The sequence below is a fragment of the Argiope bruennichi genome, chromosome 1 (genome assembly GCF_947563725.1).
Source record: "Argiope bruennichi chromosome 1, qqArgBrue1.1, whole genome shotgun sequence".
NCBI lineage: Eukaryota > Metazoa > Arthropoda > Arachnida > Araneae > Araneidae > Argiope > Argiope bruennichi.
Window position 1 is genome coordinate 56,944,433 of NC_079151.1, and position 72,089 is coordinate 57,016,521.

The 72,089-nt window shown below is 27.2% G+C and overlaps 2 protein-coding genes across 4 annotated transcripts; one reads left to right on the top strand and one right to left on the bottom strand.

The window, feature by feature from the left end:
- Positions 1-3,558: 3,558 nt before the first annotated feature.
- Positions 3,559-31,164, bottom strand: LOC129963937 (uncharacterized). Of its 3 annotated transcripts, XM_056078557.1 has the most exons (9): positions 31,029-31,164; positions 29,486-29,679; positions 28,370-28,506; positions 27,410-27,537; positions 19,034-19,152; positions 15,260-16,573; positions 9,082-9,178; positions 8,166-8,214; positions 3,559-3,726 (listed from the first exon to the last, which is right to left on the bottom strand). In XM_056078557.1, the coding sequence occupies exons 2-8, from the start codon at positions 29,610-29,612 to the stop codon at positions 8,196-8,198; spliced, it is 1,941 nt and encodes a 646-aa protein (XP_055934532.1). In that variant the 5' UTR covers positions 29,613-29,679; positions 31,029-31,164; the 3' UTR covers positions 3,559-3,726; positions 8,166-8,195. The 3 variants fall into 3 exon arrangements, with proteins under 3 accessions (XP_055934532.1, XP_055934541.1, XP_055934522.1); XM_056078566.1 differs by lacking the exon at positions 9,082-9,178; XM_056078547.1 differs by lacking the exons at positions 3,559-3,726; positions 8,166-8,214; positions 9,082-9,178 and adding an exon at positions 12,289-13,244.
- Positions 31,165-31,401: 237 nt separating this feature from the next.
- Positions 31,402-46,267, top strand: LOC129971214 (charged multivesicular body protein 5-like). The gene is made up of 8 exons (XM_056084798.1): positions 31,402-31,615; positions 32,834-32,938; positions 35,468-35,514; positions 39,321-39,414; positions 42,472-42,543; positions 43,433-43,541; positions 44,475-44,593; positions 45,941-46,267. The coding sequence occupies exons 1-8, from the start codon at positions 31,547-31,549 to the stop codon at positions 45,992-45,994; spliced, it is 669 nt and encodes a 222-aa protein (XP_055940773.1). The 5' UTR covers positions 31,402-31,546; the 3' UTR covers positions 45,995-46,267.
- Positions 46,268-72,089: the final 25,822 nt, after the last annotated feature.

The following is a 72,089-nucleotide window of genomic DNA, read 5'->3' on the forward strand; positions in this document are numbered from 1 at the left end:
TATATATTTTTGGTGTAACATTCTTCTATACTTTAAATTAAATTATGGTCACAAAATTAAATTATTTGTTCCTGTTTTTTGGTTATCAAGACAAATTTATAAATACATTAGAAGATGCAAATAAGAATAAAATAATTACAAAAATAAAATCTTACTTTTAAACTATTCATATACTCATGTATACAAAATATTCATTCTTGTTGCCTTCTAGATATAAGACTATTGAAATATTTTGTTCTATATATCGAAATACTTTGTTCTTTATTTGATTTTGTTATAGAAATCTCATAAACTGATATCCTAACTTAATGATAATACCAAATTTATTGAATTAAATCTGATTCATTCTACTATTCACCTGATATTAATATACAAGTCTTATTATTCCGTGAAAGCGAAACACTGTTTGTTTCTTTACAGACAAAGGCTATCATATTTAAGATCTGACTCAAATCTTCTCCTAACTGCCCAAGATGTGGTGTAATAGATTCAAATGACCACCTTCTTTTATCATGCACCTTATCTGATGGAAAACAACATGTGTTTTAATTTGCGCACCCTGCAGTATAACTGAATTTGTATCATTTATTTCCATTTTGCAGCAGAAAGCCTGTTTGGCTATTTTGTCATTTTTGCATTCTAAAAGGTCTGTTTTCCCCCTAAGTTTTGAGTTTCTATTGTTTTTTCAAGTAGCACAAGCCAGTTAATTTCAACTTAAATCAAAATTTTGTTCTAAAAAGATGCATTTCATCTGTATTGAAAGTTTTGAAAAAATAATTTATTTTAATAGTGGTGTTTGCAATAACATTTTAAGAAATTATTTTCTTAACTATTAAGAATGTGTATTTAGAGGAAAGATATTCTTGAAGTCCTTTCGATGTTCAAGTTACTAACTTAAGATGCAGAAACAAGCCCCTTATTCTAAGCATTTATTTATGATGCATGAAAATTCATAATAAGTGAATACAGTTAAATCTATAAATGATTGTAATTTTCTTAGTAAATGGAATAATTTTTATTGAACTACTGTAAGACTGTATACATCTTAGTATGTTCTTAGACTATATATTAAAAAGAGGTCAGAATATTATACTTTTATGGAATATATTAAATCAGACTTATTTTAAACTCTGATCTAATTTAATAGTTCTGATTGAATTTCACAAACCTTTGTTTTGAAAATTACATACTGAAATTTGCAAATTATAAAGTAATCTGCATTTTTCATTAATAGATGGCAGCATGAACTAAGAAGTAATATAGTGCTTGATTTTTTAAAGGTTTTGTCATTCTATTACTGTTTCAACTAATTAATTGATGTATTTTTATTTTAAATTGAGATGGTGTTTGATTAAATAATAATAGGGTTGATTTCGGCTATATTTATGAATAGCATCAATATTATATTTATTAATTTCCTTTTTTATTTATTATTATGTAGCATTTTTTAAAAAGTTAAACAGATATTTGATTAGGTGGTGGAGCCAATGAGTTTCAAAGGTTGTGGAAGAATTTGCTCAAAGGAATAGAAATATTTATTTTTAGATATGCCAAAATTAGTGATGTTCATTTGAAATAGTATTAAGCTTGTTTCAAGTTTTACATATATGTGCAATATATATATAATTGTTAGAATATTTAATTCAAATTTTAACATTGCAGACCGAGGATTTTGCAGACAGATCTATCCTTCTATTATATAATTGTCCCCCCCCTTCCTTTTGAAAGACAGTAAGATTTATTATTTGTTAATGTTTAATTTTTTCTACAAATTGTGCTAGGGAGAAAACAAAGCAAAATAATAACAACAAAAATCCCCATTCCATTTGAAAAGATTTTTAAAATCTATTAAGTGCTATGTTTCATTGTATAACATTGAATTTAACACTGAGAATTTGAAATGTACAATTGTTATAATCAATAGCATTTATTGTGTCAAAATTGTTATTAATGCAGAAGGCATATCAATATCATTTTTTTTGTTTTTTAGAATAAGCCTCATGCAATTAATTCATGCCTTTATTATTTATTCATACTCTTGCTAGAATATAAAAAAATATATATTGTAAGGATTTCTGAGGTTATTTATTATGCAATCACTTTATAACTGAGAAAGGAAATTAATGGGTAAATTTCTTAAATTTATTCTTATGATTTATACTATTAACCAATTAAATTTCTCTCCCCCTCCTTCACTTATGTATAACTTATAAATATTCAATGGATAAATCATTGTAAATTCACCCTCTTTTCTTATGCATAATTGATTTGTATCAATTCATAAGTGATGACTATATTTTTAAAAATAAAACCTACAATGATTTCCAGGTTTATTTTAACTAGAGAAGAAGCGAGTAAATACCACATGGACAACAGATATTCTTATCTCATCCAAAGATCTGAAGGGGTGGAATTTTCCGTTACCCCTCTCATATGTTTATGTTTTCAATGAACATTTTAAGATTATTCTTTTGTATCTAAAAGTTAAAGAATTATTTAGCTTTTCACCAAAAGATCACCAAAGATATTTAAGGGAAATATTACCTCATGTGCAATTAGCCATAATGGAAACTCATTGTTAAAATTTACATTAATGCTAACACTATATAATAGTAATCATCATAGTTATATAATGTTAATTTATGGATTTATATAAATAATTTTTCTAATTGTTAACAAAAACTTTTTAAATAATCAATTCCAGGTGGTTATTTTCTTTTTCTTCCTTTTTTAAATTCCAGGCTTCTAAAAATACCTCTAATTTTAGTTTTATATTTCACATATTTTGTAAAAATAAATTGAATCATATTTAAACAGTGTTGATTGAATATTTATCTATTCTTGGATCAATGCAACATCCATTTTTACTGATATTTTTTGTTAATGATACTGAATATATCAGAAATCAGTTTTGTATCATAATGTACATTTTTTGTATAAAAAAATAAATTTTTATATCATTTGCTATTATTTTTTTTATCAAAAATAACTTTGTAAAAAGTACAATATAGTCTTGAATGTGAATATACAAGTGCACCAAAAAATTAACATATTGTACTTCGATGTAAATACTTAATAGCTGAAAACACAAAATTACACATAAAATAATGATATCAATCTTGTCAAATTGCTAACAAGTATTCATTTTAAATAATTACTAAATAATCTTAATTTCTTGCATTTGTCTTTGTACTAAGAATTATTAAATGTAATATTATAAACTCCAAACTTTTTATTTCCTACTACATTTGCACATATATATTTTTTATTGATTAATTTCTTATTATTATTACATTTACAATTGTGGAGTTTGCACATGGAACTAGATTTTAAACCTGAATTATTTAATTATAAAAATAGTATTTTCTTTCTAGTAAAATAATTTTCTTTCAATTACAATTAGATTTCATTAGTGTTGTCTTTTTTTTTTTTTTTTTTTTTTTCCCTTCATGAAATTAGTGGATGCATTATTGTTTTAGGCCATAAAAAATACTATTTTTGATACCTCTCTTTGTTCTATAACTATTCAGATATAAACACAATTTAGTAAGTTCAAGATTTTTCTGGTAAAAACATTTATTTCAGCAGAAACAGCATACACAATTTGACATCATGTTAAATTTACAAGATGAAAATATTTATACATATGCCAATAAAATAAAAATTAAAACCCAAGATATGAATACATAAAAACTGCTTGTTAAGATTATAATGTCCCATAAACACCTAAAAATAGAGAGAGAAAACTGAGTGAAATATGTAATTGTAACAAATATAAAAGAAGATAAAAAAAAAAAAAATTGTCATTTGCATTTTACTAGCAATTAGTTGTAAAAGATGAATTTGTTATTAATTAAAGAAATTCTAGAAACATATTCACTATAACCCCTTAGATTTTCTAGTTCACTAACATTAACTTCATCAGATGCTCTAATTAAATATTAAAAAAAATTGCATAATTAAAATTTATAAAAGGATATATAATTGCCTAACCAAGAGTGTTTCTACGTATGTGTAGGACAACAACTATTAAATACACAATGAACAACTGGAATGTAAATATTATAGGCTCTTAAAAAACTGTTATTCTGATATCTAACATGAAGAACTAATGGCATTTATCAATTACATATCTTTCCTTTTTGAATTACATTTGTTTAATGATGGGTTTTTCAGGTTTATTTTAGAATATATTTTAATTTATATTCAATATTATATTTATCTTTGTTTAGAGAATTATATTTATTTCATAAGACGTTTCTGACTATTTATCTCTAATTCATTTTAAATTTAATCTGCCAATTTGTTTTCTGGATATCTGATGGCATATATATAGTGAAGAAATTTTTTCAAATTAAATTTATTCACAAGACAGAAAATCTTAATATTACTTTTAATAGGGCTCATAATATATGAACTTTAGTTAGAACTTTAAAATAACTTGAATAAACTCAAGAAAAATGCCATGCCTTAAAATAATCTAAAGTTTTTCAAAAGTAATTCAAAATTTACTATTGAGCTATTTAATTCCTAATTTTTTTCATTTATTTATATCTTACCCAAAAGGGACCCTATCTTATCAGATTACTTAGTTTTATTATAACTTTTTAACAGAAAGCAATATATTTGTATATGCCTAATGTGGAAGTAAATGGAATCATTGCTTAATCCTTTGATAATTTGCTTCTTTTAATTTAATAACAAATAGGTACTTTATTTGGGATTTTTAAAAAAATCTATTGAGGAATCATAAAATATTAATTTATATGCTATTTCTTAATCTAAAGGAATGGAAAAGTAAACTGAACTTTCTCTCTCTTCCACTGAACATATACTATTTTAAATGATAAGACTATTTCCTCACTATATGATTAAGTATTACTTGTTAAACATTTAATATGAATATGAAGAAACCAAGTTCCAACCAAATATATGCTTAAATCAAAAGATTTAGCTTATGGGCAAATGCAAGATGAATATGTGGAATAGGATTTTAATGACTTTTCATATGCAATTACCTTCCATTTATGATTAAGATGTATTTATTACAAAAAATTAAAAGTAATCTTCACCCTTCAAAAAGAAACATTTTTTAGCCCAACAGCAGTACTTCACAATATCTGTCAATTGCTATAAATTGAAAAATTGTGGCAAGCAGCAAAATTTAATGACATCTGAGCAAAAATGGGCTACCTTATTTTTTTATGTAAAATAATTATTTAGTTATCTTATTATTTAATATTCCAATCAATTTTTAAGAGAAAATTTCATATATGGTTTATTCTTTTGATAATATTACCATAGTTTTCAATTTTAAGCTGTGTTACATTTCCAATCATATTTACATTACAAAATCATATTTTTTCATTCTTCCCTGCAGTATTCAAAGGCATTTTTAAAAGACTAAATGGACCAAGTGTTAATTTTAAGAAACAATAAATGTAAATACACAATTTACTTTAAATGTGAGGCAAACTTAAAAAAAAAAATAATCAGCCAGCTTAAATAGTTTACCAAAAAAATGTGTTTTCCACAATAAATTCCCAGGATATTATTGCACAAAAATAAATTTTACACAGTTTTAAAATTTAAAAAATTATCTTTTTAATAATACAAATTTAATAACTGTGCAAAGGTTTTTTGAATTTTGGACTTTTAATACAATATCTATTGCCTAATAATCCTAATATAAAGATCTCTAATTTCTACAATGAATTGGGTATAAAAGACAATATAGATCACAACAATCTAGCACAATTGTGTTAGAAAATATCAAGGCTGTCGAAATGTTCAATATATTTTGATTGTTTTTAAAAATCATGTTGATTGAGGATTTTAAATTGTATTATCTTAAGCATGCACCTGGAAGAAAACCAATTTTCAAGTTATAAGAAACAAAAGAACACTTGAATCAGTATTAAAATAATATATCCAAAGACAAAAGAAATAGTTTGATGATGTATTTTCTGTATAAGTTATTTATCACATACAAATATACAAAACTTTTATAATTATTACAAAGTTTCGTTGAAAAAATGCAATTAAATCCAGATTAGTTCTAGGCATATATATTTTTTATTCTTTATGATATAAAAATTAATCTAACAATCTAAAAGGGTTTTAAGGAATTGTTACCAATAATATTATACTTTTGTACAAGAACCTATGTAGAAGCATCCTTTAGCATATATTAATTGGTTTTCAAACAAAATACATATATTCAAAGGCAAGTTAACTTGACTGTACAGTCAAAGTTACAAATGTATCATTCTATCAAGTCAAATAGTGCTATAAACTTAATATATTTAATTATTAATCATGCATTTGAAAACAATATTGTCTTAAATACCCATATTCTCTGTAATAAAATAAAAAAAATCTATTTTTTATTCAAACATTATTTAATTTTAAGGGGATTTTATTTCTTCCATTTTTTTATTTGAGTACCATGAATAAAAATTTGTTCATGCATTTCAGGAAAAATTACTTTATTCTGTGTCTGAGAACTTTACATTTGGGACATTATCACTTTCAGTGCTATAGTAAATTAACTTTTTAAAAATAAGTTTATAAGATATATTTTACACAGATTTTTTTCTGTAGGTTATGATTCCTCTGATGAGTGTTTTTATTAAAGTGAAGCAAAGAAAAGCTATACACAAACCAGGTGGAAGTATTTTCAGTAAAAATAAATAAATTGAAAAAAATTTCAGCAATCAAATGGCACAATTTTTATATGCACTTTTATTATGATTATCGAAGAAATTTCTTATTTTATGCGTAAAATATAAACTTTTTAATTTTTAGTATAAATTTAAGAAAGTCTTTCTTCCCATTAATGTTTTTATTGTTTATTGATATTAATGAATAAAGATAATTTTTAGGCATAAATCTTTTAGCTCATACTCTTTTTCCGATGGTAATTAAATTAAATAAAATAACTGATTTGTTGTTTTTACTTGAATAGAAAACAGAAATTTTTAACCTTAGATTATTTACTTACCATAAAATTATTATTTTTTCTCAATACTTTACAATTATTGTGGAAAAAAACAACAACTTTTAACTATAATCAAAATACATTTTAAAAAGCAAAAGACAGTTTTTGGTTAGATGGCAATATCTAAGGTTTAATTTTTATAATTATCTTATGTAAATATTTTAATTTTGTATTGTATTTTTCTTTCAATTTTGATCGATTTTATATATTAGACTTAATGTGTCCATTAATGTAAAAAAATTGTAAACTTTAGATTTAAAAGACTAATTGGAGGGAAAATCAAGAATGGCATTAATGAAAATATCAAAAATATGATACGGAGCTTGCAATTGTCCAATATGAAATATATGTAAAATATTCAATAACCTATCATACTGAGTTAAAAAAGAAAACTGTTTGCAACTGCCGATTAAAAAAATTTAAGAAAAATATTTACTGCATGCATAATTTAAAATTATTTCCATTATAGCTCAAGATTTATTAAAATTTAATTCAGTAATTCAATATACATAATCCAATTTTCATAATGAAACAAAGTAAATATTTTTATTTTGAATTATATATTAATTTCAATTATTGAAATATTTCAAGCATTTTTCATGTCAAAATAACTGTATAAAAGTGCTGAAGTAATTTAAATATGTATTTATAATAAATTTACACACCTTTTGCATTTTTAAATGTACTCTATTTCTGTTTAAATTGGTTTTCTTTATAAAGAATAATGCACAGATTATTCTATAATGTGAAGGAAAAAAAAAAGCTTGTAAATCAGTTAGCAATTGTTTGTTTTGAGAGCAAGGCATCAAAAAGATTCCATAAGTCAAAAAAATCTGTCTTTTGTGATTCATAAAGTTTAACAGAATGTAAATAACCTCAAAATGTTTAAAAACACAAATATATTATAATTCAATGAAGTAGCCCTTATACTGTCAAATTTACTTGTCTTATAAGAAAAACTGTAGAAGTAAAACAATTTAAAGTTAATAGTTTTTTTTCTAACAAATAAATTTTTTTTGATGTTTAGAAATTTTATGAACAATGCAATTCAGATTTTTTTTTTAAATATATATATATATATATATATATATATATATATATATATATATATATATATATATATATACAGACATAAATAAATAAATAAATAATTTTAAAATTTTACCTTTCCTTTAATCACATTTGTTTTGGAAATTCAGATTCGCCTCAATTTTCTGAAAAATAACAATAAAATATCTTAAAATTAATAATGGAAACAAGCCTTTTCCCACAAATATGCTGATAAATCCTTAATAAAAATTAAAAAATAAAACACTAGAACCAATGAAGAAACAAAAATAATTTCTAGATTAATAAATAAAAATAATTTTTCTCACTTTACAACATGCAAAGTTTTTCAAAATTATACTATAAATTAAAAAAAAAAAAAAGAAAAAATTAAATCAATTAAAAAGCCATTTTAATTAATTGAACATAAAAAATGCATTAATTAATGATAATGCGTATCTTACTGAAAAATTATGTTGATGTATTAGACTAATTCACAGTATCATATGCAAATTTGAATTCTGAACTTTAAATAATTTACAAAATTATACCAATATATCGCTTGCAATGTTAAAAAAATAAAGTGAATATTTCTCAGTATTTTTATCAAAGACAATGAGATAAAATATAACAGTACATTCTTCTGATAGATCTACTAACAAAAGTGGTGGATTTCAATTTTTACTAAGAGGATATAGAAATCAATTTTGTAAGTGCATTAGCAAAAAAGATGAATCCTTTTTTATATTGTAAATGATATTCTTTCATAATAAATTTAGTGAGAGATATATTAACGAAAAATCGACAAGAATTAAAAAAAATATTTTAAAATTAAAGTAAAAGACAACAGCAGTAAACTTTAAAAGTTAAAAAATTAAATTATCATTTCTTCTAAATACTTTTAAATATTTCACAACAATATATTATTCTGACCTTTCTTTTTAAAACAATATGTAATCAGTTGTATATTTACAAAGTAAAGTCAACACACGTAATGGTGAAATTGAATTTCTGGAAAAAAGAATTAAACCTACACATGCAAAGATGGTTCCTTGTAGGATACAATTTTAGATCGCCGTCTTTGCTCTCTTTTCTCTATAATTTCTTTATCCTCAGGTAAACACCTATTTTCTGTAATGTAGACTAAATTAGCAATTACAGCTTTATTTATAATAAAATATTTGAGTTGCGAAATTAATGAGCAAAACAAGGAATTACATATCAATAAAAATGATTTTAATTTGTACAATTTATAGAAAAATCGAATAAAAACATTTTTAAAGATGCTTTCCCTTCCATATTTGGGAGACAAAAAAGTTTCAATACAGGGACATTTTGCATTGGATGTAAAATATAAATAAAAATATTCAAATAGCATAACACTTATCAATATTTTATTTTTATTTTGTAAGTAAGCAAAACCTTTTATATATTATTATTAAATTTACTATTTCTGAATAAGTTGCAACTGAAATATCAAATATACAGAATAATTACAAAATAATGATTGGGTTTCAATTCAGAAATTTTATATCCATGAAAATTTCAAAAATTTTATATCCATGGTAATAAATCACACCTTATAATAAATAGAGACATTTCAATAATTATTTTTAATACTTGGGAAATATCTATCTATTTTCTTTCCATTACGCAACTTCAAAAAACCTTCTATGGTAGTTCAATTCTTTACAGAGATGTTGAAGCATATCATTCATTATCTTGATTTAAGAATTGGCAATATGGTTTGGAAGCTCATTCATTGTAGCTAGCAATAGGTACACAGTATTTTCAATATAATTTAACAGAATAAATCACAAACCTTACGATTTGGAAACTCAGTGCTGGTAATTAGCCTAAAGGGGCTAAATTACAAGCACTATTGTTCAATCCAATAGACATATATTTTCAATTGGAAAATTATGCAATTTTTTTTAAATATTGTTTTGCTTTAAATTTACTGCTGGAAAAATTATAAAATCTAAATTATTATACAGTTTTGTAGCCCTACTATATCATTTAGTGAAGTATTCTAGATAAACTATCATTTTAATTTTTTTTAAAGCTTATCTCTTCTGTAAAACTGATCAAGTTATAAAGCTTGAATTTCTTTGTTTTATGCCTATTAATAGTTGCATGGAGAACATATTGCCTGAATGAATGCCCAATGACAGGGCGATCTTTCTCAAGATGATTGCTGAAACTATATGAAATAATGATATTTAGAGATTCATAACACATTCAATTTAAGATGCGGAGAATTTTTCAATCAAAATGTTAGCATATTAAGAATATTTTACCAATAGTAAGACCACAGAATAATAATTTGGAATTTACAATTTTCCAGTACTACATTTATTGACTTAGAAAAAAATTTCTTTACATCATTTTAAGCATTTTTTTTTTTTTTTTTTCCAATTATAAATACGTGACAATCTTTAACAGCTTAGAAATTAATTATTGGGCTATGAATATTGTGGATGCATTGAATATTCACCTGCAGAGATACTCAAAATAAAAAAGTCAATGAAGTGGAACAAATAATAATTCAAAAAATTTTACTCAGATTATTATTTATCAATTAGCTTTTATTAAATACAATATATACTCAGCCATCTGAAACAAACAAAAACAAGGGTTGCAGGTATTGGATATAAGAAAACATTACATAACTGAAAAAGAAAAGAGGGAACAGCTCTTTTTATGTAAAATAGCCTGTTCCATATTTTTAAAAAAACCAATTCTTGTAACATTCTACCAAAGTAAATATTCTTCATAATAAACACCAAGATAAAAAGGAAACCTACAACCAAAATACTAATAATTTAAGCCTGTCAATTTTAAAAGATAAAGCAACATTAAAATGAATGTACAAAAGCAAATAGCCATGTTTTTAAAAAAAAAAAGAAAACTGCATTAGTAGGAACTTTTGGTTGCTTTTCTTGAGATCTAAGGCTCCCAGCTGCAATATCATAATAAGCATTATATTTGTACTTCAGGTTTTCTCCAGATTCTTACTTTATTTCTATGAGTTATTTCGATGTTGCTGACCTCATATGACTGTTCAACAATTGTTCTGACTGAGAAGTTTTGGAAGAATGAAGATGAGTATAAAATTGAGTGATATAGAAGCAAATGTTCAATCACAGACAAGATGGATAGGGTATTGTAACACAGGGTACATCATTATTGAATATATTACATATGTCTGATATAAAAATGCCACCTTTGATTGCTCATGAACATCTAGAAGAAAAATATTTCAACTGTAAAAAACTTACAGGTGAAAAGAAATGGTTATCAGATATGATGGATGAAAAGCAATAGATCCTATCCAAGATAAAGAGCAGAAATAGGATTATTATCATTACAGAAAACTCAGAAAAGTTTCGTATGAAGAAGGAAACACATCAATATACATAACCAAAAGAATTAGTTGGAAATTATATTTTATAAAATTACATATGTAATATCATAAGTTCATGATTGACAGCAGCTATTGTGATCTGAGACGTTGCTCAACTTCAGAAAGTTCTTCATAATTCTCCATGGTATTATATAAAACACAGATTGTTTTGATAAAATTTTATTATCAACTGTTCTCTTATGTATTTTACAATCTCTGCATTAATTTTTAAGCGAGCAAACATTTGGCAATATATAGAATATGAGTTATTTTATGATTATCATGATCATGATATATTTCTTTAGTCAAAACTATTTCAAATCAAACTATTATCTACAAAATTTAGAAATATTGCCTTTTCTTATTTAATACAATGTAATATTTCATCAATGCATTATTAGTAAGCCAATATTTTTGTTTAATAAATTATTGAACTAATCTGAATTTTTTATATCTTTCTTTGGTATATATTATATTCAATTAAGCCCACTATACAATACATTATATTTCTAACATCTATAAAATATAACCATTTTTTAAAATATGCTCAATCAGGATAAAACCCTCTGCAGAATCACTTTATTTGCTCTTTATATGTGAAATATATACTTTTCAGCAAAATCTAATAAAATTATTTAAAGTTCATAGATTTTGACTTTTATTAACTATAGATTTAAATTGAACTTTAGCATTCACTTGTAAAATAATTATTGCTATTATTTCTTAGATTCTATTTATACATTAAAAATAATTACACATTAGTAATGCAACTATAAAACATTTACATAAAAAAATTAATAATATAAAGTCAGAGCTACAGTAGCATTTTTAGCTTATATTTAAAAATATCTTTTATGTTTCATTAAGTGCTTAATTCGTTATCAACAACTTAAATATATATAGCGAATTCTAAAAGAAACCAAACTTTGAGCATTAATACATTAAGCACTTAAATTAGAACACTAACATGTCATCCACACTAATCTGCTGTAATGATGCTGTGTATTGTTATCTTGTACTTCTTTAAAGAATAATACATCATTTTGTCACTATTTTGTGTTTAACTGAAGCAGTACTTTGTCTATTTGATGATTATTTATTTTTCAAAAATGAAGAAGCAATGAGTTTAAGTAAATTTTGGTTTTTAAAGATCTAGTAATCAAAAACAATCATTTTGGATAATTTTGAGTGACAATCTGCAGTAAAATCTGTGCCCTAATTCTTGACTAAGGAATAAAACATCAATCCTGTCACAGCTAGTAAGAACTGCTAATCATGCTATAAATAACATGTCCTAACTCTCCAGGTTTGATCCTTGTGAACTTGATTTGGTTCTAAAACTCAAACTTTACTCTCAAAAGTCAATGAAATGGAATAGCAGAAAAAAGAGAACAAAATTCATTGTGAACCATGGATAGTGCTTTTCTCTTGAGAGAGAAGAGAGAAAGAGAGCAATATATAAATAGATAGAACAGTATTTTGAAGGAGATAATATGCATTTATTTTACAAGTTTGGTTCCTTTTTGGATAGACTACATATTTAAACATACTTTTGCCTTAAAAATAATTAAAAATTTTCACCTTTGTCCAGCAAAATATATGATTTAAAATTTATTCTGTTCTTCTCATTAGAATATACTTTACAGGATTTGTTAAATGCTTTTTTGCAATTTATAACATCTTTCAAACCAATTGGCTGATTTTTGCAAATATTTTTGCTTTCTTCAGCTCTCTCTTGGCAAAATACTTTTTTTCTAACTGAGTTGTCTTGAAATAATTCATCTTGAACCACTGTAAAAAGTTTTTAATTCCATTATTCTCTAAATATAGTTTTCAAAGAAAATAATCATTGAAAAATCTGAAAATTGATTGCTTAATTTACTTAATGCTAATATATAGATATTACTTTATGAGATGCCATAGTTTTATAAATTAAGATCTATATTTTAATATTTCCTTATGTTATCGTTTTTTGTTATAAAAATTAAAATGATAAGATTCATCATTTATAGCATCCAAATGAAAGCAATGATTTCGAATTGAAACTAGTACTGATGCCAGTTATTTAGTTATAGGCAGAGCTTCAAATATTCAGCATTCACAAGATCAAACGAACTGCTACAACTGATGAACAGACTAGTCAGGAGATTCAAAAAGTTATGATGTGAATGAGGGTCTAGAATACTGAATAATTGCAAGAATCAATAAGCTACAGCAGAAGTCTTAATATTGCAACAAATATTTATGTGGGTTAAATTGAAGAGTAGTTTTCTTGTGACTGTACATATACATTCTAGAGAAAGAAAAGAAAAAAAATCTACAAAAATAAATTCAATATGAATAGTGGTCAATGATAGCAGGCTTCTTGAGATTAAAAAAAACAAAACAAGCTTTTTCCCTTGCTGAATCTGTGCTTAAAAAAAATGCAGATTTGGAGGCGCAGGAACACTCTGGGAGTAAAGAATTTATTATTTTACTGATACAATTTGATAACTGAATAATTTTTAATATTGATCAAGGATATTACACTGGGATATTACAAGGATTAATTTTAAAAGTATGCTCTTTGTAGTAGCTTTATTGAATGTGCTAAAAAACAAACATAATAATACATGAAATAATGATATCTAGTTGAAAGTAAAGTCATTTTTAGATGGAAGGTTAAAATATTAGGTATCTTAAAAATAAAAATAATTTGGTATTACTCCATTCTAGTTCAAGAAACAAAAGAAATATGCAAGATTTGAAGCAAAAATAAATTACACAATTAAATTTGGTTCAATAATTTAACATGCTGATTTCAAATAAAACAAGTGCTACGAGGAAAGACCTTGTAATTTAAAATTAGATAGAAGGGTAAGGGCAACAACTGATCTTTAAATTCATCCTCGAAGCAATGCTTCATAAAATATAAAATTTCAATGGAATACAATATTACAATAAATTTAATTTGTAATGATAAACTTAGTTCCCAGGTCATTGTAGAGCAATATACCAATATGTAATTAGAAGATGACTCATTTCCATTTCAGCTTATGCATACTTCATCAAGGAATATTAATTACATCACTTATATGAAGGTTTTTAAAAAAACTAAAATATATAAAAGAAATCTATAAAATTGTGCTATCTCATTCAACTTTAATCTGATAATATTCAGCAATTTAAGCAAACTTTTCAGTGAATTCCTTTTATATTATGTAAAAAAAATTAATTAATTAAAAAAAGATCACAATAATTGGGAAGTAAAATTTAAAAAAAAAGATATTTTAAAAACTTTTTTAATAGTTATATATATTAAAAGATTTTCATAATAATAACAAAATATCAAGAAATAAAGATTACTTTTGAATTCTTCACATATTCTCAAAAATATACCAAAGAAGAAAATTTTTTATATTTTTTTAAGAGAAACCTAATGATAGTTGAATTTTTCAGAAGTTAGGGATATATAGTGACTTAGACCAAACAAAATAGAACCAATGGAAAGTATAAGATTTAGCTTTAGAAGTGAAATGTGACTACTCCATAAATAAAGTATAAGCAGGTTACAATAAATATGTACATTTTTTTTCATGCACATAAAAAAATGCAATTGTACAAAAAGTTTAACTTTAAGATGTTTTTAATTGCAATTTTATACCTTCCAGAGTCTGAAAAGACAATTTTTGGAGTTATGATTGTATGTATTCAAAAGGCATAATTCACTAAATTCATTGACCTAGATGGATGAAGTATACTTCATAATAATCAAATATGAACAAGAAAGAAAAAAAAATTCAAAATATGAAAATAAGTTCAAATACCTGCTCTGTTTTCAAAGTCCATATAAGTAGTATTCAAATCATTTGTACTAAGATTACCTAATGGAGCTTCAGCCGAATTTTTAATAGTCATTTGGAAGCATCCATTTTCATGCAAACCATCAGCAACCATTTCAGAAAGCAGACCTTGATTGGATTTGAAAATGTCAGTCAAAATAACACAAGGATCCATTTTTTTAGCAGCACGCACTTTACTTTTTATTTCTTTTGCATGAATATTTTTTGGGGGAGAATGAACTTCAGCAGTCACCAGAAAAGAATTTTTACCTAATTTGCTAATATTATCAGGCAATATAAGACTTGAGTTCAGAGGTATACTTTTGGAAGCAATATTTTTCTTTGCATTTGAAACAGTTTTTCTAACTTTAGATTTATTTATAGACTTCCGTATTCTGTCTTTTGAAGCAACTTTTCGTCCATCCACTTTTTCTATAGCATCTTCATCAAAATAAAATTGTACTTTATTTATTGCTTTCGTATTCTGAGGTTTATATGATTTTTTGCCTTTCTGAGAGTATATACTTTTAATACATCTTCCATTGCCGCTTTTTTCAACTGGTTGCATTTTCACTATGGCACCAGTTCGGCCACATACGAAATCTTCGTTTCTTTCTGATGATGGTGCAGGATGATTCACATTATTCTCTGAAATATCACTAGGAGATGATAAATTTTTATTGGAAAAGTCTGATGAATTTGATGCCTTCTGTGAATGATTTGTTACTTCAGCATTATTACCTAACTGTGGACTACAAACATTTAAACTTTTTTGCTTGCTATTAATTTCAGTAGAAAAACATTTTTCGATTAAAATATTATCTACAGGAGAATTTTGAGGGAAATGTTTAAAATCTGTGCTAGTCTCAGAGGAAGCAAGTTCATTTGTTTCAGGAGAACGATAATTTTCTGTTTCTCGATTAATAAATGCTTCTGCGATATCAGCAAGAATAACTTTCACAACTTTACGCTTTTGGTCTAGCGATTCTTGCTTATTTTTATATTGAGAGAAAAGATCTGAATTCACAGTTGGCACTTTAGAAGAGCTTGGAGTTTCGCTGTTAGAGCTTTTTGGTAAGGATTTTTTTTGGTTTGATGGTTTAATATTAAGTGCAGAGCTACGCTTCTTAGAATTTTTCAAATCTGAATCCTTAGAATCAATATAAGGTACTGCTGATGAAGATTCTTTTGAAAATTTTGGCACATCTCTACTATTTCTTTTAACATTCCTTGCCTTTCTTGATAATTTACATCTTTTATTAGGAGAAGAAGAGCAGGCATCTACACGAGATATTTTCCCTGTAAAGACATTTTTCAATAAATATATCAGTTGTTTATTTTATACTGAACATTAAAAAAATAATTATTATTACGAGTAGTAAGTTGTATCAACTATTTATTTTTATGCAAAGAATAATATTTCAACAGCAAGACTAACATTACATCAAAATATTTAATTTACTACATTACAAAAAATATTTCATGAAATAAATTATGGCAATTTTATATTATTTTATTTGAAATGATCAAAAAGAATAAAACTTTCAGTAACATAATTTACTTTCAAATGTTATTTCAGTCTAAAACTCTTGATTTATGTCTACTTAACTATGTACAATTTTATTATCACAGTAACTGCTTGACACACTTTTTTTTTTTTTTTTTTTTTTTTTTACAATAATCTTGGACTAAATGGTTGAAAAGACTAGAATCTTATTATCTTATTTTGAAGCTACAATGGGTTATTTATTAATAGAACACTTAATTTTGGACACTGGTCAGATAATGTGAATTACCTTGAGCTGGCATTCACTGCCCAAACATCAATATAACATCAGCCGAAGGACATTTAATGCTAATAGACTTCATGTAACCAGACGAGTATAATGAGCGAATAAGGCTTTAAAGTATTAGTAACGAAAAGTTTATTACAGTTTCATTCAATACAAAGTTCCTACTCCTACATCTGATTTTAAGAAGTCCTTTTAAATAAATTAATTCCACAAATTTGATTTAAGAATGTAATTTGAATTTAAAGAGAGAAGAATTAGGTCTTAAATTCTATTATCTCAAAGTGGGGGTTTGTCATCAGGCAACTGTGATATTCAAAGAAAACAATCTGACTAAAGTCTTATAAACGGACTAAAAATTCTGTGCTTATTTTTTTTATCCATCTAAAAATTTTAGGTTAAAAAAAATTATACGATCAAGCCATATTTTGAGCCACAAGCAATCTTGTTCTTTTTCAGTATTTTGAAAATCTCTCAAAGTAGGCTGGTAACTGATAAACTACTGGATATTCAGTTAATCCAATATAAATTTGGTGAGCTGTGATATAGAATTTGTGAATTCTAATGATAATTTTTAAACACTGAATTCAAGACCTTTAAAAGCCATTTCTACTTATCTGTCTGCTCTTTAATCATATTTGTAAACAGCATGCCTATAAGAATTCTTATATTTTGTTTGATGAATTTTAAGAGAATAAAACTATATTACCCTGCTTCCTCACAAAATAACGGAGAATCTTCAACAAACTAGATTCCACAGAAAATCCGTAATAAATGGCAAGCTATGGAAATATAACTAAATATAACTAATTGATATGCCCGGTACTGTTTGGGATTAAAAACCTTTCATGTATAATATTTTAAAAACAGAAACTATTTTTGTATAAAATTTGATAGTATACAAAACTTTTTCAAGACATATGTGTAGAAATAATAATAATAATAATAATTAAAAAAATTGTAGTAAAATAATTTGAAGTCTTAATATTGACTACGAAAGGAGTAACTATGAATCTCCTTATTTCAAAATCATCTGCATTAAATAAATAAATAAAAAAAAAACATAACTGAAAGAAAAAATCTCTCAAAAATGAAATTGCTATTATTAAAAAGATAAAATTTTAAGACCACATAAATTTTTTTCAGAATAATTTTCTTCATAATTCTGTGGAAAAAATGTATATATTGATTAATTTCTCATAGCTGTTACAGTTGTAGAATATATGAAGAATATATCAGAAAGACTTCACTTTTCTTAACTTTGAGCAACTGACTTATACCTGCTTTTAGGCATTGTTAAATCCCTAACAAATGAAAACCAGATAAAAGAGAAATTAAAAACAGTGGTAAAGAAATTCAAAGTCAACATTAATTTTAATGCATATATATATTTTTAAATTAATAACAATTGAAAAAATATTGGGCAGGAACAAAACTGTTATTATTGAAATGAAAAAATTTTGAATTTGAAGATGTTTTAAAAATATTTAATCTGGAATAATTCTACTAGAAGTTACTATGAAAAAAAGGTAACATTTCAGTTAATTTCTTTTAATTGACTAAATTATGAATTTTGTAATTGGAAAAGTTGACAATATCCTTTGTCTTAAGTCAAATATTAAGTGTACAAAATTTGGCTGAATTCTGCTCAGTAATTTTGGAAACCTAGAACATATATAAATATATGTGTGCACATACCCACACATATAGTTACAATGAATTTTATGGATAGCAAAATAAAAAGAATAATTATTGAAATGAAAATGAACAGATTTAAAAATTCTAATTTTTAAGAATACTTGTTATTCATTCAACACAAATACGAAAAACTGTTAAATCAAGTGTAAAGTCTTCAGTATGTATGTGTTTATATAAAGATTAAATGTAAGAATGTTTTTATTTATTTATTCTGTGAAAGATATTTTACATATGAAAAATAAAGCTTCAGAACAAGCAATTAATTAATTACCTTTCTGACCACAAGTTTTAACATCTGAGCTTGAGCTGTCAGAATATTCTGACATTTCTTCTATTGGTGAATTTTGACTTAATTCTTGAAGTTTGCTCTTAAAATCATTTCTGTAATTTCTAAAGAAAAAAAAAATTTAATAAAAAAAGTAGAAAAAGAAATGATTTACAATAATCATGCATCAATATGTCCATTACAAATAAATTATAGATTTACAATATAATTACAATAAAATACTTACAATATAATTATATATATACATTTTATGAATCTAATATATAAAAATCTCATGTCACAGTGTTTGTGTTCGAACTGCTCCGAAAAGGCTAGACCGATTTTCATGAAATTTTTTATGTGTATTTGGTAGGTATGAGAATAAGTCGTAAAGTATATTTCACAACACTAGGTACTGTCTGTCCACAACAAGAATACTGCTAGACATTCGTCTATGTTTACAGCGGGCGCTATAGAAACAGGTTGCGGTAGGGATGATCCATTTTCAATGGGTGGAATCGGAAAGAAGTCTGGGGGCGTATTCTTTTTCTTGGCGTCAATGTGAAGCGATAACAGAAAATCTATTGCTCATTCGTCTTCTTGCTTTAATCGCAGTTGCACGTATCTTTATATTCGCTTAACTTATTTCTTTTATATTTTATTAATCTTTTCTTTGGTTAATATTAACTGCATTTTATTATTTAATATTTTTTTTTGTCTCGTAAATTTTGACATCCTTTAAAATGCCTTTTCGATTTAAGAAAGGAGAGACTTTAAAATCACAAGCACGTAAAATTGTGCATAATGTTGCAGAGTTCTGCTCCGAAGAAGCTGCAGCAAAATCTTTGAAGGTTCCTCTTCCACAAGCCATGAAAAGAGCTGCTCAGGCGACTGGAGTGTCGGAAGGCACTATTAGGAAAATTAAAAATGAAGTTTCGACACTGGACAAAACGGAAGTTTTGAGTACTCCTGGAAAGCACCGTAAAAGGCCTATTGACCGAAATTGTGAAATTGACGACTTCGACAAATGTGTTATTCGTCAAACAGTTCAAGATTTTTACGTCCAGCAAAAGAAAGTGCCTTCTTTAAGAAAATTACTTCCCGTATTGAGAGAGAAGTTGAATTTTCATTGGAATAAGGAATCATTGAGGAAAGTTTTGCATTCAATGAATTTTCGCTGGAAGAAATGCGCGAATAAAAGAAAATTTCTCATCGAAAGACCTGATATTGTGTTTTGGAGAAACAACTACTTGCGAAAAATGAGGCAGTACAGAAAAAGTAAATGCCAGATAGTTTTCATTGATGAAACGTGGGTGGACAGTAATCTAACATTTAGAAAATGCTGGCAAAGTGATACAATTTCAGGAGCCGAAATAAATGTAAATTCCAAAAATCGATTGATCATTGTGCATGCTGGCTCGTCCACGGGATTTATTCCTGGCGCTCAATTAATTTACAAAGCGTCAACTAAAACTGGTGATTATCTTGGCCAAATGAATTATAAAAATTTTAAGAAATGGGTGTTGGAAAAACTCATTCCAAATTTGCGCCCAAAAAGTGTCGTGTGCATGGACAATGCTCCATATCACACAAAAGTTGCAAATCCGACACCTACCAAATACAGTACGAAGAAAGAAATGACCGATTGGCTGATTAATAACGGAATAGAATGCGATATGAAAATGAGGAAAGCGGAACTGTATTCGCTAATTGATAGGAATCGCCCTAAAGAAATCATATATAAAATTGACAGCATAATAAAAGAAAATGGGCATTATGTCTTGCGACTTCCCCCCTACCATTGCGATTTAAATGCGATTGAATACGTTTGGTCTTCAGTCAAAAGACTCATCAAAGAGAGAAATATAACAGGAGACTTAAGTTTAGAAAACTTACAGAATCTGTTGTGCGATGCTTTGGGCGGAGTGTCTTCCAAGGAATGGGAGGCTCATTGCCGTCATGTGGAAAAACTTGAAAATTCTTATTGGGAAAAAGATGGAATTTTAGAGGAAGTAGTAGACGAACTGGTAGTTCAAATTGGAAGTACTGAATCGGATTCCGATTCAAAAGAAACGGAATCATGTGACAGTGATTCAGAATTTTTTTAAGAAACTACACAACTGTCACTCGATCTCTGCTAGTTTTGTCATTTTAAAATAATATAGTTTTGCATTCTTTTAATCATAATTAATATATTTTATAAATAAAAAGTGAGTTTTAAAATTGCCTTTTTATTTCTTTTCGATTATTCAATTATAGATTATAGCAGAATGGAATTGTATTTAGTCTAATACATTTTGTTTCTGATACATTGTTATTATTTTCTATTTTTTTCATTAATGTGTTCTTGATTTCTACCATTCATGTTTGTGTTAATAATCAAAAGTTTCAGTTTAACATAGTTTTGATTGTCCTTATTTTTTAAGGTCTGTTTTATTTATTTATTTTGCAGATTTTACTAAATTTAAAGAATGAAATTTAGTTAGTTAATTGCTGATTAATTTATTTTTATAATTGTTATGATAATACTTTAAATTGTAGAAAGTGAAACGAAGAAAGAAACAATAGATTCTAATATTTATCAGGAAATAATAGAATATTTTAGCATGAAGTTACTATGGGCTAAATTAAGATAAAACCTTGGAAATTAATTAAATTGAAATTAGAGTTTAAAATATCATTATATATATACTTTTATAGCTTTTTCTGGATCAAAAACTTTTATTTAATGTTATAAACTGAAATTTAATAAAATAATTATCGTAAATTAGAATTTAACTTTTTAGCATAAATAAGATCGCCTTTTGAATTGATCGATATATGGAACTGGAAAATATAGAAATCCATTTCAGATTATATTTATAAAAAAAATGCACAGTTCAAACTTTTAAAGCAAATTATACTCAGCTGTTTGTATAAGTAAAATTAATTGATCATTCATTTTGAATTTTTTATTTGAAAAGTGTATTGAAAATTTATTAAAAAAAAGTTCTTGCAGGGAACTTTGAATTCCATTATTTTTTAAACAAGTATATTTCACAATTCAGTATTTTATTTTCATCGAAATTATTGAGTAATTTCCTTAAATCTACAGGTATAATTAATTTAGTTATCTACTATCACAATCATTGTCAAGATAAAAAAAAATGAGGAGGGGAAAAAAAACCCCGTTGTTTTAACCTTTTGCTCTTAGTGTTAAATAATAATTATGAGAAATTGTATTTATAGTTTAAAAAAAAAAAGAATTACTTTGAAATTCAAAATAGTGATTCTATTATGCTATATGAAAATATTTAGAGATTAAAACGATTTAATTTCTTTTCTGGAATTGAATGAGCATATGCAATTATTAAGAAGTAATTCTATTAAATTTTTATCGCTAAATATTATTCAACTATATAATGGTATGAAAAAATATTATATTATAGGTAGCGCATTACTTTTTTTTCAATAAAATAAAGAAAAATAGTCATTTATTGAGACTTGTTGTCTCGCCTCTCTGTAGTTTCAATAGCTTTCCTTCTTAACTAGGATTCCAAGAATCTAAAAATTGTATGCACGTTAATGTGAGTTAGAAGGATTAAAGTACTCAGGTGCCTTTCTACTCAGGTGCACTGATTGTGATAGTAAAACGGTAGCAGATATGTATTCTCAAACGGTATTGATAGGCTTTGAATAGAAATGTGAAGAACATTAGGAGCGAAGAATTTTCAACCCCGAAATGATAAAATGCATGCAGGAATTTGGATCCTTTATTGCTTCGAGGATACATTGAAAGGAAAAGCTCATTTATCACTCTTATTTGAATTGACAGCTCGTGAGAAAATTTTTTCTTTGAAATAATTGTATTTCTTTTTCAAGCCGGGGGAAATGAATAAATGGTAATCTGGAATACAAAAACAAACTTTTACCGCGTTTTTCGTAGAATAATGTAAAGCGATATTGGGCTTATTTAGTTGGGTTCCTTTAAATCTGGGACATCTGGCACGTGCATGAATGAACACTTGAATTATCTTCAAATTCAGAATACTTTTACATATAAACTTTGCGAAATTAATTATGCTGTAAAAAGCTTGTGCATATTGAAAATAAGTTACAAATCACAGTTTGATTTTTAAAAATCTGAAAATTGATAGTGTGGTAATCGTTAATTTTGTGTTTCGGGAAATAGTATATACATCAGAAAAATAAATATAAATTTGGAAAGGTTTCAAACCTATTTAACAATGAGCATTTTACTTTAAAACAAAATAAAAGCACTTTTATAAAATTTATGAAATAAGTACGATTAATTATGTTAAATTAGATTACCTCGCGTTTGCTGCGGAGAATTTGATATTAATAACTTATATAAATTTAGAGCAAATGAAATGAAGACGATTAATGTTTTGTCATGCATGATTTTACTTCTTAATTTTTTTATTCTTCTTGTGTAGTCGTTAGACATACAAATATTTATTCAGTTTTTCTATTTGATTTGTTTTGTTCTTTGTATACATATGACAGGAGTGCCGGATATTTTCAATATTCCGAGTATGCAAATGATTTTCAGCTGAGTGAATTATTTTTTTAAATTTGTTTTCAAGAATTAAATGCAATAATACCAAATATCGCCCCTTTGGCGCTAAACGTGCCAATGTAAGAAACTTGAATGAATTTCTTCCTCTGCGAAATGAACTCTTCCTACAGTAACCTGTTTCTATAACGCCCGCCGTAAACATAGACGAATGTCTAGCAGTATTCTTGTCGTGGACAGACAGTAATTAGGGTGTTATTATCCATGTTCACTGTACGATGATGAGATCAACGCTTGATTGAAATCATCGCCACTGTGGCGTAATGTTGAAAAAGTCCAGCTAATCTATCTAATACATAAAAATCTCATGTCACAGTGTTTGTGTTTGAACTGCTCCGAAACGGCTCAATCGATTTTCATTAAATTTTTTATGTGCATTTGGTAGATATGAGAATAGGTCGTAAAGTATATTTCACAACGCTAGGTAATTAGGGTGTTATTTTCCACGTTCACTGTATGATGAAGAGATCAACGCTTGCTTGAAATCCTCGCCACTGTGGCTTAATGTTGAAAAAGTCCAGCTAAAAATAAATATGTGCGTCCAAATGCTACAAGATCCATCTGCTGACACATTCTCGGACCAATTGTTAGATATCGGTAATGGAATAGTTGCTGTCTATAAAAATACTGGATGCATAAAATTTCCCACTAATTTCTGCACTATCGTTGATTCGCAAAATGCTCTCATTGACCGCATATTTCCCGATGCATACATAATCATGAGTGGCTGGCTGAAAGAGCCATTTTGGCAGCAAAAAATGTGGACGTTGATGATTTAAACTTCAAGATACAGCAGTCGTTGCCAGGCGACTTGGTATCATACAAATCGATCGATACAGTTTGCGATGCTAACGAAGCTGTAAATTATCCAACAGAGTTTTTGAACTCACTGGATTTGCCAGGCATGTCACCACACCTTCTACGACTGAAAGTTGGATCTCTGGTTATTTTACTTCAGAATTTGAACCGACCATAGCTATGCAATGACACGCAATTGGTCATTAAAAAATTGATGAAAAACGTTATCGAAGCCACCATTTTGAATGATAAATTCCGAGACGAAAATGTTTTGCTGCCACAAATTCCAATGATTCTCACAGACGCGCCAATCGAATTCAAACGTGCTCAATTTCCTATTCGATTCGCATTCGCAGTGACAATCAATAAGTTGCACGGCCAAACGATGTCTGTTTGCAGCTTAGATTTAGGCACACCATGTTCTTGCGTGGGCAAACTATCGAGCTTATTTGTGTTGGCTATAGACGTACTGAGAAAAAATATTGTACACTCAATTGCTCTTCGTAATGAATATTGATTTTCTTTATTTCATTTTTATACTTTTATACAAAAAATATATTACTTTTTTCACTTTACGTTTAACTTTTAAGAGATCAAACAATGTATATGTTCGTTACATTAATGAAATACGTTGTATTGAGAAAATGAATGGTTGGTGTTTTTTAGTTTCTATTGGCGATCATCGTCTACAGTGCCCAATTCCTCTTTCTGTCATAGATCCTATCCCTACACATTTACAATACATTCATTAACAACCAAAATATTCAAAAGAAATAATTTATAAGATAGAACAATGTTTGCGAGGTCAGCTAGCATATATATAAAATTATTCTCCGATTAAAATTAATATTTTCTTTTACTCAATGCTTTGCACTAAAAAAAAAAAAAAAAAATTCTTTTTGGATGTGAATACATAATTACCTCAAGGAATGATTTCTTGAGGTATTTCATATTTAAAAAGAATTTATGAAAACTAATATAATTAGAAGTAATTATCACCAAAACTATAATAACATATGAATTCTTTTATAGGAAATAAATTTAAAAGCTTTAATTGTAATTAATTTTCAATCCATCTTAATGCTGCTCCCAGGCAAACTGTCATAATGATAAAGAAAATGTCAGTCAAACTAGCAAATTATCTCTTAGGATTGAGAAACTAAGGCACCATTTTAGAAAAACAGTAACAATTTAAGAGATTCAAATATTGCATGTCACTATTTTGATGACATAGCAGTTTTCTTCAATTCTTTAGATCACACTATAATAATTTAAAACAGATTTTCCAAATGTGTATAAAAGAAAACATTAAGTTAAAATTTTCTAATTGTGTATTTGCTCAAAACAAAATTAAATTCTTAGGGTATGAAGTCAAAGAAGGATGCATTTCTCCTGATAATCATAATATTGAAAGTTTATATAAAAAAATTACAACTTCTAAAAAATGGTAAACAATTTCAGAGTTTTCTTGCTTCTGTAAATTTTATAATAAGTTAATTGATTCTTATGCCAAAATTAGAGAAACCTCCAATAATCTTCTTAAAAAAAGATACACCAAGGCAATGAACAGAAGACTGTCAAAAAGCTTTTGAAGTATTAAAAAATAAATTGAGAACTAAACCAGTGTTATAGCTATATAACCCTAATTTACCTCTTCATGTTTTCTATGATGTATATGAGATAGTCATTGCAGCTGTTCTTAAACAGCTTGACTATTCTGGTTAATTACATCCTGTAGCTTATCATTCAAGAACTTTACGGCCATACGAAAAAATTATTGTATAACTGAGTTGCAATATTCAGCAATAATAGATGCTCTTGATAAATTTTATAACTATTTGCATTATTGTAAAGTATGGTTATGAGTCGAAGGGCTCCAACGCACTTCCACGTCTTGTAGTGAGGGGAAAATTGTAATGTTACCTCTTAACTAATTTAAATCTTAATTAATCTCCTAATTTTTATCTTAATTTAACCCATATTAACTTCATTCTAAAATGGTCCCTTTATTTCCTGATCCAATTTCATCTATTTTATTTAATTAATCCTACATGAGCTCTGTAAAATGCTTTAATCAGCAAATTCTCACGCTCAGAGTGAAGGAATTAAAATCCTTAATGCGTTGCAACATTCTTTTAAAGATACCTAAATTCTCTTTCCATAATTGCCATACATCGAAGAAATCCCTATCAGAATCATATTGTATAAAATCACTAAGTAAAAATACTTTGGTCTCTTTTGCTCTTCTCCTGTGTCATGGAATGACGTATCTCATCACTTCTTGCTTGTACATAAATTATGCCCTCTGAGATGGATTAAAGTAAAGTTTTAAAATTTTCAAAAGTGTCCTTTTGCTTTGGCCAAGAAATTGCTTAATATATATATTTCTAATTAATTTATGCTCTGATAATTTTCTGACCACTCTGCATTCATTGTAATTTCTGAGAAGCATAGACCATTATTTTTTCCATGAAATCAGAGCTCTGAGTCAACAAATTCTTTTCAAAAATTAGAGATTCCAAATCCATTTTCACATTATCTTTTTTCTGTTTCCATCTATTCAATTTGCTACAATATTCTCCACATGACCTTTGGCAAAACCTAAATTGCAATTATTTCTTTGAAATTACGAAAATAAATAAATAAATATTGTTAAATAATTTCTACTTCTATTTTTCCAAATCATATTTTACATACACACTAATTTTTTTTCAATTTTTAATTTATCAAAAGATGCTAATATTTGGTGCTTAATTAATTTTTTAAAAAGATCACTTGTTGTATCAATTATATTATAAATGAAATCACTGGACTAGTGGACTTGAGAAAATAAGAACATAATTTTTGATTCCACAGTGAAGAACCATGATGTTACTCAATATTAGAAATTGTCAACTACAAAAGCTTATATCATTATATAATAAATAAAATATTTAATTAAAAATACATAATATATATTATTGTAATTATTAATTACTCCTAAGATGATAATGAGAAATTATACTTACAGATTGTTTGGAGGATGTTTAGATAAGTTGTCTGCTATTGATGAATTTAATAATAAAAGAGTTTCGTCTAAACATTCTGTGGCTTGCTTCATACTAATAGCCATATCCGTTAATTTAAGTCTTGAAAACTATCAAGTAAAAGAAATATAATATTAAATCATAATACCTTTTAACAAATTAAAAATTTATTACAATTGGAAAATTTAAACAAGAATTCCAAAACAAATGATAATATTCAAAAAGATCCAAACAGAATGCTTCTAAATAAATTAAGGAATCAAACAAAAATTGATTTGATATTATTTGGAATTTTCCACATAAAAAACAAGGAATTTTTAAAACATTAATTCAGGTTTCATTCTGATGCAATAAAAACTATTTTGAATAAGTTAAAAATTACTCTACCCTTTTCAGTTTTGTTTTAAGGCAATGTTGAGAAATTAAGTTATGTAAAGCAACTCAGATATTCTCATTGATAAATTTAAGAAAGAAATGATTCAGTAAAGAAAGCTAACAGCAAAAAGTTTATTAGCTCAAGATTGGTGGCAAGTAAGAGATTTTGGAAAAGAATTTTATGTTAAAATAGAATTAATAACTTTATTAAAAATATTCTTAAATAATGAATTTAATTGATAGTTAATTCTAGGGGTTATAACATAATTCTGTGGCTGTAAAATCATTTGGTAATCACATTTCCTGTAGAGTCTTCAAAATTAAAAACTAATAATGATAAGTAATTAGAAATTAAGCAGAAAATTATTTTTTTTGAGTATTGTTTTCATTTTTACAGAATGACATAACAGTTATTAAACTATTTTTTTTAAATTTATTATTAATTAATGCATCATCTGTCTGAATATCTTTAAAGCATAAATGTTTATTTACGGTAGTTACAATAATAATTGTAAAAAAAAAGCACTAATTACAAAACAAATTTATTTATAGTGCGAATAAACTTACATTTATAATATCTAAAACTTTTCCATTTTCTATCAATAAATTCTCTTTATCAGTTGCAAGATATCGGCTTCGCTGAAGAGCTAAAGCAAGATGTTTGTTGTTTCGTTGCAAAGATTTTATCTTTTTTTTGTAAAAAGCTGAAATGAATGCAAATTTATTTATTAAACAAAGATAATTGTATAAATATAGAAAAAGGTAAAAAATGACAAATTAAAAAAATTCCTTTATATTCTTACAATTATTAAACTACATAATTTTTTTACTGCTAGAAATTAACATGTAAACAGTAATATGTGCCTGTAACATTAATGCGAGTATTAAAGTAAATTTGGAAAGGAATAAAATATTTCCCCATTGAAAATTATAATCAAAATTATCTTGGCAGATCTTTTATTTAAGGGTGTATTTAGATATCTTTTAAAGAATGGTACTTTGTGTCCAATTTCTAACCAATTAGTTCAATTATTAATTAACCAATTAGTCCAGCTTGCCCCCAAACAGACGTATCCAACTAATTCCATTCAGTTATAAATAAATGGATTGACATTTATTGAAATTATAATTAATTAGGAATAATAATTGGAAAATTATTATTATCATAATTCCTGAAGGAATTCTTCTAGAAAAATGCAACGACAATTATCATTATAATACTGATTCCTAAATTAAAAAGTTTAAAGGAAAGTAAAAAAAAGTTTATCTTATAAAACCAAGCTGATTATGCACAGAAAGCACTTTTTATAAAAGCTTATTAAAGGATTAAAGGAATTGGTTATGCATCATTATTATATTTTTAAAACGATCAAAATATTTTAGAAATGAATGTTTTTTTAAAAAAGTTAAGCATATTATTAAAAAAAAAAAAACATACTGATAAATGGAATACAGGAAGTTTGACTGAAGAATGAAATTCTGCAAATAACAGTTTGAAAGATGATTAATCTATTTCAAATATATTATCTCTTGTAGATATGAAGCACAAGGAGTAATAAAAATAAAATGAAAATAATTAAGCTGTATTCAAGACAATGAAGTAATACTGAAAAAGCAAAATAATCATCATAAAATGAATAGCAGTTAATATTAAAATTAATCAATTTTAAAATAAAATTTTACCTGTTGCAATAGTTTGATTTAATGAAAGCTGACTGAAACTTTCCATATATCGTTGTTGAACATGCCAAGGAATTACTTTTTTTCGGCATCTATTAACTTTTTCTTTAGGAAATAAAGAAAACTCCATATTCAACTCTGTGAGTGAAAATTGGCAGTATAGTCACAAAATATTCTGAATAGAAAACCAATCTTTTCTGTAAAAAAAAAAAAAAAAAAAATCATTTTTCTAAAATTATCAAAATAATATAACTAAAACACCCAACATGAAGTTATTAATAAAATATGAAGCTAACAAAATAAAATAAACATCCATCTATTCAAAATTAATAATTAAATATGCTTAAAATTCTGAAATCTTTAAATTGTATAAAATTTTATTTATTATATTTAATAAAATATTAACCACTGATGTGAAATTTTATAAATCAATGTGCATTGTTAATAAAAATAACCAATTAAAAATAATAAATGACAATAAATCAATTATTAAAAGTATCTAAAAATTTATATCTCTCATTTGATTTGACCAAATGAAATCCAGCAACTGTGTTTTCTTCAGATTAATTAAATAATCTTTGATATTTGTTACAAGAAAATTGAAGCTGTTGGTAGAATTTTAATTGGAACAAAATAGGAGCAAAGCAATGAGTAGATAAATTAAAAGACAATATATTTTCATTCTAAAATAAATTGTTTGGAAAACAATCAATATTTGATTACATTATAAACTGTTATGATAATTTGTTTGGAGTACAGAATGAAAATGATAAATTGAAAATATTGAGGAATACATAATAGAATTAAAAAAAAAAAAAAAAAATGTGAACCTAATTATTTAATGTGAGAAAAGGAATTCAATAAAATATCAACTTATCTTATTGAAAAACTAATTGAGTGATTTCAAAAAAGAAAAAAAACTAGATTATATGAATTAATATTTCTAATTTAAAGTAAAATTATAACAACATCCATAAAACTTATATTTAGACTCTTTGTTTACTACTTGGCGACCATCCACAGTAAAGTAAGTATCCCCAATGTTTATTATATGATGCAACATAAGATAAAAATATCTTTAAAGGAATATTATCATGTCATTATAAATAAGAAAAATACAAAAGCTTGATGCAACTGTCGATAAAGTTAAAAATCATGAACAATAGATGTAAAATTGACTTATATTGAAGGTCATCGTTCTGTCCAAAGATCTCTTTCGAATACATGTGTATATGTTTAATTAATGCTTTTAACTTAATATGGTAATGATATATAAAGAAATTATACATTTTGGACAACTTTCTTGCATGTTTCAAAATTTTCTTGTACAGTATGTTTATTATTTAAAGTAAGGAATTTCGTATACTCTTTTCTTTTTAGAGTATTTGATTCTCTATATAAATAGAGATTTCTATTATTAATTATTTAGACAGCATCGAAAATTTTTATTAAAGAATAAATATTTACTTATTTGCATATATCTTATAATATAACAACGTATTATTGAAAAGGATTGTGACTTTCTAAAAAACAAATAAGGCCATACTTTTTCCTAGAAAATTATAATTTATGATCTTCAAATAGACAATAAACGCTTTTGTCTAACTAATAGGAAATATTTTCTTCTGACAAAATAGTAAAATTTCTTCTACATCGTACAAACTTCGCAACATACGAAAATAACAACCAAATTTCAAAATAAGAATAACATTGCCAGGTTCGAAAGTTTAAATCATTTTCACATTCACTGATGAAAATTTTAATGAATGTAAAACCTAAAAACCAACCTTATAATAATAAAATAAAATATTTATTGCCTGGAAATTCCCCTCCCCCCCAATTTATTCGGAGGCAGATTAATCAAAAATAAAACAAAATATATAGATGAAGCAACAACAGATACTCAATTCAACTCATTTGATCATTTCGTCATATCTGTTTATTGTTGTACTGTCGTTTGCAATCAATCAGTAACTCTTTAAAAATTGCTGACATTATTATATAACATCACTAATTTATGTTGATATTCATAGTTTGATTGTAATATTTTTATTCTAAGTCATTATGAACCGATTATTTGGAAAATCTAAACCAAAAGAACCTCCTCCAAATTTGACAGACTGCATTGCGAATGTAAGTATAAAGAATGTAAACAATTGGTTTCTTTTGGTTGAGTTTAAAAGTAAAATTGTTTCTTACAAATAGTTTTAATATTAAATTTAAAAACAGTTTACCACACAAGTGTGTTTTAGAAATAGTAAAGAAAAAATGTATAGTTTTGGTTTCGTAACTCAATTATGAGGCATATTATGTTTACAGTTTTGTCCGATAATTTCTATTATTGCAATTAATTCAATTTTTGTTGCTGTCATTTGTTTCGAAATTCTCATATCTTAAAAGTTTTTAACGTTTCAAGCTTTATTGTGGATATAAATTACAATCGATAACCTTTGATAATGAATGTAATCTTTTTTTCTCTAGCTGTAACTTTGTGACTGAAAATTATTTTCATAAGAAATATATTTTTGTTTACAATGTAATTTTCAAGCTGAATGAAAAGGTGAGGCAGATTGAAGCAATGCATGCTTAGTAAGTGGTAAATGGGACATTCAGCTCCATTCAACGTAGCATTCTGATTGCTATTATACAGTTTTACGTATTGAAATAGTTTTTTTTTTCTTGCTTATAAATGTTTTGTGATTAGTAACGAATTTTTGAATCCATAATAAATTTTATAATGGATTAAAAAATTGAGAATACTTTTTCATCATCAAAGCGATCTTATGTGAATCCTCATTATAATAAATTCACGAATAAAAACAAAATCATCTGATAGTTTAGGTATGGTATATATATTTCAAAAATTATGTTAAGAGTTAGAATAGTGATGCTAAGAAATCTGCACCACTCTGCTTGGAATCATTCTGTTTAACTTTTATTCTTAAATAAGATTGCGAAAATGGGATTTTTTATTCATTTGTATAATGAAGTGATATAAAATCATGTATGTTCATTGTCAAGAATTTGTAATTATTCTTGTTAAAATTTAACACTTTTGTGATTATTCAAATAACATCTGATTATTTTTCCTCTTAAATGAGAATATACATTTTTGTTGTTATTTACTTCAATGTTTTGTGATCTTCAAAGGATACTTTTATTAATTATAAAAGTTATTTTTTTGCCAATATCTTTTTACTAATTTTATCATTTAAATTTAATTTAATTATACTGAGAAAATATTTTCTTTTATGAAGTTTTAATTATGTCCCCAAAAATTTAGTTTCGCAGTGAGAATTTCTGTTAATATTTTAATTACTATTTAAATTATTGATTGAATATTGTATTTAGGTTGACAGTAGAGCTGAATCTATTGATAAAAAAATTGCCCGCCTAGAAGCAGAATTGGTAAAATATAAAGATCAAATGAAAAAGATGAGAGATGGGCCAGCAAAGGTATATTTTTAATTTTATATTATTTATTATGCAACTTAGTCTTTGTGCAATTTGTTTTATATTTATGGTGTCTAAAAATAATGTCTTTTATTTGTAAAAAAATTTAACTATTTTAGCTATTGCTAAATGTTTTTTTTTTTCAGCAAACACTTCGTTTTTAATTTGCATTGTTTGTCATATGTCTGAAAATAAAAATAATTATATCTGCTATGTGAAGAGTCTGAGCATGCATAAATAAACACCTTCTCTTTTAATAAATATTGTTACAAACTTGTAATTTGCTTCCCATCATGGCTAGTATCACCGTTAAAGCCTTTGTAAGATCTGTCCTGTGCTTGCTGAGCTTGGCGACGAATTTGGCGAGTTTGGCGACTAAATGGAACTACTGGAATGTTCGAGAACTTTTACGATCCATCCACTAAGACCCGAGATACAGCCAGGTACGCTCTGATTGGTCTGAATATTCTAGCCCCGCCTCCCGGAATTATAAAAGACGGGAACTCTGAAGCTGCGAAGGAGAAGTTGTGTGGATCGGAGGTAGTCGTATGGATCGTAAGAAGTAGTGTGTGGATAGTCAGAGAAGTTGTGTGTGAGAGAGTCGGAGTCGCTGACACGTAGAGGTCTTGGAGGATTAGACAGCAAGAAAGCTGCTGAACTATAGCAATTAAATGTGCTGCGCTATTACAATTGATTAGCGATATTTGTTGTAGAAGAGAAATTTTGTAACAATATATATATGCGTGTGTGTGTATAGTAACTTATGATTAATCTATGTACTAAAAATAATTTTCCAATCGCTCGAACTCTATTTTCAATATGACTTTAATTTCTGAGTTGCATTTTACCCACAAAATCATAATGTGATATTAATAAATTCATTTTTAAAAGAATATAAGGTCAGAATATTTCTCTCTATCACTCTCTTTTCTACTTTTTGCCTTCCTATTCGATATGCTGCATCTTATTTTCATCATGGCCTGGACAAATATTAAATAAAGCTTGACTATTTCCTTAAAACTAATGAAAAGTGTTGAACATAATGACTTTCTCTTTAAATCATTCTTTACAAAAATTAGGATTATCATCTGTATCATGGGGGGGGGAAATCCCTTGGAATGTTGACTTTATTGACTGACCATTGCTATCAGTCTTTTTCAGTGGGCAAGGTTTTAATAATCTTAAAATAAATCTTATCTAATTAGATAAATCTACTACAGCTGTATCTTATTGCATTTCTGCTGTTGTCCAGGTAGTTCATGAAAGTGTATGAGTATCAAGAAAGTATGTATAATCCAGTTCAGCGAAAGTTAATGTATATTTATACATATTATCTTTTTCAATCTTCTCTAAAATGTGTGTATTTTAATTCCACCTAGAGTTATTCTATAAGAGAAATTTGATAAATATTTCCTATAATCTTCTTCAAAATGTGTACTATTCAAAGAAAAGTTTTTAAAAAATCTGCAAGCATTCGAAATAATTATAAATATCTTCAAACATGCACAAAATGACAAAAAAAAAAAAAAAAAAAAAAATTATCAAGATAAAGTAAAAAGTAAATGAAAAAAGTCATTCCAGCATCTATAAAATTGTATTATGCATTTATTCAACTCATTTTATTTGGCACATTGATTTTTTACATTTGAAGTAATATTTCAGTTTGACAATATTTTTCACTGTCTATTAAAAATTTTGAATTTTAAGATATTTTATTCTGAAAAAAAAAAGTTATTTAATTGCATTTTATTACATCTACATAATTTTAAGTGCACTATATTTTTATATTTTGAAATCGTAGTAGAAATAAATTTTAGAATTGTTATGATGTGTTGCTATATTAAAAAGAGTTGTTCTAATCATGCTAATAATTCATATTAAGTTGATATGATTTTTTTTATATAATTGCTGTCTTAGATTATTTTCGTTTTTAAAATCCGCATAAATAATTATTTGGTATTACAATCATGAAGTGCTGCTTGTTGAAAATATATCTTTTACTGGGTAAATAAATTTGTAAAATTTGTTCTTAAAAAGTATACATACATACATATATATATATATATATATATATATATATATATATATATATATATATATATATAATACTTTTTTGTAATATTATATGAAAAATTTTATTTTATTTGTACCTTATTATTAATTAAAAAGGAGATTAATTTTACTGAAATATTTTGCTAATTGCCAAAAGTTTCTATTTTTTTAGTTATTAATAATTTTTGAAGAAAAAAATTATTTAATGTTACAAATAATTTAGAAACAAAAGAGTTGGAATTATTTGAAATATTTGTAGAATTTTAAGTCAGTTAGAACAACAAATGAACTTTTTCTAAACTTTGAAACAAAATTTTTTAATAATAATAATAATAAACTATTGAATGATTGTAATCAAGTTATCTTTTTGCTTCTTGTATTTGTGAAAAAAATGTGAAGAAATTCTGTAGAATAATTGCAATTTCTGCAGTGTTCTAAATAATGTTAAATTTCACTTCTATTAATATATTTTTTTTTCAGAATATGGTGAAACAGAAAGCAATGAGAGTTTTAAAGCAAAAGAAGATGTAAGTAATTATATCCATTTCTTCTATTTATGTTAAAATTATATAATTTTTTTATTTTAAGATTAAAAGTCTAAAAGCTTTAAAGAAAGTCTTAAGTTTGAAAAAGGTAACTTGTTAAAAAAGTGATTAATCTGAATAATAGTTTATCCCTTTTATTAAAAGTTTAAATGAATAAATTAAAATGTGAAAGAAATCTAATAAATATTAGATTTCTTAGCTCATTTTATCTCTTTATATATATATATATAATTGCTTACTTCACTTTTAATGATATTGTGCAAGTGTAAATTGAGACTCAGGATCTAATTTAAAAATGAGTCATTTTTAATATGCTATTATTCAAGTGAGTGAGTGAGTGGGTGGATGGTAGTTAATCTTCTCCTTTCTTGAATGATATGTATCAATTTCTTGTGTAATTTTATAATGGGTTTGTTATCTCTTGTAATTTCATCAAGAGCAAAAATCATTTTATTTAGTGATAATTTTAATATTATATTGCTTTTGCATACATTTTTTAAATATGATGATGTTTATGTACTGATTATCTGCCATTTTCATTATACATGATACAAAAATCATTCAAAATGTTTTACTACAAGGCAGGTAGAACATTTTGAATAATTAACTCTAAAGCAACTAAAATTACACGTCGTTCCTACCTAAATATTAGCACTTAGGATGGATTTTTCAAAAGTTTAATATGGTTTTTAGTTAAAAATTTTATTTCTATTAGTATCAATTAATAAACAAAACTCATTTTTCCATCATTCTTAAATTGAAAGAATAATCTCTTCAATAATGCCAATTTCATATTCTTTTTTTTTTTTTTTTTTTGTAATTTCTATAGATTAGAAAATATTTTTAAGAATATTTTACAACAATAATTTTTTTTATTGTTTTGTATGGTGGTTTTGCAATCATGTGCATTACAACAATGTGGAATACAGTTTTTATTTGCACATGAAGCCACATAATTAAAAGTAAATTTTAACAATAAATTAAAGAAGACAAATCAAGTCTAAATTGTTTCCAGCTAATAATGTTTTGGATTAAAGATTTAAAACTCCTTAAACAAATTGTTGTTGCATTTTAACCAAGAAGGATTTTAAGGGGGGGGGGATTGTAAATGGAGGTTTTCTGACTTGAGTACTGAACTAATTAATATAATAGATTGATTCCTTTAGATTCCTCCAGTTTGAAATTATAGAATATGAATCCATATTTCGAAGAATGGATATATGAGATTTCAACAATCTGTATAAATTAGTATTAAAAGTAATTGTGTTGTTGATATTCCAGGATTTATCGCTTACTTGAGGTATCACAAAGATATTGTAAAAAGACTGCATGATAAAAAAAGTGGTGATCTTGATGTAATCTTAAAATCACCAAGTAAACCCAGGAGACATAAATATCAACAAAATAATTAAGAAACTTATTTTTTAACAAATATTGGACTATTTAAACATGAATGCAGAATAATTTAACTTACTAAGTTATAAAAATACTTGTTTTCTGTTTTAAGCAAATTTTTCAAAAGAGTTCTAAAAAACATCTTTTTGTTGAAATTCACCTGACGAAACAGAAAGATTAATTTTTGGTTCTTAAAAGTTTTTCAATTTTCTTGTACAATTCTTTTGATATTTTTCTGGTAATATAAAATTATTTTAAATGTTATGGTAAATATTATTAATGATACTTATGATTATGAGATATGTTTACATTAAATTTAATTAATATTCATTTGCTGTGTTTCAGTTTCTAATCATATTTTATGTTAATAGGACTTCTGAATGTAGTTGAACAAAAATGCGATTTAACTAGTTTTATGTTATATTTAAAAGTGCTTCTTTCCTCTTGCAGAATATGATGCCTTTTTTATGTTATTTTTTTGTGATATTTTTTTAAGTTGAATATGTTACCTTTTGTTTTTTATGTTGGCCATCATTAAATAATGGAGGCTAGTATTTTTACTGATAATTTTAAAATGTTGATGTTTTCAGATATCTGTTTTATCTATGTTTCCAGATAAATAAAGCAGGCATCAGTTAGACAGATTAAATTAGCTTTACTTATCCATTAGCATCATAAAATTTAGAAACATGATATTGTTTAAATTTTAATTATTTTTTTATTGTTAAAATTTTATTATCATTCCAAGCTATTAAATTTAGGGTAGGTCTCCTGTTTTTATTATAAATATCTATTAATTTGTGTGTAGTTTCTTTTCATTTTCATAGCATTGTAAAAGTTTTTTATTTTTATTTTACAATAATTTTATCATTGAAACAAGCAAGTAGTAATAATGCCCCCCCCCCTCTTTCTCCAAAAAACAAAACAAAACCCCAAGATATTTTTATGAAAAATGAAAGTTAAATTTAAATTTTTATGATAATTTATAAGTTTTGAAAGAAGATTAAATAATCAATATATATATATATATATATATATATATATATATATATATATATATTTCATATCATAATTATCCTCTCTATGTAATTATTTTTGAATTATTTTATTTGAATGCATCTTGTAATTCTTATTGATATCTCTAATAATGATTTTTATAATTTTGAACATTACCTAGAATTATTTTAACTGTATGCTTTAAAAATCATTTTGTTGTTTTCCAAATCTTTTTCTTGGGCAAGTTTTTTTTTTTTTTTTTTTTTTTTAGTTTTAGATTTTTCATTAGAAATATTTAAGTTTAGAAATCTGTTCTACTTGAATTAATGAAACAAAATTCTTGCAAACATTCCAGGTCATGAATTCTTTAAGCTTCTATATTATTCTTACTTTGCTCTTACTTCTTCCAACTTCTTCTATTTGTTTTACAATAACAAATTTATTAATAATTATAAAATGCGTAGAATAAATTGCATGATTTTGTTGTCTAACAACTGACGAATTCATTGCTTCCAACTTATCAGTATTCAACTGTTAATTTTGTTGCCTTTTATTTGACTGAAATCAATACAACATTAGAATATTGAAACCTTATTTATTTGTAATATATCATTGATCCGTTGGACTTTTTAAGAATTTTATTTTAAAATTAATTACTTTAGAGACTCAGTTACATCACTGATTCACATTATATTGATAACTTACTTTATATTCAGTAACTGTTGGAGGGGAGCAGAGATAAAAGTAAAAGAACAATTGTATAATGCATATGTGAAATAAAATTGATATCTAAGATATGAGGAAAATGATATGAAAAGTTGGATCTTGAAGTCTAAGGCAGAGATAGGCATATGCTGATACAAAGTTAATTGAATAAATTTAAATATCATAATATGTTTCAGGATTTTTTTAGTTCTTATGTGGGAAAAGTATTATAAAATAATGGTGTAGTTCAAATATTTTTGTTAGTTTTCAGAGATTTTCCAATTGACAAAAGTTCCAATTAATTTTTTTAAGAAATTGAAATTTACAGTTAAAAATTTTTTCAATAATGTAATTCACTCATTGAAATTTGTTTTGGTCTTAAATTATTTCCATATTGAAACTAAAGAACTTGCTATTAAATATTTGAAATAATGATTTTTTTTTAAAAATATTTATTTGCGTAGTAATCTTTTTTTAGAAGCTAAGCATCACTTTAAAGTTGACGTAGCAATTCTAATGCATTTTGATTTATTTTCCGGATTAATATATGCTTAAATAAATTTGTTAAAAAGTTTTTTGGAATTCTAAAAAAATAAATGAATGTTACTTTTATGCTTTAATTTTTGTCCCAGTTTTACATAGTCATTTTTCATAGTATTGATACAGAAGCTTAATTGCGTTCACTCTTTTAGGTATGAATCACAAAGAGATAATCTAACTCAGCAATCATTTAATATGGAACAAGCAAATTTTGCTACTCAACAGCTGAAGGATACTAAAGTCACTGTAAGTTATAATCCCAAGTGTAATAATTTTGTTAAAAAATTGAATAGTTAAGCATTTATGTACATTTAATTCTAATTTATGAAATGAAAATATGGTGAAATGTATCATTTTTTATGTGAAATTATTTGTGGATTTCAACTTTAATGAGGTGTTACTTAAATGGCAATATAGGAAAATAGGATATATATATATATATATATATATATATATATATATCTTTCAGACATTATATTAAGTTTTCGGGTACACTTTTCTTTCCTTTCTTTCATTTGCATTACATTTTTTGACTTCGAAATGCAATAGACTTTGTACAAGAATTTGTTTATTTCATTTTAATCATGATATTACATGATATGGAGATAACTTAAAGCAATGAGTACTTCAAAATTATTCCAAGATTTAAATATATTGCTGAGTTTCATTTTACTTTGGTTTTATAAATATTATTATTTCTAAAATTATTAAAACTAAAATAATTTTTACTTTCTTCTGCTAAAATTAATTACAATCTTCTTATTGTGAATAATTAAGTTATTAATGCGTACATGGAGTTTCTGACATCTTCATGTAATCTTTTTTTTTTTTTAATATTATACATTTATTGCAGCTCATTTACTAGGAATATTGGTTGTTTTAAATTTCACTTTTTCATAACTTGATCATGATTTTTTCTAACAAATTAATTTTATAAATGAAAGCTAATGATGTTTATTCAAGCTATGTAATTTTAATAGCACACATGTTCTGTTTATTTTGTTAATAAACCTTTGTAATCGTGTAATCTAATTCACATTGTTTTTAGCATTGCTATAACTCTGTTTTATTCTTTTTGTAAATTGCCCTTGTGCAATAATATTTTTTTTAAAGTTATTGCAGATAAAAGCTAAAATCTCTCTTAATTTTGAATTAATTAAAAATTTAAAAAAATCGCTTTAAAATGTAACACTTTATGCTCGAAAGTGAAATGTGAGCTTAATTCTATTCTTTTAGTTAAACAGACTAGTGTAGTTTATGGTAAAGCCACTAACAGATAAACATTTACTTTTATTATTAATAGATATTTAATTGTTCTTTCATACTGAAACCTGAAACAATATTAAGAGGAAAGTTTGTTATTAAAATTGCATTATTGAATTTTCTTTACTGATATTATTATGTACCTAATTTGTTGTTACATTTAAATTTAACTGTGTATTACTGTCTGTCAACATCTCTTTCTCTCTCTGTGTATATATATATATATATATATATATATATATATGAAGCTTATGTCATGCAAAATTGGGCCACATTTGTTATTCATCAATTAGCAACAGTCTGCATGTTTGGATTTTTCACATGTTTGCATCGGTGGAAAATTCTGAGATAATCCATTACTAAAATGGCAGGGGTGTAAAAGGCAGCACAATAGTATAGTGACTCAAAATAATCATGTGATTCTTAGGAATATTTTGAGTGAAATGAGCATGGAGCATAACCCGCCTAATTGTAATGTAAAGTTGATCAATTTATAAAAGTATGTTTATATCTTCCATTCATATTTTAGCATTGTTTCCCATGATGGGTTTGATTTTATACTTCTCTCCTCATCATAACAGTGATAAAAAGAAAAACAGATTTCAAGTGGCAGAGAAGAGAATTTAATTTGTACAACAATCCCTAAAACAATGTAAACATCATTGAATTCATTCTATCATTACAGTAATCTATTAGTGCTTCATGTTTTAGATCTTTAGGAAGAGATTCTTCTCTTAGGAATTTTCTTTGTTGTCTTATTGGAAACTATTTCATATTGGATACATCACAACATCTGGAAATAAATGTGCAGATTGGTGCATTCAGCATTTTAAAGAAATCTGCATATTCTTTTAACCTTCAAAATGACTAAAACAGTGGATTTAATGTTTCAAAACAAATTTATCGATTCTTTTATTTTTATTCAATTTATAAATCAATTTTTATTCAATAAATTCTTTGCATGCATGAATATAATTTTTATACAATTATGATATTAAATCTTTTAAGATCTGATTAACAAAGCTTACAAACAATCAGAAGTTACTCAACCTTTATAAGGACATCACTTTTTAATTTGTCAATATCTTCTTGCAGAATTAGTTACTATTTGTATGGACTAAAACTATGTAATACCCTCAAGACACATTAAAAAAAGATTGTTATATCTTGATACCAAGCATTATTGTAGCTGCATTATTCACACTGCTGATAACAGTCCTTATCTTCTGTTTTAATTTTAAAAATATGTTGTGTATTATTTCAAAATTTCAACTATAATCATATTGCATTAGATTTTATATCATTGCTTCATAATATAAATACCCATTCCCCATAATATATGCATCCATTACTTTTCATTGTTACTGATACCTCCAGTGCTATTTAGTATTATGTTTAATATCGATATATGTAGATATTAAATTTATTTGATATACTCTTTTTTTTTTAAATCCTAACAATTGTTAAATAAAATGAAAAATTATTTTCAAATAAAATTTTTGAATATTATTATAAAATGCTTTCATTTTATTGAATATATCGGGACAAATATTTTCCTCAAAATTCTTAGGTGTGATGCAAAACAATATTTTGTTGTTGAGTTTGAAAAGTTTTATGAAATTATTATTGAATGCCTTATAGATATGTTGGAAAGTTGTCTTTAAAATGTATAGAAACCTTTTAAAATAGTTTAAAAAATCAGATTATTTTTGTAAAAATTCAGATGGTTTTAATATGTATTAAGTACCATTTGAATACATTACATACATGCAGTTATTATGCTTTTTTAAAAATTAAGTTTATCTATATTAAAGTTCTATAACTTTTAGAAAATTAATTTAATATCATAAGTGTGCAAGATTGGATATCTACTTAAATATGGATTAAGATTACCAAAATTATTTGATGGAAGTCTGTAATTTTTTATATTTGTTTGTATAAATTAACATTAATAAATATAATCTATGTAAAAATTTAAATATTAATTAAAAAATATTAAAATTTTTATTTCTTTACTTATTTTTAAATTTTATTTTTTAGATTGATGCTATGAAAATGGGAGTGAAAGAAATGAAGCAACAATATAAAAAAGTTAACATTGATGATATTGAGGTATGTTTTTGTTTTAAATAATATTTTATAACTTAACTACTTGTAAATAGTATTAGGTTCAATAGATTCTAGTATGAAAGTAGGCAAAAACTGGTTTGTTCTTTGTCATTTTTATCTAGTCATAATTTTTATCCATTTATGTTTTGATAAATATTCACATATAACCCCCTCCTTGCCCCATTTTGACCCTGCTGCAACTTCTTGTTCTTGCAGTATTTGATCTCAATTTTGTTTATTATATATTTCTTGTACATATAAACTCCCCTCCCCTCTCCCCTACCACTTACATATAGAGATACATTCAGAAAATTATTCTTATAATTCACAATGTGAAATGTGACTTGTGTTAGTTAACCATAGTCAGATCTGATTATTCAAGATTACTCTGTATATTTACATTATTTATCAACTTCTGTTTTTATCAAAGAAAGTGGTATACAAACTTGTAATGTAGAGAAAATCATAAAATACTAATAATATAGAGAAAATATAGTATTTGGTCTTGTGTCTTTTCCTTCTTATTTTTCTTTTTGCACTTGTTATTGCTTTATATTTGTATTTGCAACAGAGTTCTTTGGCACAGAAATATAATTGATCTTTCCTTTTTAATTAATTGTAAAATTATTTTCCTTAATGCTCTTGCACGTAAATATGATGTGCTTTGCTTGTTTTTATTTATATATTTAAGAATGAACAATTTTGTTTCTTTGATTTAAGAATATTATAACAAGAATTGTAGGATAAGCTGTAGATTTAGATTTTTCATTGTTCATTTAAAACAGTTCATGTTATTATGTGAAATTATATCACTATATTTTTTATGAATATAAAAAATGACTTCTAATGAAATATGTTCAACATATTTTTAATTATTGAAAAATTCCATTAGAATGTACAAGATGAGTTAGAAGACATGTTAGATCAAGCTAATGAAGTGCAAGAAGCCCTGGGAAGAAGTTATGGTATGCCAGAAATGGATGATGATGAATTAGAAGCTGGTAAGAAAGGGCTAACAATTCAATGTGTTAAATTATTTATTTGATTTTAAAAATGAATTTATAGTTTTTTCTCAATTATCTAAAAAAACATTTTAGTGGTAAATTTTTTTTTTTTTTATTACATAAAATATGCAAAATTTTTCATCAAATTATACATAGTAAATATTATAATATCATTCAAAACTTTAACACCAGTCTTAGTTACATGTAGCTATTATGATCATGCCAAGATTATAACAGCTACATGCAATCACTTGCTTTCCTTTTAATGCTTGCTCGCTTATCCTACTGGAAGCATCAGAGTATAAAAGAAGCATAGTATCTACTTACTGAGAATTTAATATATTTATTTTAATATTGAAACATTGATTTTTCATCATTATTAAATTAGTTTGAAACTGTTTATTCTATGCAAGTTTGTATTGATTTTGATTTTTTTAATAATATTTTGGTAGATTATGAAATTCTATAAAAGTTTTGGAATGTTGAAAGTAGCAAATTAATTTTAAGTTAATCTTTTGTTATTATATTTACTCCACGTGAAACAAATGAATACAGCTTTTACATTATATCTTAAGATAATCAAGATGAGCATTTAATTAAGTTTTAATACCTCAAATTATTAAGCAGATAAATCTAACGCATGAGTTTAGGTTGGAGAAAATTATTTAATCAATTTCTCTAGATTAAACATTAACCATTTTTAAAATGTATAAATATAGTTTCATATTGCTACTGCTTTGCAAGTTTTTGATTATTTTTTTTACTTCAGATTTATTAAAACAAAATCTTTCTTATATTTTTTATTTATTTATTGCATTTATCTCATTTTCTAATTGATATACCATTTAGTGGAGTAAGACTGTTTGCAATTCACTAATGTTAAAATACGGCATGTTATATTTTATTTAACATATTGCTATTTGCTTTCAGAGCTTGATGCTTTGGGTGATGAAATAGCACTTGATGAAGATACCTCTTACCTTGATGATGCAGTGCGAACTCCAACAGTACCATCTAAAGAACCAGGAGCTGATAGTATTCCAGCAGGAGTAAGTTATATCCCTTGAAACATATATATATAAATTGGTTTAACATAAGATTCATTATGTGGAAATATATTTTGATTATTTAGTAAAAACATGTGCTGTTTAACACTTCTTAACATTAAATTTTTTCACTTTATCTTGTTGGGAAAAAGTTAACGTAAAAATTGGAAAGATTTGATTTTCATAAATATTCTTTTAAAACTTTTGTTTCCTATATTATGAATTTTTTTGTCATGGTATTATTATTTTTTTTATTTGTTTGTCATGGTATACTTTTTTTATTATCTTAACTATGACATTTTTTTTAATAATTAGAGGTCATCTTTTTTGAGAATTTGTTATTTTGAATCTGTGAAAAATCCATGGAATACTCAAATGTTTTAGAGAATGTTTTTTTCTCTCTCTAATTTTTATATTAAATGGTAATATATGACAAAATTTTAGTTCATTAATTTAAAAACATGGTAATTCAATACTTATTTAGTGTAAGGATATATTGGGTAGTACCTGCATTAGATCTTATGTAGTTGCATGTTTATAACTTATTTATATTATTTTAATATTTATTAGTTTAAGCTCTTTTTGTGTGAAAGATTTATAAATTGTTATGGTGATTGCTCATCATGCTAAACCAATTTCCCAATGATAAGTAACCTTTCCAAAAATCCATATGAGAAGAATACATTTAATTGAAAAGCCATACTTTTGAGAATTTTACTTTGAGAAGAATTAATATTGCATAGCTTCAGTACAACACTGATATTCCTTAATTTTCATTTTGTTTTCTATTTGTTTTAAACTATTATTTAAAAGTTTACTTTTCAATTAAAATATCTTTTGTACAATGTTGTTAAGTTTAAATATTATAATTATATAATGTGTACATTTCAAAATAAATTAACTTCTTTACATATCAAAAGTACACACATACACATATCCTAAAAATTATTTCATTCGAAATTTTTCTTATTAATTTGTCATAACTGAACTCTGGATACAAAGCAATAGATCAGCAAACCTTAATGAGGAATGTAGGCACTAATGGATTAAACAAATATTTCAGTATCATATTTGTTTTGAGCAAGGTAAGAGTTTTTGAGAAAAGTAAGAGATTTGCATATTCTCCATGGTGATTAAATTTTCAGCAATTTTAGTACTCATTAGTTTAACTCTTTTCATGTATTTGAAAAATAACATGTAGAAAAGAAATGCTATATATAATTTCTTTTTAAATGTACAAGATCTGTTCTAATTTTATTTATTTTTGTTGCATTTTTACTTATTTTTCATGAAAAATATGGATACAAATAATACTTTATTCATTTTGATATATTACTTTTTATTTTATAGGCACAAGGTGTACTTGTTGATGAATTTGGACTTCCGAAAATTCCAGCTAGTTAAAATAGTGTTATTCATATTGTACAGTTTTCTTTTAGCACTTGTAAATCTGAAAATTCAAGATTCATGCAACATCATGCACTGTTTGCATCTGATGTATTTATTATTATTGTGCTAATAAAAGTAATATTTAAGTAACTATTTACTATAATTAAAAATTTAAAAGATATTTAAAAAAATTACATTGATTTTGATAAAATTGTAATTGCATTATATTTGAAGGCATCTGTAGAATTTTCTGCTATGATATTGTGATAATGATAATTAGAGAAAATAAATTGCTTTTGCTTACATGTCTGATATATTCATGTTATCACAGTATCTATTACTTTAAATAAAAATATGTGATATTTTCATTTAATTATTATTATTATTATTATTATTATTTGCATTCAACAATTATTTGTAATATATTTGATGATGTTGAAGATGAAAATGTTTTAAAAAAAGAATAAATGACGATTCATTATTCTATTCATTCAATTATTCAAAATTTATTTACAAATTATGATTAGTTTTTATATTAATGTAAAGTTATTAAGAAATGCTGTAGTTTGATTTTGATCATTGGAATGATTTCTATATAATTGTGTTATCAGGGCATAATTTTATAAATTTTGGTGATTAAGGATTGTGAGTGTTCAGTTTGAAACTGATATGTATGGAAAAATACACTTCATTTTTTTCCAATACTGTACAATAAAAAAATGAATGAAATGGTCATTTACATTCAAGTAGCATTCAAGATATCTTTGTTACTGTGATATGAATAACATTTGTATTTGAGCTTATTCCCAACAACTTGTTATATGCTTTTTTGCTCTTTATTTGAATGAAACTAGTAGATCTAGAATTACATGAAATAAAAACATACTCTTTATCAATGTTAAACTTATTTTAATATAGTTTCATGCTTCATATTTAATTGTGAATTCCTGTTTGAAGAATTAGTCTTCACTCTCTAGCTTATTCTCCCCCCCCCCTTTTATTGTGGTATATGCTCTGTCTATACTCTGATTTCTGTTTTTAAAGGAATAATGAACCCAAATAATACTGACAAGAACCAAGATTAGATCTCAGTTTGAAGTTAAACAAATATCTCTTTATTACTGTTTTCAAATTCAGGAGATTATTGAAAAAAATATAAATTGAATCAAATAAATTCACATTATTATAAACTCTCCTAGGAACCATATTCATTTGCCACTTATTTAGTGAATATTGTTATTCTAATAAAGGTTCTGCAAAATTTCCTTGTTGCAGCAGTTTGAATATACTAGTAATCATGCTGCCTTTTGTTTCTCCTTTAAAAATTTGGAAAGTTGGGTTATGTCATAATTGCCTGATGTCAATTTGATGAATTTGTTCACCGTGTTCTCATTTCAAGAAAATATAATAAAAAAACAATAAATAAGAAAAGATAAAATGTTTGCTTTTATTCTATTTTTATTATTTTCATTTTCTGTTATTTAAAGTGATGACTATTTTATACATAAATTGGACACATTAGTTTATCCTTAAGTGTCTCTTGTTAGGTTTTTTGACTTGTATACTCATATTGATAAGTATACAACTTATTTGTCCTAAGGCAAATAAGTTTAGAATCCCAATTCTCCTTGCCAACAACGATAACTAAATATTCTAATTAATTTTATTTTCTATGTAAGTATTTTTTGTGTAACACATAAGATGGCAGCCTGAATTCACAAAACTTTTAAATGTGGCTCGCCTTCAAAAGGAGTTCAAATCAGTATCAATATGACATTATCAAATTTGGCAGTTAGTTACAGCAGTAGTAGTAAAAAAGTTTTTTTTTTTTAATTTTTTAGATTTTTAATTATTAATATTTTCTATCAATAACTTTGAGTCATATTAATGCATAAAATCTTTTTTTGGCAGCATTTTAAAATTTAAATTAAACTTATTTGTAATACAAGTTTTATTTTCATATATTTTTTTTTCTACCCAGATTTCAATAGATTTTTGAAAATGTGTAAATATATTATTGAAAATATAACATTTATTTTGCAATAAATTTCATTATTATAATGGCTTTATTTATATTTATAGAAACGTATTGTTGCGATGATAAATACTTTTTTAGAGTGCTCATTATTGCTACTATATAATTGAAGCAAATTTAAAAAATAAAATAAAAGCAGACGAATTGAGTGCAACTATTACTGTACTTTGTTGTTTTGGACTAGAGGTTTAAAGAAGTAAGTTAAGGAGAAAAAAAAAGCTTTTATAATAATAATTTTTAAAAAAAACCTCATTACAGAATTTGGAAATGGCCCAATAAAATAATAAATAAGTACCTATTTAATAATCCAACCTTGATGACATAACAGAAAGACTGCATACTGTTACTGTTTGTAGAAGACCGCTTTCCTCCCCTATTTTTAATAGATTTATTTTAACTTGCGTCAACTTAAGTCAATTCCTACTACTAATAATTGCTGTTCGCCCGCGATATTTATAGCTTTCGTTTAATAATGTCAACCAACCTTGAAATACTCGCCAAATAACAACATTATTTTGAATTATGTTTTCATAATAATCCGATCATTCTGATTGGTTCATTATGCGCGCAAAAGGACGAAATTAATTGGCGAAATTTGTCCAGGTGTTGAGAGTGGGTGTACGTATGTTAAGGTTTTATTTGCTGTATTTGTAGAAAATGGAGAGCTTCGGGCGTGGCAGGAATCCGCTAATAACTTATCTAAACATAATGGACTTTCAAATAAGAAAACAAGTGGTGAAATCAGTAATAAATGGAATTGGAGAACTCTGTCGTAATTTTTTTTTCATACAAAATGTAAAGCGAAGTAGCGTTTTTAAGATTTTTCTAGAAAATGGGCGTTTTGCTGAGAGAAGGAGATCACTGATGAAATAGTGTGGTGCCATGATCTTTCATATGAAATAAAAATTGAAAAAAGTAGACCATTAATTGAAACTGGAATGCGTATTTTTTTATTTGCTTAATTATTTTCAAAGTATGGAGAAAAAAATTGGTAAAATAGGACTAGTTGTTAAAGTTTGGGGAATCTACCAATGTTTTATTTTGCATTGAAACTTTAGAACCGAAAGGGATCAGGTGATTATTGATTGATGACATATATAAGGGTAATATGAAATGGAAATTTTTGAAATCGTTACAGTGATTGTGGCTGGGAACTCTGTCACAGTTTTTTTTCTGATAAAGTTTGTACAGTAAAGTAATGTTTTTTAAATTTGCCTCCCAAATTACTGGTTGTAGGGGTCGGAAGACCATTGATGATGTCTAGGGTTATGATCTTTCATACGTGGCTAGGAATTTGTTACTGTTTTTTTTTTTTTTTTTTTTCCCTCCCATAGAGATTGTAAATTGAAAGAGTATTTTTTGAAATTTCTCGTGAAAATGCAAGGTGGAGGAAGGTAAGTGGCCATTGATGATATATCCATAAACTATGAGTTTGCATATGAAATAAAAAGTTGCGAAATAGGACCAGTTGTTAAAGGTGGGAGATTTATTCATTGGTTTTCTTTTTATTATTATTTTAAATGCTATAAAGAGATGAATGTGTTGGCGCTGTACATGGAAGCCTATTTGATTAGAGCTACGAAATTGAAAATATGCACTATGAAACATTCTTTTCTAAATTTTGATTAATCAAAAGTCCAAAATTTGATTATTGGGAATTGTGGTATTCCCCTCTCCTTCCTCGCTAACTTTCGAAAACATTTTTGCAATAAACTAATTTTTACATCGTTTTAAAATTCAACTAAAATTAATTTTTTAGTGATATAAATTAAGTTGTCCTGCATTATTTTCTAATTTGTAACAAATTTTAAAAATATCTTTTCATAATTTTTAACTATTAATTATTTTTGTTTTAATGAAATTTAAATCATTGCCATTGTTTATCAAATATTTAATATCGTGATTTTTTCTCACTTTTAAAATGTAATGATGAAAAATTCTGATTATTATTTGCTCAGTTTATTGGAATAAGAAAGATATGAAAAGAAACATTATAAAATAAATTAGTTGAAGAATTGCGTTTTTAATGATACTCCGCCATCTTGTAAGTGAATTTTATTAAAATTCATTTTACGATAAAAAAGATAATAATTGGTGTAAAGCTGTTAAAATAACATGGCTTTCATATTTATTACAAATTGCTTCTTACAAATACTTCGATGGGATCATTATACTTAACAGATATAAGCTAAATTAAACATAATCAGTGTTCAGTGTGAAACAGCTGGTGACCACAGGCGGTTAGTAGATTAATAAATATTTGATCACAAAAGGAAATAAGATATTAAAATTTTTTTGTGTTCGTTTTAGGCTTTAAAATCGGTTCCAAGTGTTCAAACTGTTTCGATAATTCAACAGAATCATTAAGTTCAATTTTGTTTAACATTTTTTATTAACGGATTCATCTATTGAACATGCAATAGTGAAGAGTTTTTTACAACATATTTTCATAAGCATTTATGTTCGGATTTTTTATATAGAGTGGTTATAATTTAACTTCCCCTATAACAGCATCCTACAACGCAAACGGGTGAACGGATTACAACGAAATTTGGAACATGGACAATACACGAGATGCGCTCACAGAATTTCGAAAAAAAAAAAAAAAAAATTCAAAATGTCTACTAGGGGGCGGCTATTACGGAAAAACAATAAACGACCAAAATGGAATACCGAAACAATATTAACATTTATTGACTAGTTTCTGATCACCTTGTCATCGAACCACATTAAGTAAAGGTAAGAAAAAAATAACAGTACGCTCTTTGAGGGAAAAAAATCGTTCAGTTTGCAAGAACAAGAACAAATTAGGACGAAATTGCACAAGAGGAGGAGTTGTTAATCTTGTCCAGGACGATGTAGAGAAAGGTGCTCCAGGTGACCACCTTCATTCACTTGCGAAATGTCAAGTCGATGGACAGTGCATTCAATAGCAGATCGTAATAATCAGTTGTGATGCTTCGCACATGAAGCATTATGGAGTTTCCAGCGTTTATTACTCATGATTCTTGTTCTGGATTGTTAATATTGTTTTTGTGTTCCGTTTTGGTCGTTTATTGTGTTAAATGTAATGTTTTTCTGTAAAATGCGCCCCTGGCGGACATTTTATAACGAGTTTTTTTTTTCTTTCGAAAATGCGTGAGCGCATCTTGTGTATAGTTTATATACCAAATTTCATTGTAATCCGTTTGCTTTGTAGGATGCTGTTTATAGGGGAAGTTTAATTATAACCGTCCTGTTTTTTTAAAAAAGGACGTATACATCTAATATTATACATAGAGAATAATTCAGGTTAAATAACATAACAAATTTGTAAAAGAAACAGAATGTAATTTAAATTTAAAAATGGAATGTCTTATATGTTATTTATTTTTAATGTTTATGACTTTCTAAGAAACTTCCCTATCTCTGTGTGTCAATTTTGACTTCATTAAAACAACCAATTAAAAACATTTTTTTTATAATCGTTATATTTAATTATTTAGATTATTAGATTAAACATTCTTAATTAGGTTAATTTATTATTTATACAAAACTAAATTATCTTGATAACAATGTTTGTAAATGAGAGCAGAACATTCTGAAAGAAATGTGGCAGAACGATAAATAAACAAGTTTAAAGAACTGGAACATGACATGAAAAAACTCTTTTCAACGTAATTGTTGTCTAACGTGTTTATTAGTTCTATACTTAGAATGAGCATTTCATTTCATTTCAGTACAAATTAAGCAGACGAACTATCTCTTCGGAACAGATTGGGGTAGTTCCATTTCATGGACTTTTGTCTTGAACGAAATCACATTTCATCCCTAGAGATTTCTAAAAGAAATCAGAATTTCTTTCAGGAACTATTGTGCATTAGTTTTGGAGACAGGAAGCTTTTATGGCTCGCTGGGGACTCTCTATTTGGGATGTAAATCCTTGCTTGGTTTTCGAGGAGTATTCGTTTCAGAATGTTCTGTTTTCTTTGTGTTCCAAGAAATTAAATTTAAAAAAAAATACGGATGTAAATATCACCGCTTACATAATAGGGACGTCTTTGAAAATAAGATTTTGAATATCAATCTTAGGAACTCGTGATTTCACTCAAAAGTATTAGACTTTTTATATTTTAAGTGTTAATTTAGCCTATAGATAGTCCAAAAATAGAATTTGCTGATAGACATTATGTATTCCATGATGACATCTGACACACACACACACTCAAAGCTCCAAAAAAAGAAAACTGATTTTTAAATTATATTATATTAATGAAATAAGGTACTTAAATAAAATTTATCATGTGATGTTTGTTTTTAAACATTGCACAAGGTTGGTTATTAGAACAGGCGAGGACTTCAAAGCGGAAATATTTCACTATTTGCAAATGTCAGTGACCATGTAGAGACATACATTACGCGTTGCTCCAGTATTGAATGATATATATATATATATATGTGTGTGTGTGTGTGCTATATATATATAATGATATCTATTAATGTAATTTAAATCCTATTTAATGTCCTATTTTTTTCATCTTAATTTAGCCCATATTAACTTCATTTTAAAATATCTCTTATTTCCTGATCCAGCTGCCACTTTTTATTCAATTAATTCTTCTAGCGCTCTATAAAATTGCTGGGCTCAACATTTTCTCATGCTCCGAGGGAAGGGATATAAATCCCTAATGCTTACAACATTCTTTTAAAAATACATGCTTCCTTTTCCTGTGTTGACACGTGTCTAAGAAATTCTTACCAAAATTTCGTAGTAAAACCACTGAAGGGAAAAATTTCGCTCTCTTCTACTCTTGTGTTGCGATGTAGATTGACATATCGCTTATTTTTTGTATGAAAATTATGTCTTCCCTTGGTGAAATAAATCGAAATTAAAATTTCAACAGTTTCTTCTTCTCGGCCAGGTATCTGCTAAAATATGTTTACATATATATACAGAAAAATTTTGTATATTTCTCTACTAATGATAAAAGAGAATGTGTTCGTCGGTGTGTGCCTATTGGCGCTCTATAGAACTGACCGTTTGATCAGAGGCGGAACAAGAGTTAAGTGGTGCCCAGGATATGGCAATATTATTTCGCCATCTTATAATGTATTTGTAGGTAAAGAAATAACATAAATGCATTAAAATTTTGTCCCCGTGTCCCTCCCCCCGATCGCATTGTAGGCCATCTATTATTCACCCTTTTACCCCTCCCCCCCGGTCGCTACACCACTGAGTTTGAAGAATTACTAAACTTAGCATAAATATATTTTGGAAAGTGTAATAATGTGTATCGAAACAATTTTTTTTTGGAAATTTTAATTAATTAAAGTAAGATTTCGGGTCTTCCAATCATTGCTACACAAAACTGTAATTACATATACATTTAATCGTCTGACTTTCTTCCATTGATGAAAGCTAAGGAAGAAAGATTATGTAAATCATTCTTTGTTAAGTTACACAAAGTTAACAGTTAAATGAAAAAATCAGAGAGTGAAACTACTTCAAAAGAGAACATGCAATCTGAAATAGATTGATATTGACAAGTTTTTCATGGCACTTTTTTTTTTCGACCGATTGTAATCAAAATTTGACGCAGAACTACTGCTGTAGTCGCAAAATCGCATATCAAATTCCATTGCGTTTAAATGCATGTAAAAGTGCAGACAGTCAGACGGTCAACCTATTGACAGATTTTGTTCAAAATTTAACTAGAATTAGCATTATCTATTCTAAACCTGTGTATTAGATTAGATTTATCTAGATTTTGTCTATTTATCATTTTACATTTTGTAGTTATTAAGGTTCACATGTAATTGAATATCCGGTTAAACAGATTACCTTTAAATGGATTTCGTTCAAAATTTGATAGAAATCTTCAAATTTGGATTAAAGTCTATATAGAAAATTCCATCCATTTAGCTCAAAGTGTTTTTACTTTAACGTAATGAAAGGCAGAGAACCGGAGGACAGACAGAAAATGCCAAAAAATGCTCTTTTTGAACACGGGGAGGTCTGGAATGTGGATATTCATTTCAAGTTCGAATTTTTTGACAATGAAAATATTTTCTTTATACTTCGTAAACGAGAAAGTAAGAAAGGAATTCCATAAAAGATCCCATAAAATTATCTCAAGAATATATAGGATCATGCAAAGAGGTTTCAAAAATTTTAAATGCTTATCAGGTAAAAAAAAAAAAAAAAAGTTGCCAATTTTATAAACAAACAGTTAGGCTTGATTGATTTGTGAGGTTTTTTTGGCGCAATAGCCACATTTGGCTAAGAAGCTGCGCCACCATTTAGGCTTAAATTTCATGTGTGCGAGATACAAATAGAATAAAAAAACAATAAATGAGCTTAAATGTGATTTACAAAACAAATTTATACTAGTGTATAGAAACTAAGCAGTTTTTCTCATTTTGGTGTAGTTTTGCTGAAAGTAAATTGAAAGTCATGAAATACATTCTACATAGGCGGAATGCATAATTCTGCCTATTTGTATTTCATACTATAATGCACAATACACCGCAATTCATAATACATAGGCACTAAAGGTCAAACATAATTTAGTAGGAAAAAGATGAATAAGATGCATCCATTAGGGAACGAAGCAGAAAAAGGTTTTATTGCCAGAATGTTGATGGTTAAAAGCAATATCTGAAACTGAAGGACAACAACAAACATCCCTACGTAAAGGATATAACCTCTCTCCCTGAACTACAAGGGTTGTGCATGTTGAAAACAATATTATTCAGCAATTTTTGAGGCAAGAATGTCCATTCTTCAATGAACATCTCTCTATCAGCTGTCTGTTAGTCCCCAGACAAAACAATCTTGCCTATAGACATCTCCGTAATGATTCCCAAACATGTTCAATCAAACTTAAATCAGGTTGGAAGGCTAGTCAATTTTTTTGGCGAATATTCTCATTTTTCAGAAGCTTCTGAACAGCAAAAGACCTGTAAACAATTGTACACCAAGATATGGTTATGTATTATTATACATAAACACAAAGTCTGGACCTATGGTCCCCAGATGCCAGCGGAAGAAGAACAGCTTCATCACAGTAACTATCTCCGGCCACAAAAACTTTACAGAAAATGTTGAACTTCGCTGTTCCATTGATTATGTGCCTCCCCAACAAGCACATCTTGACCCAACAGCGGTCTCTTTCCTTGTTATTAATGGGATCAAAACGTGTCCCTACCTCTCTATCAAATAGCGTTGGGAGTCTTTTGTGAGATTAAGACGATTCTCATTTGTAAAGAGGATATGGCTCCATTGAAAAGATGTCCAGACATTGTGCCCATTACACCAATATAAACAGCTTCACCATTGGTCTGCTGACAATGGTATGAAGCATTCCCAATGCCAACCACATAAGTCACTTTTATGTAGTCGTCTGGTCACAGTAAAACCACATTCCCATGGCCCGTTACCTTACGGATAGGGTCGTAAATCTGCCATCCAACTTATCTTAAGACCACTATCGCCTGTCGCCTGTGGACGTCGCGAGCTTCAAGCAAACTGTCGGTAAAATGGAGAAACGTCATAGAGCTGGAGAATTTGAGGAGGGGGGGTTCAATCTAGCCTGAGAATCTATCCCATCGGGAAGCGGTTTTCTCTAGAGTACAGACCATTGGTTGGATTCTGGATTCCCACAAATGTGGGGAAAGAGGGAAAAATGCGTCTTCGCAAGGCACACACGGGCCATGGGAGCGGGATTTGAACAAGATACGTATTGTCCGGTTATTGTACCCAAATTCTGATCAATATTACCTGATGTTTGGTTTTCAGTATTTTATCGCCTATAAAACGATATATTTCATCCACTATTGCCATTATTTTTCTTGGCCGTTCATTATTTAATTCTTGCAACTGTACTTGTACTTTGAAAGCATGTAAAACTCTTTTGTCGATTCCAAAATTTTATGCAACACTCATTAAACTGCGTCCTCCTTCTAGTTTTCCGACGATTCTGTTAAGCCTAAAGGCTTTTTAATGGTTTCTTATAGTCATTTTGAATATAAAATATCATTTTATTTTCCACGAAGGCATGTGGCATTCATCCTTTTTTTTAAATTACCTTGCTAATTCTACGAGTCTCTTGCATGCCAAAGCATCATCTGTAACATATGTCTGATATTTGCATATGCGTCATCTTTCTGTTGAATTTGCTAGTCATTGTAATGATCGCAAAGAAATCTTTTCTACATTTTCATGGCTGTATGGTGAAAAATTGTTACTAAAAATTTTACATACAAGCAAAATTAAAAATTTAACATACTGTTACAAAATGAACTGAAAATATTCAACCATATTGTATAATTGTGAAATATACAATTCATTAAAAAAAGACAGGCTCCCTGAGTTGTTAGTATAAATGTTTCATCAATTCAAAGGGATCAAGACCTGTTTTTAAAAAAAAATTTCACTACACAAATGCACCACTGCTCGCTCCTTCCTCTCCTACACATTAAACGCATTTATCATGTCAATATTAGAAAAAAAATCTTAATTGTACATTCGCCATGTCTTGAATAAGAATGTCTCGTATTTGCTCGTTTCAATTTAACCCAAATATTTAAACCTATACGCGAAAATTAAACAAACAGGAGAGTGATTATTTATTTTTCGCCTCGAAACAATTCACTATAGAATCTGTTAGTGACATTTCCACTTGTATGTTCCAATGCAAAAATGCATTTTTTTTTATACGTAGTATAGAGAAAGTATAGAAATCGTCATAAAATTCGATCTTGATATTTCGATGAATCTGAACGCTTTACACTTCCCTAAATTCGAAAAACACATTTCTGAGAAATGTCAGGAATATTTTGAATATTGTCAGGATAATATACATATTCAAAGATTAACATGGTTTCCTAATTATGCAATTAATTTATAATAGCTTTTACAGTAGTAAAAATATTAATAATGAGTTATGATATAATACTTTATTAGAAATGCAGTCTAAGCGCCAACATAATATCCACATTCTCCTATTTCCACAACTAGGAAAGGATATATGACATGATAATTTATAAGTATACTAAATTGTTATTACTTTCTCGTATACACAATATGAAGAAAGTATAGTAATCATCTAAAATAGTCAGACTCGAGATTTCGACGAATTTACACTTTTTAGATTTCGCAGAGTTCGAAAAATTTCCATCCGTTTGTCTGTAAGTGACAAAGATAATTCGAAAACGCTTTGAGCTAAAAGGTTGAAATTTGGTGTCCGGTTTTTACACCAAATTTGTAGATTTCTATCAAATTTTGAGCAAACACTGCTCAGAAGAAGTCTGTCTGTCCGGCTGTTCGAATACAATTTAATACGATAATTACAAAACGAAGAGAGCTAGGTAGATATAATTCGATATACAGAAATGACATCTATAATGACACCTATCAAAGTTTGAGCCAAATCCAATTTCAGGCTGTCTGTCTGTACCTTCAGGAACATGTAAACGTGATGAATTAAAGACGGAATGACTTAAATATATCAAATTTAATATAGGATTTTGTGACTGCAATTGTATTTCTGAATCAAATTTTTGTTTCAATCGTTTAAGTAAAACGCATCTAAAACGCAAATTTGATTTTCGCATGCTGTTAACAGCATGTCAGGCATTAATCGCCAAAGATTACACGATAGATTTAGTAAAAATAATGTAATCACGCCAAAGGTTAATATTTTGTAACTATTGTATTCTAGTGCCATCTAAGGCGTTCTCTAGGATAACACCTTTATTACAGAGTCGTAGACTTGTTAATATGGCCTGGGTGTAGGGTCTTGACTTCGGAACCGGAAGGTTCAAAGAACCACCCGATTTTACTGAAGAGGTAAATGGGTCTGATGCACGTTAATCTGTTGGTGTCAAACATCCCCCTGCTGGTGTGGAGCGGAAGAGGAATGCCAGCTTAGATGCCAACCTCGTTATCTGGCCTCGCTTCAAAAGTATGAAGCCCATTCCAAAATAACCGAATGTAGCTTTTAAACGGGACATTTAATAAAATAATTCAGTGTGTCGATAAGACTTTTTTATATATCAAGTAAATTTTAAATTTAAATGAATTTAATTTACCATATCATTTTGAAAACAAAAATCGAAAATGCATCGTAGAATTTGACATTTCTCATAAATATATTTATTATGTTTGCATCAACAATAATAAGTTCATCCAATATCCATTTCATCCGCAAAACTTAATAAACTTCTGTCAATATAAATGCCGAAAATGAAATGAAATGAATGAAGGAGGAAAAAAAAAAAGGTTCAACCAAATACAAAAACCTATTCTTTTAAAAGCTGAGCAGAAATCGCCTTTCAAGAAGTCAATCTGCCGCCCAATTTGTTAGCCAATGAAACAAATGCTGGGGGATTTTCTTGTCACTACAACTGAATCTTAGCAATAAATTTGTGTCAGATGCCGTATCCATGTCCATTATTTGCCAGATCTTTCCACGAATAACTCTTCCGAGTGATTTGTATTAAAAAGATCCGAACTCTTTTATTTCCCAGGGCTTTTTTTAGTTTGTTTTCAGTATGTGTATTGTATGGCGTTTGATGTGGATGCTTCAAGACTGACATTGTCCAGTCATCTCAAGTCTATTGACCTTTGGATTGAATTCGATTCCGTAGGATGGGATTTAACATGTGTTCCCCGGTTATTGACGCGTGGGATTATTTATTGGTTTTATTGAAACTGTTTTTTTTTTTTTTTTTCGTCTTCCTTCGCTTTCTTTAATAACAATAGGCAAAAAAAATATCTATATATTCAAGATCTCTTTTTCCAAAGAAGCTCTAAAGAAATGCCTTAACCAATTATATGAATTTTTTTTTAAAAAAGGAGACGTAATTTATTTTTCTGTCTATTGTAGTATTAACTTCAAGTGACGTACAGCATTTCGAGGAAATAATTAATGAAATTCCCCAATGGAATGAAGTTCCCAGACAAAAAAATGGAATTATGAACATAACTCGTATTGTAAATTGAGAATGACACAAAGACAAATGATAAAAATGTTTCACTTCGCTATAGTTTCTGGCTCCTTATTTCTCAGTAGAGTTCTTCAATTAATATTTTGAAAATAAAGAAAGCTTCATAAATTATGAACAATTGAGTGAAAATATTAATTAAAATGAGCATTAATTCAGTAATAAATAATTCTTTTTTTTGCCCTATCACATGTAATATATTTTACTTTTTCGTACACGAAATATACAAAGAGAAAGTTTTATAATTGTCAAAAAATTTGAATTCGAGATATTGATCAATCACCACATTTCAGACTTTCTTGAGTTCGAAAATATACTTTTTTGGAATTATATCTATCTGTGAACACGATAAAGAAAAAAGCTTTGAGTTAGTCTGATAAAATTTGGTAAATGGTTTCTATTTCAAATTAGTAAACTTTTATCAAATTTTGCGTAGATCAGAGAGGGTCCATACCATGAATTAACAAGATTATTACAAAATGAAGAGATCTAGATGGATAAAATTTTGTACACAGTCCAAAGTGTAGATATATGTAAAATTTAAAACCATATCTGTCAAGATCCCGCGGAACGGGTTTCGACCTAGTTATGGGGCTCTGAAACCGAGACCTTACCATTAGATCACCGTGGCTAAGAGATCTTGCGACTACAATTTCAGTTTGATATCAAAATTTAGTTTCAGCTGAATAGAAAGAAAGCTCCCATTATTCATAAATGATTTTCTGGTAATTTTGTATTAATTGCATACTGGCGATTAATTATCAAAAAATCGCACACTAGATTCAGTAAGAATGCAAAATTCGTGCTCTCGATATATCGTGCCCGCCATACCATGTAATTAATACATCAGTACCGATTTTCTTGCCGGTGTCCTGGCATAGGGGTAGCATATCTTCCCTGTGTTCTGGGCGTACCGGGTTCAAAACCCAGTTCGGGTATGCTGTTCTTCGTCTTTGTTCTCTCTTTGATGTGTGTGAATGTGCACCCCTGTAAAAAGCGGTGGTGCGAACGAATGTATGAGTTTCATCTTCATATGAGCTAGAAGTCAGACTTCTGCCCTCGAGTGCTCAGGGGTCTTTACCCTCAGAAGCTATTGCACCCCCTTTCCGTGGTAACGCGGACACGACATCATCATCGCCGATTTTCTTTACTGTACTACGAAGCACACAACTCTCATAAGCGGTCCTCTCGGAACGAAAATATAATCACTCGTGACATTTACGGTCTTGCCTAAGGCTCACAATTTTATGCCGGGAGAAGGATATATATCATTTTTATTAGAGAGTATGTATTAAAGCTTTGGGGTGGATAGCACTCGGTGGTTGAATTATTACATTCACATAAACGTGAATAGGCAGGCCAACAAATAGGTCCCCATCCTCAATGATTTTCAAATTTCAATAATCTATAATTTTCTAAAAAGTTATAATCCACAAATCTAATAATTTACAATTCTAGAGATAAATATGTATACAAAATTCAATTATATAGCTCTTAGCGTTTTTGAATAATCGTATTTATACACATTCAGATAGACAGACTAACACATTTCTCATCCAAAGATTTCGTCCAAAATCTAACAGGAATATATAAATTAGGTTTTAAGATTACATACCGAATTCCATCAGTCTTTTTCAATCAATTTTCGAGGCATCATGCTTACAAATAGGCATAGTTCCAAAAATGTGCTTTTCATACTCAGAAAGATCTGAAACGCGGAGATTTGTCAAAATTTTGTGTTTGAATTTTTTTGACGGTTACAATACTTTCACTTTGAATAGGCTCATGTATAATCCTTTGTAAAATTTCTATGCTCTTTTTATAAAGAAAGTTTTAAAAAAATTACAAAATATATAAAAATATACATTAAAAAAATTTCGAGTTATTCCTTTAATATCTGATTCTAGGGGAAAGAAGGAAACTATATTCTTATTTAAATAAGTTTATGTAAGGGATTAAAAGAAAAGATAAGAAAGAAACATTTTAATAAAAAAAATTGGAAACCCCTCTGACCACTTTCTTTATAACTTTACAAACAAATATTTGTATATAAATAATGAACATATTCAGATTTTAAGGTGAGTTATTAATCCTAACGATCATTAAATACCCAGATTATTTAAATATGAGAGAAAAAGCTACATCTCAAATTTTGATATTGCCTGTTAAATATTATTCAAAAACAGAATTTTCAAAACATTTAACCAATTGATTCCAACAAGATTTTTTTCGTTTTATATCTCATATTACTATTGTGACAAATAAGATATTTATATACGCCATTTGACATTATTTTTACATTTGTAGTGAAACTCTATATGTGTACGTAATGTTATTTTTTTAATCCTGTCGACTAAATAATATGTAACATTATTTTGTTTGCAGCAGAAGGCAGGTTCGAAGAAGCAGGTTTGAAAACATAGACGAGACGTTGTATTTTTAATTTCGTTTTATTCTCTCTTTAATATCCATCTCGGGAAAACAATTTATTTACAAGCAGACGCAGCGCGAAGCAAAAGCAGAAGTAAGAAAAAAGCGCGAAATAAATGATAACTAGTCTTATATTACATAGGATTTCTGGCTAGGCGCCAATTCAATACACGTGGTGACCTTTGACACCTTTTCAAGGACACCGAAGGGATCACTTTCATTTGAGACATAGTTCTGATGGTACATTAGTTTTACAGAGGAATTAATTAAACCGAAAGTGGAATTGGGTCACGAAATAAGAGAATATTTTTAGAATGAAGTTACTATGGGCTAAATTAAGATAAAATCTTGGAAATTCATTAAATTGAAATTAGAATTAATATGTCATTGCATGTATATATGCTCCATGATAACATAATTGATCTATCCAAATGATTAATTTTGATGAAAATTGATACACATATCTTCTCTGTACCTGACTAAAAATGCTGTAGGGTTAAATGAACTACAGCCCACACCTTTTATAAATAAGTTATGGGCGAATTTTTTAAAAAATATTCAACAAATGGAGCGACTGGATTTAAATTAGATTCACATGTTTTAATAGGTCGACTTAAAAATGTTGTAGACGAAAACAGTATTTCATGAAATCTCCAGAAGAATATACATTCTCTAAATATATTGTAACGAACAGCTGCAATTATTTTGATGATATCAGATGCACATTTATCTCTTTAGTTAGTTAAAAATATTGCAGAGTTAAATCATACTTAATTAACCCTCTTCTGAATAGATGGGGGTGGGTTGTTAAAATAAACAAAACAACCAAGAACTGATAAACGTGAAAAACGGATGACATGCTTCTGACTCTTAAACTACAAGTATTATGGATAAAATCTTTAATTAATTTCTTAAAATAATTACCCTAAGACAATGGCGTACTGATCTAGAGGCAAAGAGTGGATTTGGATATTCAGGATGCCATTCTTTGGGAGCGTCATGAGGATGAAATAGTGTGTTTATATCACTTTTCAAAATGAAATGCCTCGAGGGGTGAAAAAATAATGTTATGCTCGTAGCGCTATTTAGATCGACTAATGCTTCTGATAACAATTGCCGATGGAAAATCATGTGTTCCAGTCTTCACTTGTCGGCGCCATGGTACTGAGCTAATATGTATTGATTTGGTTTGTGGTTTTATAGTACAAGAACTAATATGCAGGTTATGCTGCACCAAACTACTTTCCTTCAAGTACTAAGTTTAACAAAAACCGTTTCAAATAAAATAACGTAAATGTAATCATTAATTAGGGGATGATAAATTACTAAAAGCACGAATAAAAAACGAATGTTAGTTAAAATAAAAGAAAAAAAATCCTATAGATTTGAAAAACAAAATAAAAAAAGGTTTCATGTGGCTCCCTACTAAGAAGCATTGGAAAAGGTAAAATTGTTGTTTTGTAGTAAAACAAATGCTGAGTTTTAAAATAAGGAAATTCCATAAAGATACGAAAAGGAGCTATGCCACAATTATAATGTGGACGCATTGGCAATTGATCGTTTAATAATAGATATTTACGTGTGAATCTGGTGTGACTAACTCTCAGACGATTAAAAACATATCCTGTTTGTAATTATTTAAAGAAGGGCAATTTTTTATGATAGGCTTAGAAGTATGTAGTTTGTTTAGAGTTTCCAAATCTCAATGAATTGGCCAGTTAATGTAACCAGTTTTTTTTTTCTCGTCAAATCTGTTACAAGCATGGGTTTTTCTAAAAAAAGAGTCGCGGATTTGGCACTCTGGTCGTAGGGATATTTTTTTCAGAACATCAGGAAAAAGTTTGAAAACATTTGATGAAAAGTTTGATGAAAATTCGGGAATGATTTTTCATATAAAAATAATACAGTGATAAATAAAATGATAGGATAGAACATCTGTATTCGATGGGAGAATTATTAAACCGCATCTAACAAATGAAAAGACTGGCATGAAGTTTTGTTAAATATTTTATCCTGAAGCATTTTTTGCATATGTGTTTTTTCAATGATCGCCTAAAACTGCTGTTTGGCTAACAAATAGGATTAATTTGTATATTATTTTATTAAAATTTGAACAAAATTAAATTAATAATGAAAATGGCAAATTTAGTGACGATTTATCGAAAATTTTCTTGTTTTTATTGTATAAACTTTTTCAGTACTAGCCGCCTTCGGTGACCAATTTGTTCACCAAAAAATATTGGATTTCTAGGCTGTTATTTGTTAATATGGGATGAATTTCTTTAAAAAACAATTCACTTTTTAATTTGACCGTTAGTTTACTGTTAATTTGGATGTTAGTTTAATTAGTTTACTGCAAATTACAAAGTGTATAATATTATGAAATGAAAGCGAAAGTGAAAATCTTACTACGGATTGAAAGGTTGATAAAAGCATGTGATTGAATGTTTTGATGGAGAGTTTGAATTCCATAATAGCATTTAAAAACATTGTTTCAGATAGTATAAAAAACTTATTTAAAAATATTATTATAGTTAAATGAAAAATTGTTCGAATATGAAACAATAATATCTTGCAGTTCCATTAATTAGCTAAGCGAAGCGTTTGATTCAGTACAACTGTGTATATATAAGGGCCACGGTGGCCTGGTGGTAAGGTCTCGGCTTTGGAACCGCAGGGTTTCAAGTTCGTGACCCGATTCCACCGAAGAACCGTCGTGTAAGGGGATCTGTTGCACATTAAATCCGTCGTGACCAAACGTCCTCCCGCTGGTGTGGTGCGGTGTGGAGAGGGGGGTGCCAGCTCAGGTATCATCCTCGTCATCTGACTGTGGTTCAAAATTGGACAAGGTCCGTCCCAAAATAGCTCTAGTGTTGCTTCAAACGGGACGTTAATATAACAAAACCAAATGTTTATATATATATTTAAGTCGATACTATTTATTAAACCTGTACGAGACATTTTAAATAGCTGGAACATTTCATATTAATTTCAGTATTCAAATTTATTGTATACAACCTTTCAGTTATTTTTCAAGTAAATCACATTAATATTTATTTATTAACTGTGTATTTAAATATATTTTTAGGCATCTTAATTATGAGAATTGCGTTATGATATCATTGCACCAAATTTAAATTAAAAACTAATTGCGTTTAAATTAAATAAGGTCGATACAAAGGCTGATACAAAATCTCTAAACTTAACCCATACTGCTGATTTCGCCAAATAAAATTAAGCAACCACTATGAATAAAGCTTGCGCAAAATCAAAGTTATTTCAGGACAACAAAAAATTGTGCAAGCCAACCTGTTGAAAGCAGACGCTTCCAGCTTTCAATTAAATATGTTTCAAAATAAAAATGGTTTGCAAATGACAGGTAAAATTTTCTTCTAAACTAAAAAGAATGTCTATGGCAAGAAACCATGGACAAAGCCGCTGTGTGCAATTCATCGATTTTTGAATAACGCTATTTAAGATGCAATTCTGTCTTGAATAGTGCTTTCCTTTTTTTAATCAGAAATTGGGAAAAGATTCGAGGTGCTTTTTTTTTTCTCCATCTTTTTCTGAGTGTCTTTATCGATTTTCAATAAGCTTCTAAATGCGGATAATATTCTTCTTGCATTAGATTCACAATTTTCCCAAACATGCGAGGAAAATAGGGGTCTTTATCAAATTAAATAAGTAGCTTTTATGATAGAAATTTTTATTATTTTTATGTGTTTTCTTTGGAGGTGTTTTTATCAGACGACTGAAACATTAAAAATCCTCTCTTTGCAGGAATTACATTAAAGAGAAAGTTTTTTTTTAGAAATGGAAATGTTAATGCTTTAAGCAAAAACATACTTGAGAGGGTTAATATTCCTTAAATATGCCTCCAATTTAAAACTTTAATAGCCATTTCTATTAGATTTTTGAAAGTCAAAATTAGCATAAAAATAAATTATATTAAAACTAACCTATGTATCTAAAGTATTCCTTATTTTAGCTGGATAATGATATGAATAAGATAATATAGCAAACAAAAAGTAATTATTTCAATAAAAGGATAAAAAAAACTTAAAGGGAAAATACTTTTAATAGTATACTAAAAAGTACACATACTTTTATTTGAATATTTCTGCCTTAATTTTTTATATATTTAAATATTTCTTCTTTAATTTATAATTTATTATTCTAATAAATATTTAGAACTTAGTATATGAATTAAAAAAAAATCTTGCAGTAGAATTGTAGCATTGAAATGGGATAAAATTTCTGCTATGAATTATAAACTTAATGATTATCATTTCATTAATTCACTAAACAATAATTATGTTTTGAAAATATTTCATATTATCATCGAAAACACAAAATAATGAAAAATTTCAAAATCTATCAAATGGGAAAGTGAGCGAAAAAATCAACTACAAAATACATTCTTTGCAAACATGGAACAAATCAAGCTAGGTGAAAGTGTGTAATAAAATAGATATTATATGCACAGAAAAGAATTTAAGAGCAATTGCATGATCTAATAAATAGAAATGAGTGTACAAAATAAGATTTTTTTCTCACTTCTAGCATAGAACAGGGTCAATTCATATTAATTCACAGCAAAGGAGCTGTGCATCTCCGTTCAACTTTTAACTGTATATTGTTTTAGCTTGTAATCATAGATCTTTCCCTTCAGTAAGATAGACACTAAATTCCAAAATAATACTGACCACAGCATTTGACGTTATTTCATGCAAAATGCAACTGATTTTAAAGTTTTGTAATTAGATTTTTAGTAATTTATTGTTAAAAATATGACTTAAAATAGATCAAGAAAAAAAATAGTTCGCTACTAATGAAGGATGGTCGAATGCAATAGCATTAAATTAAAACCAACGCGAAGGGTCTCCTAAAACTTTTCTCATGTATATTCTAATGAAGGTGTTATCCCAGAGAACGTCTTACATAACATTGGCGTACAATAGTTAAAAAATATCAATCTTAGGAGTGAATTTAGCATTTTTATTGAATATATCCTGTCAGCCTTGGCGAGTGTTTTGGCGATTAATCCCTAGCATGCTTTAATAATATCCGAAAATCGAATTTGTGTTTTAGGCGCATTTTTCCTAACCGCCTGAAAAAAAATTTGACAAAAAATTACACTTGTAGTCACAACATTCCATTCCAAATTTGATATATTGAAATCATTGCGTTTTTGAACTATCGAGTTTATATGTTTCTAAAAGTACAGACCAATCTTTAATCCTTTGTTGGATTTGACTCAACATTTTTTAGGTGTCTAGACTATAGAATGTTCTGTGCATCGAATTTTATCCATTTAGCTCAAATCAAGTTGTAGTTATTGTGTTAAATTATGTACGAACAGATGGACAGACCGACTTCCTCTGAAGGGATTTTGCTCAGTATTTGAGAAAAAAAAATCTACAATTTTGGTATAAAGATCGTATATCAACTTTCATTCATCTAAATCAAAGGGTTTTTTTAGTCATCTGTCACAGACAGACGGACATTTTCCCAAAATATATTTTTCGAACTCGGGGTAGTCTAAAATATGGAGATTCGTCAAAATCTCGAGTTCGAATTTTTTGACAATTACTGTATTACATATAAGAAAAAGTTAAAAAAAAATTTCCATAATCTGCTTGGATTAAAACTAAATATAGTATCAGCTTCGATTACATTTTTCTTATTGATACGTTGTTTAATTACAGTATACATATATTCATAACTATTATGATGATATTCTTCAATTACACGATGGAAATCTTCGATTTTATGTCGTTTTCGTTGTGGAGGAGGAACAAAGATCATTTTTGAATAGTATATTAATTATGATAATAATATCATTACTTTCCGGAATTAGTGACAGTCGATTAATTAATAGAAGATAAACCGTTGCTTATTTAAATGGCAATAAAGAAGAACGTATTCAACCTTCTTCTAAAGACTCTACTGAAGTTTAATTTAGTTATATTAACGTCCTGTTTCTGTAACGCAACATTAGGGCTATTCTAGGATGGACCTCGTAATTTTAAACTGCTGTCAGATGACGAGGGCGACGCTTAAGATGGCACCTCTCTCTCTCTCTCCAAGCTTCCACACCACAATAGCTGGAGGACATTTGACCCTGACGGATTTAGCGTGCACCAGATCCACTTACACGATGGGTTTTTGGTGGAATCGGGTCTCGAACCTAAAGCTCTCAGATTTCCGAAGCCGAGACCTTACTGCTAGACCACCGGGGCCCATTATGCGACAAGAATGGTCCCAGTTTTGGTAATGACACACGCATGTTAAATAACCGATAACCTTAGATATTGTGATATAATAGATGAGGGGAGTGAGGTTATCCCTTCTCGTATTCGTTCTCTATGTAACAATAAATATTTCCTAAACGAAAGATTCTTTCTTGTTAGAAGCATCCTGGTGTTCTAATTTCCAAATGGTTTGTCAAAGCTATAACATCAAATAAAATATTTCTTTTTGCTATGATCTACAAGTTTCTGACATGTTGGATAAAAATATGAAAAAATTTCGATTAAATGTTAGGAAATCAACAGGGAAATTTAAGAAAATTTACCTCTATTTACCCTTTATTATTCGACTCGATAATGCAGAAATGCAACATAATTGAATGAAATCTGTTGAAATGTTTTCTTTGTATTCATCGCCAATATGGCAAACGGAGTTCTTTTAGCAATTATTTAGCTACTGCTTCATTACATTGTTTGCATTTGTAATCATCTTGCTTTTTGACACTGGTGATATTGTAATACTAATAGATACATTAAAGTAGATTTCAACTTCATAATCGTCATAAATTATGTCATTTTTATTATTTAAAGCACTTTATCAAGTAGATAAATATATTAGTACTAATATATTAAAGCGCTTTATCAAGCAAGTAAAATATATGAGTATTAAACTTTATCATAAATCGGGACTCGTATACGAAATACAAAATTCAATATCATAACTTTTCCAGTTATTATATCTCTAAAATACTGACCATTGATGGTTAAATCACTACAATAATAAAATGAATATGTATGTATTCTTGCAGGAATATTTGCAGGATTTGGAGAGATTAAATTTTCTCAAATACACTTTGAAAACTAGGAATGTTCACTTTGGAAATATTTCCTTGAAATTCTAATCGAAATTTTAAGTAATTAAAAATAAGCGAAATATTGACGTTTTCCCTAGATAACTTTCGAAAATACTACAGCAAAAACATTATTTTTATACTATCTTAAAACTGAAAAAAAAAATCGATTATACGAATTTTTTTTAGATATGAACTAAGTTATTGCTATTTTCTCAAATTAAATTGTTGAAAATTTTGGTCAACTGATAGGAAACTCTAGAGATTTCGAGTTCGAAGATATACTGTACTGAAAAAGAAAAACAAATATTTAAAGTTTAGATACTGTTTATTTCTTAATTTGATAATAAAGTAGTATATTTTTTAAATTATCTCCAAAATTTTAGAAGAAATATCCCTTTTTGTTTTATATCACTTTAGCGTAATAACATACTTTGCATAGAACCGATCCTATATTTCTCATAAAAAACATTTTAAAAATTTGGAGAATCTTGCGATACTTCGAAGTGCCAAGTTAAGGATAGTTTGAAATCTGGTCTGTTTGTGATCCTGAATGTTCATTTTTGTAATCAATTTTCATTGAATGAAAAAAAAAGACTTAATCCATCCTGTATGTCCTAATAAATAAGTTTATTAAAGTACATGTCTCCAAACTCGGAATCTCTAGGATTCTCTGTTAGTTGAATGAGTATAAGAGGAAAGATTTATTGAAAAAATGCATATTGAAGGTTGCATCAGTAACGATGAGATATTTAAGATCTCATAAGTGCTGATTGCATTATATTAGAAGAGTTTGAAGCTTTTGTCAAGAAGTAAAATTCGTTGTAAATCTTGATGTTACACAATGTCCAATCTAATTTTGAAATTATGACTCTAGGAGAAATTTTCCTGAATAGTCTTTTCAAAATTCCAGGATTTAAATCATGACTGTTGAAATTTGTACATTGTGCTTTCAAAATCACTGTTTGTTGTCCTATTTAAAATATTACATATTATTTAAACTATAGAAACTTCAGCAATGACATTGCGTTTTATACGATGAATTCAAAGAAATAACTTACAATATCCTGAAGATGATGTTCTGTTTTATTTCATCGTAATATTTAAAGATGTTTTCTCTTATTTTTATGTATTTATTCCATAAAAACCTATATTTGAAGATAAAATTATAGTTTATTCCTTTGCAAAATCCTTAAGTAAGTTTTTATGCTTTTGAACAATTCACAGTGCTCTAATAAGTCGAATTATTTAGAAGAGAAAAATTGTATTACTTTAGACCATCATCTCTTAATTGAGTTATATTATTTATTAATTCAACTTTTAATGAAACTAAAAACGTATATATCTTATACTGGAAATGAAATGTCTTAAGTAACATTGAAGTGGTGCTGAAATGCTCAATAATAATGCATTTTTATATTATTATAAACATTCTGGAAACTAAAATCAATTTTTCTCAAATCCATTAGCAAGTGGAGCCTTTTCTATGGAATCAAAATTTAATTAAATCAATCGACTTATTAATAATGAAGTTTTAGAAGTATTCAAATAGAGTATTATAAATGAAAATTTATAATTGCAAAATATTTCAAAACTCTAGCAGTACATTAAAGACGAGTTGATAAGTAGTTACAAAAAAAAAAAAAAAAAAAAAACCCTTTTTACAAGAAGGAAACAAGTCGAATGAAACACAGGCAATAAAGCCTAGTCGAAGCGTACTCAAATATAATAGTTGCAGAAATTAATAACAACTAGTAGACAGCAAATTGCTCATCTTAAACAACTGGAGACTTCGATCTGGGATCATAACTCATAACAGATCACTAGATAGACTCGTTTTAGTTCTTTCACCTTTATATAAGTTTTCTGACAGGGCTTAGAATCGTCTTAAAGACTTGGGGGAAGGGAGGGGCTGAAATCCTAATAAAAATGTTGCCATAATTCTTTTATTTGCTAGAACCGTAATGTTTATCCCGCATTCATAAATTGTCGCCAAATGATAGCAATATTTGTCGGCAAGACCAAAAGTCAGTAACCTGGCATCCACTCAGCATTCATATCTATAAAACTTTCATCTATGCAATAATATTAACTGCGCAGAGACGTAACATCAGATTTGTCACTATTGTCTTAAAATAACTGAGTAGAAAATAAATTCATTTACAAAATTTTCAATTTAAATAAAGCGATTCAAACTCAATAGTAAAAGGTATTTAAAGCAATCATATGTTTATGACAAATGCAGGGGGGGGGGGATGTTTGGAAGCATTCGTTGTGGCCCTTTCTCAAAAATACAAATTTTGATACGTATTTCTGTAAGATATGACTTTAAAAAATTATAACTCTGCATTTTCTTCAATTTATAATTTTTATAAAAAAATTGTTGCCTTTCTAGAATTAGTCCAATTTCAAACTTCTTAATTGCAAAAGATGCCAAAATTCTTAAACTGATGATTGATACTAAATTAGAAAATTATGTCCATTTAGAATTACCTATTTCTAGATTTCCTATTTCAAGAATTATCTATTTCTTTCTACTGGAATTTCATAACAATATACGTGGTCTGCGATTCAACTATTGTACAGAAGTTACGTATCTTTTTCAATAAAGATTTCTTTCTTAATCGAAAGAAGCTTTTGATAAACAGGCAACCTATGGCTATTGGCTTTTTATAGTTGGATATAAAATATTTAAGGAAGAATTTACGGATAAAAGAAATGTTTAAACAAAGAAGATGATTCATTTTATATGCAGTAGACGAAGCGAAAATGTTAAATGTTCTGATTTAAATAATACAAATATATAATATTTGTATTTTTCTTTAATTAAGTAATGCTCTTAATGTGAGTTTAATTATTAATATCGCTATAAAAGATGCGTTTACTTTAGATAATTAATATAAATTTTATATAACGAATAACATTTAAAAAAGATATTACATTCGTTTATCGCTCATTCTAAAGTTCAAAAATATATTTTCAATGTTGTCAAAATTTTTATCGTGTTATATATTGTCAATTTAAAAAAAAAAAATTCGACATAGTTTTTTTTTTTACAATGTATTTTATTTTTGGCATGAAATTCAAATTGTTTCGTTCTGGATTATTCTTCCATTGTTGTAGACGAAAATATAAAGATATGGTTTACTTTTCGTCTCGGAGTATTTCTGTTTAAACTATGCTTTGAAATAAATTTTGGTATTTTAAAAAATAAAGTCTAAGTTTAGCAATAAGTAAAGGTGATTGAAAAAGTAAAGATGTTTATTTAATTTGGAACTTTGTTACTCTTTCTTGTAATACAGTCTGATATATTAAAATGTGTCACCACACTTATAGGTAAAAATTGCTTTCGTATTAAAATGCATATAATTTTTTTGTTTATTCGAAAATTTTCTATTGAATATTTTTTTAAATATTACTTAAATTATTAAACATATTCTATACATACATATCATTTAATAACTGAATTTTTCTAATTTTTTACTTTTAATGAACGTGTTTAGCTTCAGAATGAAAATACTGAATAAGTCGAAGTTTAAATGTTCGAATCTTCTTTT

What these genes read in the sequence shown, in the direction of transcription:
- LOC129963937 (XM_056078547.1), bottom strand. Translation starts at nt 29,612, where the DNA reads ATGGAGTTTTCTTTATTTCCTAAAGAAAAAGTTAATAGATGCCGAAAA. An exon ending in AAGTTTTAGATATTATAAAT is followed by an intron (nt 27,538 to 28,369) that starts GTAAGTTTATTC and finishes TTTACTTGATAG; the next exon opens with TTTTCAAGACTTAAATTAAC. An exon ending in GGACTTTGAAAACAGAGCAG is followed by an intron (nt 13,245 to 15,259) that starts GTATTTGAACTT and finishes AACTTTTTACAG; the next exon opens with TGGTTCAAGATGAATTATTT.
- LOC129971214 (XM_056084798.1), top strand. Translation starts at nt 31,547, where the DNA reads ATGAACCGATTATTTGGAAAATCTAAACCAAAAGAACCTCCTCCAAAT. An exon ending in GTTTTAAAGCAAAAGAAGAT is followed by an intron (nt 35,515 to 39,320) that starts GTAAGTAATTAT and finishes TCACTCTTTTAG; the next exon opens with GTATGAATCACAAAGAGATA. An exon ending in TGAAGGATACTAAAGTCACT is followed by an intron (nt 39,415 to 42,471) that starts GTAAGTTATAAT and finishes TTTATTTTTTAG; the next exon opens with ATTGATGCTATGAAAATGGG.